Here is a 72,089-nt window from a genome sequence, read left to right on the forward strand (position 1 = left end):
CAGCCCGGGGTCTGCTCAGGGACATTTCCCCCTCAGATCAGACAGGCAGTCTCAGTTACTGTGGCAACAGGCCTGCCAGAGCTTCACCCGTTTCTGATAGAGGCTGCTACAGCTATGGAGCTCTCTGGACCCCCTTCTCAGTTTGAGCTTAAGTGCTCCCCCAAGCCCTGCCACCCACCACTGTGGTATATTTTCACAGCAGAGGGGAGGTCTGAGAGAGACAAAAGCCTAAGGCCTCACCTTTGCTCCCTCAGAACTTGGTGCTCTTGCTGTTATCTGGTTTAGCCAAGGGGGTTGCGAGGGGTGTGGGCGGCTCTATTGTTAGTGTAGGAAGATGGAAAGAAAATTGCCAGATGGCAGTGAGGATTCCAAGCCTACCAGAAGGAAAGAAAAATGTTACTCACTGCCACAAGAAGGTTGCCAACTTCATTTATGGATCAAGCAACTGTGTGCAGGCGGAGTCTGTCACAAGCCTGTCACTAAGCTGTGCACTGGCCAAAGCTTCCCTGAGAATTTGTGAGGACAGAATATGTAAGTAGAAAATTGTATGCCATGGCATAGTCCTAAATGCTGGAAAAACAACAGTAAACAAGACAATCTGCCTCTAAGGGGTTTACAGCCCAGTAGGGAAGAAACACAAACATTCCCTAAGGGCAGGTTGGAGAGAAGCTGGACTACTCTAGGAGCTTCCCCATGTGTATGTTTCAAGCAAGTTGTGCTAAGTCCAGACAATTTAGGATAGACTTTATTTAATTAAATTTTATTTTTTAAAAGCAGCTTCTTTATTACCTTGCCTGTGTAGGTAAAAGGCATATAGACTATGAAAAGATGCAATGAACAGTTTTTTGCTTTTACACATCATCTTTCCCTTTGAGCATTAATTATTCAGTATTTTTTCATTTGTTTTCTGAAATTTTCTCTAAGAAGCTGAAGTTGTAGAGGTGATTTGAAGAGAGGAAGCTTTATCAGTGTTTCTAGAGGCTATTTTACATTTTCTAATGTCTGAACTGTTTTTTACCTCAGAATTTCTACAGAAAGCTCAAAAGTCAATGTTCTGAGTCTCAGAATTTGGACTTAAAATCAGGAGAAGAGATTTGTATGGCTAAACTTCCAAGTTGTGTGAATAGTTTGGAACATATAAAGAATTTGTCAAAATGTTTAATCTTAGAGTTGGTGGTTATTCTGATTTCACAGATGGGAATATTGGGCCAACCTTCGTCACAGAATATGAATTGTGGAGTCAAGTACAAGAAAGAGCATACATTTAAGGTTACATACAGCCTTAAGTTGATGTCCATATTAACTATCAAAAAGATAGTTTGACTAGTGGGACAGCCAAGTCACCCACTAAAAGTGATAAGCTGATATAGGAGAAAAAAAAATAAGGATAAAGAGAAAGCAATTTTGGGGCTACATGAGAAAAAGAGAAATGACAGCCACAAAGAGTTTTTTCGAAGGTTTTTGTTTTGTTGCTATTTACTTACCTTTGTTTATTTCTAAAGCGTTTCAGAAATGAGCACAGAAAAACAATTGGGTGAGGCAAACCATTGGTCCAAGGCTGCCTACTATAAAAGAGACTAGATGAGGAAAATTTCTGACTTGGGAAAAATCTACAGAAACCCTAATCCTATAAAGAATTTAGGTCATTCTATCCCAACAGTAGTCATTCTTCCATGTCTAAAACCATACTTCGAGCTTGTTGAAACACAAGCTCTTGCCTCGATCCTCTCCAGCTTACTAAAAGGAGGTACAAAATCCTGTTCTTGGAGGAATAAAGACCGTAGATATTACTGCTGTATACACGTATGCACACGTGTTCCCCTTCTCTGTGGAGACCAGTGCCATATGCCACTCACAAGCCCACATCTATGCAAGGTACACACTTCTGTGTGGAGATAGCTTCCGATTCAAGCATTTGAGCAACAGATTTCTCTACCTCATCCTAATAGATCCACTGAAAAGGAAACTTTTTGGGTCCTCACCCATATGCGAGATGTACAAACCTGTCTGGGAAAGTTCTGGTATTAATTATACAGTGTTCTCCACTGGAATAAGTGGTTAATCTCAAGGAGGTTTACACTGGAGACTGACCAACCTGCCCTGGGGTGGAAACAGAACCAGTCTTGGCTCCCGGGACTATTCCACATCATGTGTTGTACAAATGTGCACTGGCATGAGGAACGGACTTCATCCCACAGCAGATGGGATCCTTCTCATACAGGCCTACTCTAAACTAAACTACTCTGACTATATGACCCAAGCACTACGCTGTCTAGTTTCTTTTCATGAAGTGCGCCATTGCTTGGATTCTCAGGCTCAACTTCCTCCTCTGCTCCTCTACCAGTTCTTGCCTCCTTTCCCATCATGGCCTGGAGGCTTGTTCTTCAGGCTCAGAAACAACAGATGATTTTACCCCCACAGGCCAACACGTTGACCAGACGTCTTAGATTCCTTAGTTTTCATTCTTATGGCATTTCTGTTGGGTTTAGGTGGCAGCAGCAAACTTGGTGGGGAAGATAGCAAGTGCCCTGTATTAGTGAGGAATTTCTGCTATCCTTTCTTTTCTTCAAGCTGATTACTTTGTTTTTGAAGAGCTTTTCTTGTGGTACCTTGGACATGGCATAGATAAGGTGTTTGAGAAGGTGTGAAATAATAATAATAAAAAAAAATGAAACCTGGGACCAAAGGAATCCAAGGATAACTTTAAAGAAGCCAGATAGCAAGTGGAAGAGAAAGTTGTCTTTATTCTCTTTTCATGGCAATTACATTCCTTACAAATTTGTGTCTGGGGCAGGAAAGAGTTGAGAATATTTTCTGTAGGCAGATTTTTCTTTGTATTCTGATCTCAGTGAGATGAAGGAGTAAAGTTGGGGACTGCAGTCTGCAAGGTATGTGGGATATTTTTATAACTGGATGATTTTAAAAACCATTTTCAAATCAGGACCCATTTTCTTTAATAAGCTTATGGTTTTAGAAACTTACAGCTCACATAGACTGCAGACAGTACTGCTGTAAAACTGTTCTGACATAGGAAATAAAAACACAAACTTCTTTCATTTCATATGTGCAGCTGAATAAAGACATAAGGTCCTAAATATGAAAAGTTGCCACCCCCTCATCCCTGCTTCCATCTTTTGTCCCCAGCAAATTCTTCTTACATTGGATTTATTCACATTTTCTACCTCTTAAAGTTAATAAGCATAATCTTTTCTTTAATTAAGTAAACTTCAGAATTTATTCTTTACTTACTATGCACTAGGTATGTACATATAGAGAAGTTGGGGAGGCACAGGGGTATACTAAAAGAGATACAAGATATGTTCATTGCCCTTGGAAAATTATAATCTGGTACTAAGACCTCATATACATGCACACAGACTTGAGAGGTAGTGTAAATAACTCAGAGGAAGGGGAGAGTTTTGCCATCAGATAATGCTTCATGAGAAGGTGGAACTTGAATTGGCCCTGACAGGTAGAGGGGGCCCAGCTGCCCAGCTGCGGGAGGGAAGGTGATCTGCCCAGTGGAAATTAGAGTGTGGACCAAAAAACAGAAGCAGGAGCAAGATTTGGGGCAGACTGCAAATCCCTGGATCTGTGAAACGTTCTCCTCTAATCTCCTGCCTCAACTATCTCTGTAATATGTTCTGTCCCTAAGAAAATTCCCCACTGCCCATGTGATTCTCCTAGAGACTTATGAGGCCTTAATGAAAGGTGCCCCCACTATTCATGAATGAATCGTTTGCATTTATAGATAGAAGGCACACTTTAAACATTACCACATGAAGCTGGAAAGGAACTGGACTGCCATCCCCTTATTGAATTTAGACTCCATACAAGCAGCATTTGTAAAGGATGTAAACTCCAAAAGGTTTTTCTTCTCTTACTAGGTCTCTTAAAGGTCTGTCCTACTTGGTGCCAAGGTATGAAAGGCAGACATTTCACGTCGACACTCATGGTTACTCTTTTGATAGTTACAGGAACATGGTGATTCTTCACAAGGGGCACATGAGAAAGGGCTGATGACCTAGGCTAACGAGTCACCAAATCCAGTTCAACCGGGTACAGACAAGTCACAGCTTCTGGAGACATGTTAGTCTCTTTATCTGCAAGTAGGACTTCTGTGTTTAGCTAGCTAGGTCTTTACCCTTGTGCGGTAATCCAAGTTTCTGAAAGCATCTTGGCCAAGCCTCCTCGCTTACAGCAGGGTGCAGAAGTAACAGGGAACAAACGGGAAGGGAAGAAAAGCCCAAGTGTGGATTACCTAATTATAAACCACAAACTTACCTTCTTAATTGCTGAAACACTTTAATAATAAAATTAGCTTACACTTCCTAAATAAACACTGACTTGTGACAAGGGATCTACTTTGGTTTAAAAAGAGGAGATAACATCACTTCGAGAAATGTTTTCTAAGTTTGGATCTTGATACTATTACTTTCATGTTGTTTTTCTTTTACTCTTCCTTCCCAACCTTCCACATCCCAGAGTCAGTTTGCTGCTGATTTCTACAGAAGCACTTGCCAGTAAGGTTTGCAGAGTGAAGACATGCGGAAACAAAGCCAGGAGTTCTCTGCATCCTCTCACATGCTTGTTTCTGTTTCCAAGAAAGCAGGCCCCTTATGAGGTCCCCGAATTGCTGAATTACCAAATCTGTGGGTTTACCTATTCATGTACTAGTGTTATGAAAAAATAAATTTTCCTAGTAGTTTAATTCCTGTCTAAAGCATCATAACTCATATGGCCAGGGACCATGTTTACACACATTTTTACTCCATCTGGTCCTAGTAGCTGTTGTTGGGTACTATGAGCAAAGAAGGAGTGGATGTTGCAAATGAATAGGATGGAGAGGGCAAAGAAAGACTCAAGAATGTTCTGGGTTATAGAAATCAAAACCACAATGAGATATCACCTCACATCTGTTAGGATGGCCATTATAAAAAAGCAAAACAAAATATAATAAGTGTTGGTAAGGATGTGGAGAAATTGGAGCCCTTGTACCCTGTTGGTGGAATGTAAAATGGTGCAGTCATATGGAAAACAGTATGAAGGTTCTTCAAAAAATTAAAAATAGAACTACTACATGATCTAGCCATCCTACTTCTGGGTATTTATCTAAAAGCAGGGTCTTGAAGAGATATCTGCATACCCACGTACAATGCAGCATTTGTCACAATAGCCAAGATGTGAGGGCAACCTAAATGTTCATTGGATGGATGAGGAAAATGTGGTATATCCATATAATGGAATATTTTCAGCCTTAAAAAAGAAATTCTGTCACATGCCACAAAATGGATGAACCTGGAGGACATTATGCTAAGTGAAATAAGCCAGTCATAAAAAGACAAACACCACAAGACTCCACTTATATGAGGTATCTAACGTAGTCAAGCTCATAGAAGCAGAAACTAGAATGATGTCTGCTAGAGGCTGGGGCAAGGGGTAGCGGGAGCTGCTGCTCAGTGGGTACGAGGCTTTCATTAAGCAAGGTGGAAAGCTTGGAGAGCTCTGCTGCGAAACACTGTGCTGCTCATTGTTAACAACAATGGACTGTGCACTAAATTTCTTAAGAGGGTAGATCTCATGTGTTTTTTCACAAAAATAAAAAAAACCCCTACCTTGTAAACTGGAAATTCCAATTGGAAATTGGAGCAGATTGTATTAAAGATTTAGGAATATATTTTCCTTTTGTATTTTATTATTAAGCCTAATTCACAAATGTGAAAATGAAAATGTGAGTTGTCTCTGATGAGTAAGCATAGCTTTCTTAAATTCAAACAAGCAACGGCAAGGATCGTATTTAGAATTTGACAGAGAGGACACAGCATCATCCCCTTCCTCTTTTTTATGTGATACTAAGATGAGAGAAAGGGCTTTAGTCTTATCTCAAATATTAAAATTCTGACTTAAATGAATAAAATTTAGTCACAAGTAAATGTAAAAAAAGAGTTCTGGATTAGGACAGGCCCAATTCTTCAATGTATTTTATCACTGTCCCAGCTGGTAGTACCTCTTCTGGACAACTGTGGCCCTCTCCCTCTCTCTTATGTCTGAACCTATTATTTCCATTCTGAGTAGAAGGAAGGTCTGAGGACAGCTTATCTTTTGGGGGCAGGTAGAGCAGAGGTGGGACTCTTATGTAACATGAAATACAAGTAAGTTCACTGGACTGTGTCAAAAGATTCCTTAGAATTTACAGCCATGGAGGAGATGGCATGATATTGTCCAACTGTCAATGGATTTTGTGCCACAGGAGCCAGAACTGGCAGCAGATTCAAAGCTACAAATGTGGCTAAGTACACGCGAGGGGAAGGTATGCAGAGAGAACATGGCAGAAAACAGGGCTGCCCACCTCCACCTACCCAGAATAGCATCTTGGCCCTCACTGACCGAGCTAAAGGGCCAGCTCTAATATGTCCAGTCGGACCCCTGCAGGTACTTACCAACGGTCGAGATGCTGAGCTCTGCCTGTGAAAGTCTAGGGTGAGAGATGCTTCAAGAACTTTGGAGCCAGAAAATTATTGTAATAACCAACTTTTAAGGCTGGAATGGCCCATGATACATTATTTCATTCACCTCCTTGCCTTTGGCAAGAACAGCACACCTAAGGCTCCCAAGTATATCAGAACACAATTTATGGTTCAAAATCTCTACAGGGGCAAAAAAGTAAAAAGGTTTTACAACTTTCTTCCACAAACCACTTTAATTATGTGCTTGTCACTTACTTCAGGGTCTAAGAAACTCTTTACACCACCTGGGAGGGTCTCACATTCAGTGGAAACAGGGTGCTAACAGGCAAGGGTGAAGCTAAAGTGACACCCTGGAAACCTCTTTGCCAGCTGTTCACATACATTTAACATGCACACCTCTGCTGGGACTTTCCATCTGCTCCTTTTCTATTAGCAATTCCTCTTAAGTGTTCCTTCTTTCTGACAGACACTGCGGCCTCACAGGGTACCTTTGCCTTCATCGCTGCTGTTCTTAAAGACTAGTTAGAACCTTAAGGAACAGGAAATGAAAAGCTATTCCCTGCAAATTTGCTAATATTATCTGTTAACAGTAAAAGTTCCCTACCTAAGACTTGTGCAGAGAGACCCCTCCATTACCTGGGCTTCCTAATCTTTGGGCATTCTCAGTCATAGGGCAAGTGCTTTCCCTTCTCTTTGGAAACACAGCCTGAATATGCAACTTGCCAAGTGGTTTTGCTGAAGATAGAGGGAAGGTCACTAAACTGAAAACTCATATGGCTCTTGTGCAGGGGGTTGAGAGGAAAAATAATAAATAAAATCTATGGTGCAACTCCCTTTCAGGAAAGGGTGTGAAGGGTGGGGTGAATTTACCAGAAGCTTTGGCAGTCTGCTTTGAAGTCTTCTGGACAGGAAAAGTGTAGCCACCCAGGGAAGCAGCCTTCATGCCATCCTCCATAAGCTGATATGTTGGAAAATAGCCAACGAGCAAGAAGTCCCTTAAGAAATCTTTTCCTTCATTCTCCTCCTGGAATTGTTGGGAAACTAGGTAGGACTCAGGGTCTGGCTTTCAACAGTGGCCTTGAATGAATTCTCAGTTTCTAGGTGGGAACAGAGAGCTCAGAAGATTATTTTCTCCTCCAAGGAAATCTGGCTATAGTGTTACTATTCTATCCAGAGCTTGTGTGTTAGTGGATTAAGCACACATGTGCACAGGGCCAGGCTTTTGGCAAACAATGATAGGGAGGAGGGCAAATGGAGAAGCAAAGGGGGCTCATTCCTCTACCTCACAGCTTCCTTTCCTAAAGGAAACAGGATCTACTCGCCAGCAACAATCCAAACACCACAAAACGGACATGGAACTGGATGAGCATGCAATTGGGACGAAGATCTTCTCCCATCGCCTACTACAAATGGAGTGGAACCAGAGGGGAGAATTGAGCCACTGACCCAAGCCTTCTGAGCTACATCCTACTTCCAGAAGGCACAAGCTTCTGACTGCTCTCTGGGTGGCTGAATAACTCTCCTTTCCTGAACTTGGAAGAATACGTGAATAACCTACAGCTAAGGAGAGACACCCATCCTCTTAGGGTTGCCTGCGGCATCTGAGGCAGAGGTGGTGGTAGCAGACTCCTCAACAGAGGCACTGAGATCCAAGAATTCCAGGATAATGTCCCCAAGGCAGAAAATTAAATGCCTGAAACAAATGGATAAAACAACTTAGAGGAGGGTTTGGCTCAATCAGGAAACACAAGATCCTGTTTATGACATTTATTTTCTCCTCCCATGACTGATACTCTAAACTTTAATAGCTTGATGAAGTCTCTGCCATGAAATTAATGTTTGTTGAACTAATAAAGGCTATGACACCAATAAAGGCAAACACAGTACTTGAGACTAGGTTTTATAAAATTCCATTTCTCTTTATATAGTTATATTAGCATATCAGCACTGCTCTGAAGAACTGGGAGGGAAAATCCTTGTGATGTCAGGTTACTAGGAGTTTTCAGAGATTCTCATTATTGCTGTTTCTCATAATTAATCACTATAAATTTACAGGCTGCCTTGCAGGCAATGAGGCAAAGCCAGGACCCTTGAGGAGTAGAAGTTAATAGACAAGTCTACTTTGGGCTAGGGTTTGAGAGAGGAGTGCAAGATTACTTAATGCTTTCCAGAAGCATTCCAGCCCAAGAAATGGAATATATCCCTTCTGGATTATTCTACAAGCCTGGTTCCTTTATCAATCTCACTATCTTGTCTACTATGCATTGTTGTTAAGCAAAGATAACTCCTGATCCTAACACTAATCATAGCTTTGCTATAAGGTCACAACCCTATGTTGAAAATCATCATATAGCACATAATACACAGGCATGTTCTCACAGGGCTTGTGGATGCTTGAAGAGCATGGAACAAGCCTACAGCCTAAAAGGGCATTTTCAGCAGCTCACATGGGGGCCTACATAGGGTTCTTCCAAATGGAAATGGTGGTTGGTCCAAGAGTAGCTTACTATCACATGATAACCTGCTCTGAAGCCTGACAGGGTGGATTTTACTTAGTGTGTGTAGATTTGGACATCATACCTTGCAATCAGGGGCCCAGAGCCAGTAAAGACTATATTCCCATTTTTCTGAATGTGGGCTTTTCACTTAGAAACCTTAGATACCTCTGAGACCAGAGATAGCCGTAGCTATGCTGATGCTGAGTACATGTTTTTCAGCCTACCTGTTGATGAGGGGTTGTTGTAGTGACTCTAGGACTAGACCCCAGCTCAGCTGACATCTGTTCACTCCAAGGATTTCTACTACAAAGTCTGATAGGGAAAAAACAGATGAGATTTTCATGTTACCATTGAAGCCTTAGACTCTAAGGAGATTCTCTCCCCAGGATCTCTTTCGTCTTTACACAGATTGGCTACGTTTGGCATACCTCTAAACTACATAGCCAAACGAAAATCCTCATAAAACAGGGAAAAGCTAAGAAAAATATGTTTCGTAAGTTAGGTGTTTAAATAAGAATGATCCTCAAAAAATAATTTTGTAACCTGCCACTAAAGTGCAGGTACTACTTCTGATGTAACAGTTTAGGCTGGCAAAGAGAGGGTTAATAAGGGTAAATAAAACTGATGGTCCAGAACTGAGTTCACTGCTATTCCCTGGTTACCACAGCCACAGGCAACAAGCTACCTTCCCTGCCCTCCAAAAACAACACAGAGCAAAAGGGAAAAAACCTTCTCAGGCTTTGTTTTCACTTACTGTTAAGGACCAAGCCTCCTACTCAGTGGCTGCAATTTACAAAGTCTGAACTTCTACAGGACATGCCATTTTCTTTCCTGGTCCCAAATGCCATGATTTGGCAGAGCACCCAAAGTCCTTACCTGGTGGGAACAGCTCTGAGATCTGGCCTTGTAGGCACAGTTTCCATAGGCCTGTCCAAAAGTTATTAACCCAAATATCTGTGGAGTCTCACCTGGTATTTAGGGTACAGCCAGTCATCCTTCCCATTCCCTCGGCATCACCTCAGTGAGGGATACGAGAATCACAGCCCTGGTCATTTTCCTATTAGCCTGAGAACTGGTAGGTCAATGGGTTTTTGAGTTTAGCGTCATTCAGGGCCTTTTTAAAAACATGAAGGGGCGTGTGGCAATGGTGGCAAAGCAGGATGAAAGGGGGATAGGTATGAGTATAACTGATCCCATAGGTCCAATTACCTGGCAGGACTCCTACCAGGCTCTGCAAAGCCTGTTTCTCAGTAGCCACTTTCTGCTCCTGAGTCCTTACAGGGCGAGGAAACTTAGGCAAAACTCCACCAGGCCAGATGGACTCCCGAAGAAGCCGGAGGTACTGTACCCAACGCTGTGGACTTGTTAGATTAGCTACCTGTACCTCTAGCCACCTGTGGTAGGAGAGAGAGGAAAGCTCAGGCAAACCTGAAAGAAAAGGTGTAGCAAGGCAAGGTACTGAATGTTTGTATCCCCCCCATTCATATGCTGAAATGCTAACCCCCACGGTGATGGTATTTGGAGGTGGGGGCTTTGGGAAGTGATTAGGGCATGGGGGTAGAGTCCTCATGAATGGGATGAGTGCCCTTATAAAAGAGAACCCAGAGAGATTCCTTGTCCATTTTGGTACATGAGGACACAGAAAAAACAGCTGTCTATGAAGCAGGATGCAGGCCCTTACCAGACACCAAATCTGCTGGTGCCTTGATCTTAGACTTTCCAGCCTTCAGAACTGTGAGAAGTATATTTCTGTTGTTCATAATTCACCCAGTCTATGGTATTTTGTAGCAGCCCAAATGGACTTAGTCACCATGAATCAAGTGAGCATGCAGAACAGGGCAAAGCAAAGTCAGCACCAACTCTGACAACTGAAACAGCCAATTCAACGACTTGGGAACCACAGAATTTGACTGGAGCAACAATAATGACAAGTGTTATTTACTGAGTATGAGCCACGTGCTGCACTAGGGGTTTTACAAAGCAGAATTCTAAAAGGGCTTTGGTCTCTGGGTGAGGTTGCACACACTGTTACTGCTCTCCTCTAGTGGACAGCATTATAACCTTGTCAGTAACATGTACATGTGGGCTTCATAGTTAAATGTTTGTGATTTTTACACAAATCTCTCCCATAGCTAAGTGTTTTTGATTTTTACACTGGCCCCTAGCCATGTCCAGTTGGTCTTCAAGTTCCTATGGCCTGTCTTAAGGATTTCCTACACTTGCCCTTTGCTCCTAACATTCCTCTCACTGACAAGGCCCTCTTTTCTCCAGGAGCTGAAGTCTGCCCTGTTTAAACTCCATCTCTCCTCCTTGAAGTCCTTCACCATCCCAGCGGCAAGTGTTCTCCTTTGCCTTAGACCTCCTTAGGCTTGTAGTTCCACTGCACAGGTTTGGAGCTAACATTTTACTTTGGAGTATGAATTACTTTATCATGTGTTTATAGCTTTACTTCTTCAACTAAACTATACATGCTGTGGGAGTTCTGTGTCTTGCATTTTTAAAAAACTTTCCATAGTGCCCTGGTGATCAAGAAATGTTTGTTGACTGACTGGCAATTGTTCTTATTACAATGAAAATTTCCCCCCTTGCTCTACTTTCAAAAATGAGTCTGTTACTCGGAGGGGATAGATATACCACAGCTGGAATTCAGTTGAAACCTGGCAAGTGTTTCATATTATTCTTTTTTTGTCTCTGCATTTTTTTCAGAGCAATATAGTCACTAGCTGAGGTTCAAGACTGTCGAGGCCTTCTCAGTACATACCTCATTTAAGAATGGCATGACTGTTGGTCATGGATGGACAATGAACCACTTCCATGCATGCACAGAGCACTCTGTTTGGTGCTGCACCACATGGCAGCTCATGCCATTGCTCCTATACTCGAGTCGCTTGTCGCCCATCCAAGAGCAGAGGGGGTTGCCAAGGCAAACTTTATTTAACCTCCACTCTGCCAGACAGTCTGCATTCCACTCAAGCTGGGCATTCCAGCCTTGGGGGCTGCAATCCCCCAAGTCCAGGGCTCACAAATGGTTCTAAGAATAGGAAGTCTGAAAGGTAATAGCAGGACAAGAATGGCAGACATCGACAGAGATCAAGAGCGGCACAAAGCTACTCTTGCCCAAAATAGCCATCACAATCGTATTTGTTATTATTAGGGATGCATCTCCTTTTTATAGGGCTTTTCATTCAGCGAGCCTAGGACGCCTGATGAAAGGGATCCAGTAGCAAGAATTCTTGTTCTTGTTTACATAAGAGGGTCACCAGAGGGAGGTGGCTGCAATGACCTGGTCAGCTTCTCTGCAGGGGATCAGGTAACTCAAGTCTCCCTTCTTCACCTCAAGCCACATACACTTCTGTGCCTTATGCTGAGATGAATGAAGTATGTGAGGGTCTCAATGAAGTGATCTGAGGGAGAAGGGCAAGGTCTTGCAAACCAAAATATTTAAAGTCCTCTAAGGAGCCAAGAACAAGACACAGTCCACTGAAATTAGTTCTAGCTCAGTTGCTTATTTGCACACTCATATAATAAGCCAGTTTGCCCTTATTTCTGTCCTCTGGCGCCAATAATGACTGTGGCTCAAACTCTTCAAAGCTATCTGAGCAACCACACAATCCCTTTGAGACTGGGCACTTATATAGCAGCAAATCTGGGTACCTCAGACACCTTCCAGGCATGTCTTACACAGCAGGAGTTTGACTGTTCTGCGTTAATTCACCTGATGGGGACAGGACCTCACACTGCATTAGGGCAAGGATGTCCTCCTTCTCTTCTGTGCTTATTTAGCATCTCATGTACACGTGCTGGGTGCAAAATAAATTTCGGCATATGGAAAAATAAGAATTTATAAATTTATCCAAATCTATTAGACTATGACTTATCAAACTTTAAGTAGGAATGGTAGGAAGAAAATGTAAGTATGAAAAAGTAAAACTAAGCACCGGATGATGAGATGAGTCTGTGAATAAAATTTGAGGGAGCTAATAAGCAGAGCTAACCAACAAGAGAACTGAATCTACCAAGTAAATGTCAACTGCAGATGAGACAAAGACACTGTCAAGCACTGTAAACCTGAGGCACAGAGCTGGTGCACAGAAGGCCCTGGAAGTCAGTCCCAGGAATGTAAGAAATAAGACTCGTACAAACTGGGAGAGATAAAACAAACTTCATCCAGGTTGACAAAGAGGGACGAGTTGAGTGGCTTCTATCTGCTGGGTGCTGCAGAGCTCCCTGGTCTCTCCCCCACCCTGAAGGTGAAAGACATGAACCACATGCCTGCGCCACACGTGGTCTAAACTCTTGCTTGCTTGCCACCATTCCTCTCCTGCCCAGCTTCTTCCCAACCCCACAGTGAACACAGCCTTTCTCCTAGACCTGGGGGCTTCACGTGTGTGGAAGATCAAGTGCAACAAATTTTTTTTTTCAAAGAAACTTCTGAGGTGTAGTTTCTCATCATGAATGATGAACATTCCAGTCTGAAAGGAAAAAATGACAAAGCCCAAACCAAGAAAATCACCACCACTACTGCCACTGCCTCTCACAATATAACCTCTAAAATTTGTAAGCTGTAATTCAATTTCCAAGACATGCTTTATCATCATACACAATGCCCTTCTTAAGTTATAAATCTCCAAATTCAGGGATTTGGTATAATTTACCTATCTTGATAACTAATAGAACCAAATGCCAACAGGTTGTTGATAACAGTGAAGACAGTGGGGTTTCTTTATCCAATGATCCCTTCTCTCCCTTTCCTTTTCTTCTATTATCCTTCTCTAAAGTGGAGCTCTGTACACACCATTTCTTTATCTAACTTTATTACCTCCTTCAGTCTTGCTCAGTTTATTTGGAAACTCAGCTAGAGCACGGAAGACAAAGTGATTAGATACAGGGGTGTCAAAAAAAAACACTGAGCCCTCAAACCTCTTCATTAACTCCCTTCATCTCTCTATTCCATAAGGCATCTTTCTATTCTTAACATAAGTTGGGAAGGTTAAAAAGAGATGTTTCCCTATAGCTCTCTGTAAGCAAAAGGAATAGAATTTATGTGTCTGAAATCCAATATATGTAGGAGCTTTTCCAGCATCAGTTTCTGGAATCTGTTGGTATCACTTAGTATTAGGCTAACAGAAACATGAGGTTTCAAGGTGAATACACACACATATATTCTTCCCACTACTCATTACAAATTACTTATAATAAATTACTTACTAAATAAAAATGCTATTGTTTATGTAACACAAGATGCATGAAGTAAACATGCTAAAATAAATATAGTAGAGAATAGCCTCAAATAGCAATGGTTTTATTTTCCGTCACTATTCCAGTTTGATTTAGAGACACCTCTTTCTACCATCCTGCCTTAATCCCAAATAAAAGAAGAAGAAGGAAAAGAAAAAAAACCCAAACTAGGTCTCTTCTGTCACGCCATCTCTGAATGATTCAGAGTCTTACTAGGGGGCCCATAAATAGCTAATAAAATGGCAAAACGACGATGACGTTGTGTCACTGAAACATTCAAGAGCTTCTCCTTGTCAGGCAAGGAAGGAGGAAGGATGTGGAGATTAGTGCTTGCCACTACCTTGGGACTGCACGTCTACTCCATGTTCAGGGGAACCTGGTCTGAAATAGCTACAGATAGAGGAATGAAGCAATGGCTAAAAAGGAGACAGTTTAATACTAGGGCTTAAGATGGCACTTCAAGGTTAGTAGAAGGTCATTTCCCATCAAAATAGCAGAATCAAATATCATGAGAAAGGAGAGAAGGCTTTGAAGACCATGTCTAGTAGAATTAGCCAAATCCTCTTCACTTCTTTTCTGAGACAGCTGCCATGACTGGATGAGGAAGGGTTCTGAATTGATACGGCTCAATGAGGAAGAGAGAGGGAGGAGGATACGAAAATCATAAAATAGAAAATATTCATAAGAGCAACTACGATATGCTAAGTAAAATTGCCTGGTGCAGTCTAATGAAAGAAAACAGCAGGCCCATTACTTCAGCCTTTGTATCCACTGGGCTATACTTCTGTAGACAATCCAAGGGCGATATGGTCCCACATCATCTTAAGGTACCAAACACAGTTCAAAGGAAAAGACAGAGGAGGAAGATCAAGTTAAAGCTTCCATTATTCTAAATAGACCTCCCATGAATTGGAAGTATTGACTCATTTTATTACCCCTAGAGCAGGGTTTCCAACCTTGGTACTACTGATGTTTTTGGACTGCTAAACCTTTGTCATAGGGGTCTGTCTTGTGCATTGTAAAATGTTCAGCAGCATCCCTGTCCCTCCTTCCCCCAAGCTAGATGCTAGCTGTGACAATCAAAAATGCATCCAGACATTGCAATATGGCCCCTGAGGAAACCATGGCTCCAGCTGAGAATCACTGCGTTAGATACAAGGTCTTTTTGCACATAACGTTATCAGGCTACTTTCAGTTATTTTAAATCTGGCGGTTGTACCACAATATTTTTCAAATTGTGGGCTGGACATTAGAGGCCAAACAATCTGTTTTGTTGTTTGTGACAACATTTAGAGAAATCTAAAACAGAAATAGATTAGAATAGAATATATGTAAGTGCATCTCACCTTTTGAGACACTTCTGTTTCGTATGTATGTATATATCAGATACGTTTTTGTGTGTGTGCACTCATGCACGTGTGTGTACTTGTGCGTGTGCATGGGTTCATAGTGGGCTGCAAGGTAAGATGTATTTCTTACCGTAGGATCAATTTTTAAAAAAGTTTGAAAAACAGTGACATAGTATAAAGAATTAGGAGTTCCAAGAGAAGGGGGGAAAATCCCAAGCCACATTTTTAGCTTCTTGGAAACATTCCCCACCTCCACCCACCCAATCACCCTGTAAAACCTTTTAATGGCATAAGCCATGGACACTGTGTTCTGTAGGGCTGGTCTTGGCACATTACTATGAATACTGGCTCATCCAATCAGTAGCCCAATCTATAGGGTGGGAGAGAAAGGAGGTCTTGGGGGCAATAATGTGGATTCAGGGCATTCCCCATTAAACAAGTTGTTTTTGCCAATTTCACACCAGATAAAAGTAACACTTCTTTTCCCTCTGATTTCTTTCCCAGGCCTCTGTCTTCCTGCCACAGCCCCTTCTTGTGTTTGTAGATGGTTCCCCCTTGTCAGCTCTCAGCTCTAGGCTTCTCAGTCCTATAACTAGCCAGACCCAAGTTACTCAGCTGTGTCTGAGAAAGTTCAACATTGCTGCCCTGTGACTGTGTATCTAGGTCACTATCCTTTCCTGCCATGTGTTGGAGAAGAATGAGGAGGAAATGAACTCCCAGGGCAAGAAACTCTGGTTTCTTTTTCCCAATGACTATTGTGAAATCTAAAATGGCTCAAGGTTCATACAATTTCTTCCTTGATTTTTACTTTCATGTTTTAAATCATGGAACCACATCTTTGAAACATGTGCTTCAAGGGAAGACTTAACACTGACTAAACACCACAGTCTAAGAATCTGAGTTCCATACTTTTATATCTAGCCACTTTTTCTTTTTGATTTTAGCAATGCATAAGTTATAGATATAAAATATGCATCAAGAATTGAAGGATTTTTAATCAAGGAAGGGATGTCAAGAAATCATTTGTTGAACCTTAGTGGTTATCTTTTCCAATCTCACCAGTTCTACACATGAAAACACTGAGAACCAAAAAGAAGCATTTCATAGCAAGTGGTGTATAGGAACAGAGAACTCGAGAGTTAGAAGAAAACTTAGAGGTTACCTTATCCAATCTTCTCCCAAAACAGAGACCCTCTCTGTAATATCATGGCATAGCCAAGGGTTCTGGCCTGTGAATCCAGAAACTTGGGCTTTTATCTTAGTTCTGCCACACATTAGCAACGTGACCCTGAGGAAGCTGCTTATTTCCTGGAAAGGATAATTTTAATTCATTAGAGATGCTTCTTAAATATTGGCAACCTCAAATCTGCCACCTTGTAAAATTCTAGCCATCAGTTCTAGTTCAACCCTCTCAAGTTAACAGATAGTATGTCAAATCTCTTCCAAAGACAAGACTTTGCGTTTTTAAATTCAGCTATTATTTCTCCCCTAAGCCTCTTCTATAAGCCATACATCCTTGATTTTGCAGGTTACCCAATAGGTACTCAATAAATGTCCGATGAATGAAGGAGAGAAATGAACCATTCTTCATCCTGGCTCCAGCCTCTGGGTATGTGCCGCTTTGTTATTCTCTTTTAAAATGAAGTACCCAGAACCAAACGGCCCGAGATATGACCAGACCAGCACAGAATATAGGGGATTAATGTGTTCCTTGATTTAGCCACTATACTTCTATTAATATAGCCTAAGATTGTGTTAACTTTTTGGCATACGCATCAAAGCACCGACTCATATTGAGTTTGCAGTCAATAAAAACCTTCAGTCCACATATGTACATTAAAAAAATCATGTGCCCATCTGTTAAGCCTAGTCTTACCATTCTGTATTTGTGTAATTTAAAAGTAAATGGAAATTCTGGTATATGTATTTATTTCTACCAAATTCTATCTCATTGATTTTAGATGAACATTCTAATCTTTCTAAATTTTCTTGAATCTTCAATTTATGTCACCTAGAGTATTAATCATTCTTCTAAGATTAGAGTTACTTGCAAATTTACTTATGAAAAAATTGAACAGGATGAGATCAAGAGTAATGCTCTATTACTAGAAATTTCCCTTAGGTTGACATCAATTTATGACATTAATTAATACTCTTGGACTAAAGACACTCAACTACCTATGAATCATTTAAAAGTACTATAGCCCAGGCCATATATGTCCATTTTGTACATGTGGGTATTATGGCAAAAGCTTATTGTAATCCACATACTATGTAACTACCCCCAAATGCTAATCAGGCAGGGCATACTCTATTGAACTCATACCAGTTTCTAGGGCTCACTATTTCCCTGAGTGTTCACAAATACCTATTTCATAATTTGCTTCAGAAATTTCTAGAGATAAATGTCAGGGTAAACAACCTTTATTTTTTAAAAGGAAAAATATTTGTGCATCTCTAACTCATTTGGAGATATGGCAATGTTTCCTAATGACATCAGGTCTTTAATGTTAAATATAAATTCTTTCAGTTTCATGAAATATAATTCATCTAGGCCCTGTACATGAACTTTAAAATAGGTAAATGCTCTTATTATCTTCATTACTATTTTAGTCTTCAATTCCACTTCAATCATATCTATTCAATTCATCTTTTAGATCATTTTCCTTGACAAAGAAAATAGAAACTAGCCTAGCTAGATAGCAGACCCATTCATTTGTATTGACTGAAAGAATAAATGCTTTCTCCATGTAACCAGTTAATGCTACAGTGTATGTTACAATGTACTCATGTTTTTTTTTGTTCTTCTTGTTTTTAACACGTGTTTTTTAAGTCTGTTCCCCGAATATTTAACTACAACTTCAGCTTCTTCTGAGTTTGTTTACTGGACGCTGCTTTTATTAGTTACATTACCACCTGCTGTGCCTCTCTTTTCTATTTTTAATATATGTTCAACTGGAATCTGACTCGGTCAACTACCCTCGTCCCATTTGTTGCTGATTCTTTTTCTTCCTCATTGGAAAACTGTTTTTAATTTGTTTATTCATTTACTCAGAACACTGGTTGAGCTTCTTATAAATACCCAAATAATAAGATTGTAAGGTTTTGAGGGCAGGGATCTTATATAATTCATTTTAATGTCTCCTTTATTACCATAATAGTGCCATTCATACAATAAACCATCAAATATTTGCTGAATGAATCAATCCTATTGCAGAACTTTCAGTGATACCTTCTGGTGTTAAAATTTTAAGTTCATCTGTTACTATAGCATATAAAAGAGTGTTAGTTTTTATCTCATTCTCTGAATTCCAGTACCTCTCATCCACCTCTGCTTTCCTTTCTCTGTCAACTGTTTCCCAAATATCCAGTTTTAATTGTATCTGAATTTTTTTTTCAACTTCTTCTCTTTACTGGGTTGATGGGTCTTCTGCCAAATGTATTCTTTTACTATTCTGAGTTGTGCTCTCTCTGTAGTCAGCAGTGAGATACCCTATGTCATGGCAGAGAAAATTTAAAAACCTTTCCTTGGTATCAGCTACACAGTTAGCTATTCATTCCATATTTTCCCTTTTCTTCCAAAGACGAAACTTATAGATGGAAGAAAAGATGAAAATATAATCTTGATCTTAAGTTTTCTACAGAAAACAATCTTAAAATTATTAGAGAAGTAGTCCATGCTTCTTCAGGTACCATTTATTTTTATACAAATCAAAGTAGATAATAATCTATTGACTTAGCAACAGAATTTTAATCACAACTCAGATACATTCTTCAGAAAGATACTATATCATCCTATTAGTTAATGCTTTTCGATTCAGAAGATGGAAAACTATATAAGTAATTCTTGATTTTTCCTCTTCCCTGACCCCAATCCAACGCCACATGATCATATAAACAGTCACTAAACCAGTGGATCCTATCTCCTCAATATTTCATGAATCTCCCACTCCTTACCATCTCTATACCAACAATCTTGGTTGAACTCTTCCTCTCCTTTCATCTCTATCAATGCGCCTCCTTCCTAATTTATCTCCCTGGTTCCAACTTTGCTTTCTTCAAATTAATCTTCCCCAGCACTATTTAGTGATTTTTCTAAATCGCAAATTTGTTCATGTCATCACCTGTTTATGTTTTTTAAATTGCTTCCTACTAAAAGGGGGACAAATGTTGTGTTCTTTGAATGATTCGCAGGACTCTGTGTGAGCTGGCTCCCATTAAACTCTTCAGTGTTATCTTCAGCTACTCTTCTTGCACATCTTATATTCCTAATCATATTCAACTTCTTCAAGTACACAAATATGCTATTTGTTTTACTGCTCTGCCTTGCCTGCTCTATCCATCACTGTCCGCTGTCAACTCCCCTCATTCTTTAAATCCCATCTCTTATGTCACCTTCTGGCTAAACCTCCTGGGGTCCCTCATAATTGATTACTTAGTCCATTCTTTGAATCACATACAGAATTCTTTTCAAAACCCTAATTTTATGCTAGAACTATTTATATGTTTGTGCCTCAACTGGATATTAAACTTCCTATGATAGGGATTTGGGGTCTTTTTTTGGTATTTTGATCATTTAACATAGTGGCCGGCATAGAATAGGCAATCAATACATATTGGTTAGTAAGCGATTAATGCTGTGTATGGGAGAAACACTGGTCTTAAAGCATGACACACAGCTCCAAATAAGCTTTGCAGGAGGCATGCATCCCAGTACTTAAAGCAGCAAAACCCAGTGAGCTCTAAATTATTCATGCTTATGGAGCAGGACAATGATTAAAAAACAGTGGACAATACAGAAATCCTTAGTATTTAGCATTTCATTTGTATTTATATAAACATTTGACAGATTTACTTTCCTAATAATCTTTTGTTTAGGCTAATAATAAAATTAAACTGTGGGCCAATACACCAGCTGTAGGGCTGATGTTCTAAGGAGTATGCCGGGTAGTAACTCAGCTGACCTGGAACTAAGAATTCCATAATATGAGCAATTCACATCTGGTTATGCATTCCTCTGGAAGGGAAGAGAAGTGGGAGCCAAGGGAGTAGACAAGGGAGCAAGGCAGCCATGCTTCGTATCTTACACTATAAATCCTAGAAGAGAAACATACTTGTTCTTTGGGAAGTGCCTCTGTTGATGGAGGGGCATCAAATTGATTCTAACCTGTTATTTGAAACTAGTAAGAAGAAAAGAAGAAAAGAAGGCAGTAGAATGGGGGAAAAAGATCAAAAGCAAAGGTTAGTCTACCTTTCTATCAAATACACAATGACAATCACACTTGGTAACTCTGAATTGTTGGGATAAATAAACCGGATCGCAAAGGGAGATCTCTAGCAATTTGTTCTAGATTTGAAGTACTGTGACACCCTTAGTATTTCAATCTGAAAGTTTATTACAAAAATCCATGTGCCTCTGAAGATTTTCACATCAACTTTTTCAGCCCCTTACCATGTTGTCATCACTGCACTGTAATCCAGCTTTGACAAAATCAGGGCTGACGGCACTTTAGAAGGAATACTGAAAAGCCACAGATAGGTTTGAGCCTGGCTTAACCTCTTAAAAAGTTGAACAAACTTTCTGAGTTCTGGCTTCCTTCTTTATAAAATGGGCTAATTCTTACCTTGGCTTCTTCACAATGTTATCAAGATCAAATGAGAAAAATAAAAGCATTTTTGAAAGTGCTTGTATGTTTGTGCTTGTGACAGAGAAAAAGACTCCTTCAGAACCTCTTAAAAAATTCTACCAGATCCAGGGAACTAATTGATAGCAACGAGCTTTGCATTTCATGCTTTGGTTTTCTCATTGTTAAACACATTCTCTTGGCAGACTCAGGGAAGTAAATATTGAAACAGATCCACTTGGTGCTGAGTGGTTAAGAAGATTGGGAAGGGGCCCCATGGAATTACAGGTAATATGAAAATGATATTTAATGATATATTAAATGATATTTAATATAAATAATATTTAATATGAAAATGATCCTTCCTAAAACTAGACCTCTGTGTACTAAATAATGAAATTTTCACTGCAGAGACTACAGGATCCAAAACGCCTGTGTCCTCCTTTCCTCCACCCGTGTGAACAGCAAGCCTGGCTCATTCTCAGTCCCCAGGTAGTTATCCTGACCCTGCCTTTCTTAGCACCAAGGGTGAGGGCAGGGAAGTGGGGTGGAGAAGGGAAAGGTAATTAAAATGGCCACCCATTCAGAAGAATATTGAGTCTGGTAGAGGGGAAAGGGCAGAGAGAGGGAGCAAAATCCTTAGTGCTGGGGCACCAGGAAGAAAAGCAAGACACAAAGAAGGGGAGAAGGCAGTAATTTAGTGGTTGTCTTGACAACCAGAGCCCTTATTGTTCACAGTGACTTTACCTCACAGGGAGACCTCCCTGCCTTGCTCTGGGCACAGAACCCCCACAGGAGAGCAGGATGGGAAGGGAAGGGCTGGAGGAAGGAGAAGTGTTAAGTAATTTTGTGCTCTCTACTTTGAAGGGGCCCGACTTCCCAACTTCTACAAATACTATAAATAACAGATTTAGAGTATGCTCAGCCATGATTTGGAGGAGAATTATTGGGGACAGCATTTAAATAAGTACACATGGTAGGACTTCAAATTGTACTGTGAAAATGACTACAGGAGACTAAAAAGATTAGCCTTGAGGAGTATAAAGGATGAGTATGAGAAGCAGTTGTCCAAGTTAAAGAAAGGGGAAGAACACTGGGAGAGGTGTAGAGGAGAAGGAAATGTGATTATAATGAATAGAATCACCTTGGTGTAGATGAGTTACCAACGGTGTTTGTTTCTAGTTTTCTGTCTCCAGGCTAAATTTTAAAACCTTGCAAGCAGAGGGCTATTATCCTGATCCTAAGGATGTAAGGACAAAGCAGTGGCAACTCCAGAATGCCAACATGGTAGCAACTTGGGAGCATCAACTGTGGTTAGAAAACATAGAGAAGTATTACATAAAACTGGAACAAAACAAAACAAAACAAAACAAAACAAAACATGAGGGACTTACCTTGAACACATTCATACAGTAATCTTCCCTCCTGGGAAGGCCAAATTCCCCCTAAGACATCCTGTAGTGCCAGCATTACGGTAGAGCTAGACTAAAGCGTATTTCCCACCAATTCTCTAATCCCTTCCTACTCAAGTACCAAGTAGGTCTCCTCTTCTACAGGACACTCAGAGGAGCCTCTAAAACAGGTAAAAATCAAAATTGACATGTGGTTGCTTCTCCAAAATCAGTTAATAGGAAAGAACTAAATGATCTCCATCCATGGCTGAAAGCAATAGGAAATACCCTTGATTGTAACAGGTTAATGAGATTCTTAACACCTAGGCAATATACCACTGACAATCGCTACCTTAGTGAGGTGTACAATATGTAGGACTTTGGGATCCACAAAGGCCCTCAGTGTAGGACCAACTAGCTTATAGAGGGTAACTCGATGATCAGCTGGTCTCATCAGCACCACAGACTCTCTGGCTCACTCTGTTCTGAATGTACCGGCTCCAGCACCGAATTCTTAACAGGTAGAATCCACTCAAAGGGGCAACTTCTGGAAGTAAACAATGCTCAGCAAAGCAAGTATATGCTGAAGAACCATCAGAACAGAGGGAAGAAGGCTGAAAGATGAAAGAAACTGGGCTTGTCTAAAAGTCACTGGAGTGGTCAGATAAGTGGCCTTTAAATCATGGGGCAAGCCACTGACTGGCCTCAATACTACTGTACCAAAACCAAGGCAAAGGACTTACTGCAAAATAAACAGTTCTCTCTCCAAGAAAGTGAGTGGGTATTGTTTAACCTGCAGCACCCCCTGGTGCCTAGATAAAGAATTTCTGTACTAATTTCCCATGCAATAGTTTGGTAGGCTAACAACAAAAGCAACACACACAGACACTCTCAGAAAGATGCTGGCTAAAAATATTCAAAATATGTCTAAAGATTACTTTTTATTTGACAGTAGAAATAATGTTCCTCCCTCTCTTTTAAAAAATGTTTCAATACTCTGGTTTCTCTTCAGATCGTATAAATCTTTCGCCTTTTACTAAAAAATGTTTCAATGCTGGGAATATTCTTTAGCCTAAACTAGTTTAAATGATACCTATCTTACAAGATCTAGCTCTAAACATAGACCTTCTTCTATAAAGCCTCCCTAACATTTACTTCTAAAATATCTCTTGTCTCCCAAACAACTTCATGAGCTAGGCTGTTATTCCCATTTGGAGAGTAACTGAGGCAAAGAGAGGTTAAGTGACTTGTTCTAAGTCACATAGATAGTAAGCCTCAAAGCCGGATTTGAATTCAGATCTGACTTCAAAGCCCATGTTCTTTCCCATGTGGAAAGAAATTGGTTGGGAAGTCACAATAGCAGGAGATGCTTCCAGAGAGGGCAAGCGTGGTGGGGCTTCATGGTGGGAGGCCCAGGTTGGCTGAGGGCACTGCGCTCTTCTGGAAAGGAGTGCCACTACAATGGGAGATGGCCTCTTTGTTTAGGCCCAACCATAGCTCTGGGAATTGGAGTTCCTCAATTAAAGCTCTGCGTAAGTCCTCTGAGGGAGGAATGGAAGAGTTAGTCTCCATTTGTGCTTCTTGTCCCCCAGCACAGTTGAGGAACACCCAAGACTCTCACTAGTGATAAACAGAGGGACTGATCCAAGTGGAATGGTGTGTGATCTTATACATTCATTTACTGGACACAAATTTATCAGGTGCCTTCTATGTATGGGCTAGGTATTCAAGGTATAAAGGTGAATAAGACACAGTCCTTGCTCTCAAGATGCTTACATACTGTCGGAAGCTGTCATCAAAATGTCATACTTGGGTTCCTATTTGTTGTTCCTATTTGTTGTGTAAAAGGCCCTGAGGCTGAAATAACTCATGATGTTCTGTTTTGTCCTTAACTTTTACAACGACCAATTCTATACCTCTGTTTGAGTGTATGAAAATGTAAGAGCACATACCACATACCAAAGTACAAACAAGGCACAGGCACAAGGCTGCCAGTTACCATCCATCTGCCACAACCTCAAAGACACATTCCAGTAGAGACTGTCAGCACATGACAAAAAAGGCATGATGTCTTTATCCTAAGATGGCTATAGAATAAGTGACACCCAAGAAATATGATGGGCAGACCACTCATGACAGCAGAAACTGCGAAGGCCCATTCTGGCCCAGTCTCTGAAATCAGGAACTTCCCTTTAGCACAGTCTAATGGGGAGGCATGGGGCAAGCAGTGCCCCTTCTCCTTTAGGAGACACAATACAATCAGAGTAAAGCCGTCACTGGGAAAAATAATTTTAGTACCTCTAAAAACAGCCTGAGCCAAGGACCAGAAGGCCAGGGAATAATCTGAGAGAAATTGGAAGACTTGAGTTTATTTTGTATCTGGGGCTGTTGCAAAAAGTATATATATTTTTTAGAGAAGTGCATAGGAGGAAATGTGGTATAAGATATAGTAAGGCACCAGAGCTGAACGGAAAGAAAAAATAGTTGTGGAGTAAGGAAAAAATTGTAATCTGTGCTTCCTAGGAAACCCTGAACCTTAACTCTGATGATCTTTTCCTGATTGAGAACAGGATACAGGATGGATATACCCAAGAGAGACCATATAATCTCTAGCCCAGGAGTGCTTCAGGGATAAACTCAGAATATGCAGGCAGAAACAAATTTAGATGCTACCATCAGATGCATGTGTCCCTGACGGAAAGTGAGATGCAAAGCAAGAGAGATCAGATGGGAGTAAGGCACAGAGACTTTCAAGTAAAACCAATTCTAGGGGCCACTGCTTTGTGAGAAGGCTTGCACAGAGGCAGGCTGTGCAGAGCAGTATTAAGTGCATGGGCTTTGAGGCCAGGATAACTTAAGTGGAATCTTAGGGGTAGTACTTACTGAAGTTATTTAATCTGAATATAATTTTCTTCACTTATAAAACATGGAAATAAATATCTATAACACAGAACTACACATTAGTACATAAAGTGCATGGAGTTAATATTTAATAAATGTCAGTTCTTTTTCTATTGCAATTACTTGTGGCCTTTGGCGAGAGGCCTTTATAAATAACCAATGTCACAAAGCCCCTTATCCAACTTAGGGGCTTAGACATTCCCACCAAAAAAATATCCCTTAAAGTACAGTTCTACTCAGAGAACAACTACGACTCCGGAGTGACCTAAGAGAATAGTGGAAGCAAGGGCAGACACTCCCAACTGTCCTTAGGGTAGACAGACATCCCACTTGCTAGCACAGCCTTCTCCAATGCTCCTAGATGCTGCCACAAACCTTCTCCTGACCTTTTCTGGGAAATGGTTTGTAGAGAGACATCTTTTCTAAGGAAATGACTCTAAGACCTGGTATAAGTTTCAAAGCTTGCCACTTAATCAGGGTCCACTGCTTGTTGGATTCCTTAAACCTGTGAATTACTTTTTTCTTACTCTCCGAACACTTCCTGACTTTACATACTTCTTAATCTCTGCTGCCTCCAGATCACAGAACCTTCTCTTTTTTCCCCTACACTTTCTCCCAGGCAAGTCCATTCCCACGTGCCCTAATATCCCCCTTCACCTGCCCCCACTCTAACTAAGAAATCCTGACGTAGATGTCAGGAATGTGTCTGCTGCCCTTTTGACACAGGATCTGATGCCATCTTCAGAGGCATGGGGAAGGCAGAGCCACAGACGTGGCATTCGCGCACTCTACTGCTGGCCTGGCTCCTATTTTTATCGTGGCGTTGCTCTAGTTGTCCAGGCAGGGAGCTGGTCCAGCTTCTTCTCATACTTTCACTCTACATCAGGACTCCATAATAATCTCACCCCTTACCTTGGCTGGATCTTCCTGCCCACAACCTTCTACCATCAATGGAGCACAGTACATCTCTCCTCTTTCCCTCCAACCCAGTCTAGCTCTGAGTACTTGTCCAATTCCCTAAACCTGATTCTGATGCACGCAGGGCTATTAACAAGTTTCTTCTGTTTTCAGACATAAGCAGAGTTTGCACAAGCTGGATTCACTCTTTGGCTTAGATTGCTACCCCCACTCCCTTTCCCCTCCCTGTGTCTCTGACTCCAAATAAGGAGAGTTCCTTGTTACATAATTGGATGTTCTCAGCACAGAAGCTGACACACGAGGTTAAGCACGCATGCGTACTAGACTTCCCTTTGACTTAACAATGCCTTTTTTGGGCATCTAACTTCTCTGTGGCTCCCCTCCTCCACGTTCTCCACACCATCAACAATCAAGGGAGATTTATAAGCCTGGCTCAGGTCAGAACTATTCCAACTTTGGCTTAGAAGGAGGGGTTATGAGGTTGAATTTACTCTGTGTTTTTTTCTCCCTGCAGGCTAGAGAGAGTGTGCTTATAATTTGGCAGAAGTCTTTGCAGTCCAAGGCAATTATGTATATAGGTCTTTTAAGGGAGCAAGGAGAGTAAACAAAGCCAGAAGAGGAAGAAATAAACTTGCCCACTTGATATTATGCTGGAGGTTGGAAAATGAGGACATTTGAAGGAAGAGATACACCCAAATCTAAGTGGCTGTAGCATCCCTGATGCCCAAACTGCAGTGTGTTCCAGATAACCTGAGAAGAGGCAGTAGGCACCTGTGGTACTAATACCAACTATCTTGCTGTTTAAAGCACAGAACTTAATGGAAGAGAACCCAAGTACCCTGCAAAAACATATGGCTTAGCTATCTATGGTTTCAGGAGCAAACATGTAGCCTCCTGGGCAGCAGTCACGGGGAAAGGGGGACACTAGGACCTCATCCCATGCCTCTTGGCAGGGGCAGGGTAGGTGCAGTGGAGAGGGTGCTATAGCTCTGGGGAGGTCTTAAGTTTCCATTGTGCTTCCCAAGTAAATAAAGTGTAGCACTGCATAAACCACTTTTTAAAATTAAAAACCAAGCTATCCAGGGCACAGTAATATGGGCCGACTTTAGCTTGCAGTAGTGCCCTTTATGTTACATGCGAGTATGTAAATATGGAGGTGCAGTTTGGATTCCACAAACTGCCTGATAGTCTCTTGGGGAATGTACACTCCTCAGAGCCAAAGACTTCTGAATTAACTTTTATTCTTGAAAATATAGGGCAAAGATCTGATCCTGAAATTTAGAGAATCATATAGCTGGAAATCAGAAAAACCTGGATTCAAATTCTGCTTGTGATATAATAATTAGCTATGTGATCTTAATTAAAAAACTCAAATTCTTTATAAATCTTAGTTTCCTCATCTTTGACATGGAGGTCATAATACCTCTTTCACAGGGCTTTTAAGGGAATTAAATGATTCTTGCAGTATCCTTGCAGCATTCTGTACAGTGTCTGCACAAAATCAACTCTCAACAAATGTTTGCTTGATAGTAAATCTCCTGATGCTGCTGAGATGATCAACATCTACACTGAATCCTGAAATAAGCCCTATCTTTTCTACGTCCACCATGCACATGGACTTGCTGGTATGAGACCATGAGTGCCAGATCCTTGCAGCCTCTGCAAAGGAAACTGGTTCTTTCTTAAGATACCGTAACTTCATGCTTCCTATTTTAAGGAGACTTCAAGAACACTGTGAAACCAGCAAATGATACTCAAAAAGGGGAGGGCCAAAAATATTAAGAAGACGAGGATAATGATTTGTAGGGAGAGATGAAAGGACTCAAACAAGGAAGGATGAGGTTCTTCTTTTAATTCTAGTCTGTGGAAGCTTAGGGTGAGGAGAGTGCTAACCAGCGTGGTCCCATTTTCATTACAGTTAATACAAAACAAAATGGGCACAAGATATAGTTTGATTAGATATAAAAACTTTTTAGCAGGAAAGAATATGAGATAACTGAGCAAGTATAAAATATCATCACCTGGAAATATCTATGATGGACAACGATAACAGACTACACAGTTACAATGAGTTTTTCAAAAGTAACTAGCCGCAAAATTCTGTTTTTGTACAATTTTCACATTGGCTTCATTCAAATTCACTAAATATATTCAGAATTTTCTTGCTTTTCTAAATGGTGATGTCTCTCCATTAAAAAAAACAAAACCAAAAAAAGCATTAACACACACACACAAACAGCAACAATGATGACAACAACAACAACAACAACAACAAAACCTCAGAAAGTGAAAAGAAAATCAAGGGAAATTCAGCTGTAATCCCTCATCCTGATTTCCTTTCTGGCATGAGCCACACTGTTTTGCTAGTTTTCATTCACCAGACAGCTATCTCCCCAGCTCACTGGAGGGGTGGCTCCAATGGCGTGTAGGAACGGGCGTGGGAAGTGGAGGGACTCTGCTTGACTCCAAAGCTCCTCTCACGAAGAATGGCCCACTTGACTCCAGCAGCTCTCCCCCACCCATGTCACCAGGAGCACCACTATACCTGAAAAATACTACTGCACTGTGTACTTAACCTGTGCTTGTCTGGACTGGGAAGGAGCCCAGATTTTCGTGTTGCTGGCAATGTTTCGGTTGTTGCTTTAACAAATGAGCCCACTGGCACAAAATCACCTTGAAAGGCCTCACAAAGCCTTCATTGATTAGAAGCCCAGCTCCACACAGCTCAGAGATGGGCACAACAGGGATCGTGGTAGTTGGCAGGAGGATACTGGTATGGGATGGAGTGTCTTGAAGACATAAAAAGTGGAGCTTATTTGGGACCGCTAGCTGAAGGCATTAGAAATAGAAAATATTTTTTTACTCTTCTTTTCTTTTCTGAAGAGCACATGGTAAGACCTAACATGTACTGGACATGTATATACCCAAAGAGATAGACATCATTATTATTCCTGTTTTCCAGATGAGGAAACCAAAGCTCAAAGAATAAATATAAAATAGTAGTGATCTACTGCATTAGATAAGAACTTGGACTTTAAGGCAGCTGGGTTTGAATTTAGGCTCCAAGGCCTATTAGCTTTGTGATCCAGGTGAGGCCCTGAGTTTCAGTTCTCACCCCAACTAAACTGTAAAATATGTGAAAGTAGGGACTGTGCCTGTTTTCTTCATTACTGACAGCCCTTATTAATATTTTTTTCAGTGAATAAAGGAATAAGACCAAAATAAATACCCAATTGGACAGAGAGATATAAGTATTTAAGGTAAAGTGAATGCTACAAAACAGCCTGGACAAATTTCTACCAGTCAAGCCAAGACATAAGCTTAGTCTAGAGAGCACAACATAATTACTTCTTTATAACTCATACACTCCACTTTATTCTTGTCTCTTCCCTATTACTAGAGACTTTATAATCATTGTCCACGGAGGTAACACAACCTGGCTTGTGAGTCTCACAGCCTCCACTCTGAACCCCAAAATGAGCCCTGTTGTTCCCATGTATACTATGTACCTGGGGCTTGCTTCCTTTGTATTTAACTTTCCTGCTTTAGATCTTCATGGACCTAGCTACATAAAAACTATAAAACACTATTCCTCAGTGATCTTTCTCTAATTCTCAGAATATAGTTATCTCTTCTTTATCTGGCCTGGCCCAGATAAAGATATGGTTAATATGCTGAGTTATTCAAACTTCAGGAAAACTTCTTTCTACCTTTTTTATATATGGATCTCAATTCCTTTTTAATTTTTCCTGATGCATCTATACTTTTATGCTCCTACTGAATAATTTCCTGTGTTTTGAAACCAATTTGTCATCTATACAAGCAAGAGGGGGCATCAGAGATCTCATGCTAGTTAGTTGTGGGATCTTCCCATTTTTTAATAGCACTTGAAAGATTAGCAAAGGGAAGCCTAATAGAGGAAGGAGAGAAATGAAGGCCTAATTAGTGACCTCTATATGTGATTGAATAAAACATAAGGAGACTATATTTTCAAGTGTTAAGTTATTGAAAAGGAAAATGTTTATTCCTTTATCAAATATTTTGTATCTACTATGTCCCAGGCCCTGTGTTAGTTGCTGGGGACACAAAGCTAGTTCTGGCCCTTAAAGAACTGATATTCTAGAACAGGATTCTCAGTCTTAGCACTATTGACATTTTGGGCAGGATTATTCATTGTTGTTTGGGGGAGAGGACTGTTTTTTGCAGTATAGGATATTCAGCAGCAACCCTGGCCTCTATCTACTAAATGCCAGTAGGTATCTCGTCTACCCTTCTCAGTTGTGACAACAAAAATATCTCTAGATATTGCTAAATATCTCCTGGGGGACAAAAGTGTACCCAGTTGAGGACTACTAGTTTAGGAATAGCAGATCCTTTATATAATACACTGTGATAGGTATTATCAAAACTTTGAGAGTGAAGGGTACCTTAATTCTAGGTGAAAGTGGGAGAGGATGCTATAGGTTTCACAGAATAAATGACATTTTACGCTCAGTATTTAAAAGTGTTTTGCAGGAAGCCAAGCAGACAAAAAGAGAGAAAGTTAGAGACAGAAGGGAGGAGTAGGAGGAGAGGGAGTAGAGAAAGACCATTCAGGTAGCTGCAAGAGGATAAGCAAAGGCCTGGAGGAACGAGACCACAGCCTTATTTCTTATTCACCTTAAGGCAATGATAGACGGTTTGCATAGAGGAGAATGAGAAATAAGGCTGGGCCAGATCATACCAAGTAAGAAAGGAGGTGAAATTTTAGTATAAAGAAACAAATATATATTTAAAACACATTGGAGTCCTTTTTTAAACAAAGACTTGCTTAACCCAGTATATTAAACTGATCAAAGTGGAACTGCTTTAGTTGGATCACACCCCATTCAATTTTTCCCTTAGCTTCTAAGCTGGCTTCCAAAGCACTCCCGGGGAATCCTAGAATGTTGAGACACATATTGGAAAAACCACATCTTTAGTCAATATCCTCACGGATTTTAAGTGCAGAATATGTGTTCAGATTTGCTTTTCAGAAAAAGCACTCTAGTGGCAGAGCTGAGTATAGAGTAGGGACAAGGGGGGCAAGCCCAAAGCACAGAGATCAGTTAGTATTTTATATGTGGGTTTTGCTTGGAGACCAGTGTTAAGGCTACTATATATGGCTTTGGAGTCATACAAATTTGGCTAAAATTTCACCAACTCTGACTTAGGTCATGTTTGTTAAGTTTGCCAAACTCTATTTTCTCATTCTGTAAAATGGGGCTACCTACCTCACTTGGCCGCTGTAAGAAATTATCTGTAAACAGAGGACAGGTGCTGGCACAAATAAGCACTCAGCAAATATAGATGTGCCTCCTCTTCTTTCACTTAGTCTCTTTACGATTCAAGTTTATTAAGCCTCCTTGAACCTATGTAACTTTGAGTATGAAAAAGGAGATTTAATTGCTTGCTGTTAATGCATTTTCTATAGAAGAGATACATAATTCTTTGTAAAATAGGTTTCTTTTTTTATCAGTCTCTTAGCAGGAGCCACATGGTAACAGAAGAGGTCAGTATTTGGCTTCTTCTTACTTTGGGATCTGCCAAGATGTCTCGTAAGAGACAGTTCAAAACAAGTGGCCAAAGACCAAGTGCTACGTGTGTCTCTCTGGCTCAGAGACAGTGCTTCTGCCCTTCTTCAGGTTAGCAAAGTCAGCATCAGTTCCATGGTTAGAAAGTCAGCAGCTAAAAACTCCACCTGTGTACAAATCTTTAAGGAGATCAAATGGTATTGGGATTACAAGGCCTGGATTATAAAAGCCAACTTGCAAATACAAACTTCCTTCTATTTTTACCATCCTGTGTCAGTAAGTACCTCTTCAGTTGTGAATATCTATGCTCTTCTCAGAGAAAACAATCTTTATTTCAACAGCAGTGATGTGTTTTCTCTTTTTCTTTCCCATTTTTTTTTCATCACAATGACAATACAAAGTCAAGTGAAGGTGTGGGGCTTGGGAAAATAACTGGGTGGAGAATTTAAGATTCACAGGCATGTCTGTAATTTAGTATGTTATGCTAGAAGTCTTGCAGAACCAGACTATTTCAAACTTTAGACAGCAAGGTGATTAATGAAAGCTTTCTGGTACTCTCAGGGCAGTCTTCATTTCTATATCTCTGTAACAGAATGTTTCTTCTCTTACAGTGACAGGTTCCCTGAACTCTACTTACCCATTTAAGTGCAGAATTCAGCATCACATCCATCTGTTGTGCAATTTGAGACTGTAATATAAAGAAGAATTCAGCAGTCTTACCTCTGAACTAGGGTCCCAAAGATAAGACGAAGAAATTTCTGCACGTTTTCAGTACATAGCCATTTCCACTGTTCCATTAGTAGCAAGAGGAGCAGATCCAGGGCTGTGTCGGCTAACTCTGTCTCTGTTCCTGAGGGAGGCAAAGACATCAAAAGTAGAGACCCATCCATACTTATCGTTCATGCACTGGGTGGCAGCTGGGTCTTTTCTACCTTCACATTGTACTACTGTAACCCCTCTGCATTCAAATCAAGGGATGTCACTTCATATCTAGAAATTTCAGTGATAGCCTCTGTATTTCTTTGCAATTCTTTTGTGTTCCTTTTTTTTTTTTTTTTTTGAGACAGAGTCTCACTTTGTTGCCCAGGCTAGAGTGAGTGCCATGGCGTCAGCCTAGCTCACAGCAACCTCAAACTCCTGGCTCAAGCAATCCTCCTGCCTCAGCCTCCCAAGTAGCTGGGACTACAGGCATGCGCCACCATGCCCCGCTAATTTTTTTTTTTTGTATATATATTAGTTGGCCAATTAATTTCTTTCTATTTATAGTAGAGACGGGGTCTCGCTCTTGCTCAGGCTAGGTTTGAACTCCTGACCTCGAGCAATCCACCCGCCTCGGCCTCCCAGAGAGCTAGGATTACAGGCGTGAGCCACCGCACCCGGCCTGTGTTCCTGATATTGTTACCTAGTAAATATTTCTATGTTTAAAAAAATATAGCATATGATTTTCCCTATTTAGCTGCTATTTTGTCAATATTTCCTCGTGCATGCTGAATATGTTCCGTTCCAAGGAAGAACTCACAACTAGTGAGTAACTAGAACTGGCAAGGCCTAGTCTCTTCCATCCTTGTATTCCACTCACCCCCCAAAAGCATCATGGAAATGCTGTGGGCAGATGTGGGCAGACTTGAGCTCCATTCTCCTGCAAAACCTTACTTTGAAAGCATCTCCATTACATAGTGCTGCTGGGTTTGGATTCAGGAAGCTTTAGCTTGATTTCAAGATAACGTGCAGTTCTAGGAAGAACGTCAAAGCTCTGGTAAAATGCCATGACAATTACTGATTTCTTTCCTGTTGTGAAGGCTGGAAGGGCCACAAATGAGCTTATACCCCATGTTAAGCTGAAGTTTCTCGAACAAACACATTTTATGGAGGGAAGCAGCTATTCTCTAAATCTGTTTGGGGAGTCTTATATCATTTCTGATTTGCTTCTGGGGATAATTCACCAGGAGTATATAATGTTCCAGAATGAATCTGAGATATCCGGTGCTTTTGCTGTATTAGTATTATAATTAATCATCAATAATGACTGGGTTAGTCTAGGACCGCAAATGTTCTCTGGGCCAGCATGCCCAAGCTATCCTCTTTTAAGGGTTCATTAGAACATAAATGACTTTAGATTTGGACAGATCTACTAGAACTGAACCATACTTCCCTCTTAATTATCTCTCCCTTACATTTCCAGGGCCATGGGACTGATAGGTTGTTTGCTTTGTTTTCTATCTTTCTATCCATCTGCTCAAAGATGGGATGTCCTGTTCTTTGGGAAACAGCATCACCCTGAGCCTTTGTCATCTTCCTCAGTTCTGTTACTTTCTCAGGTTTAGCATTTGCCTGCAACTGCCACCATGTGGTAACACTTAGTCATAGCAGTAAAATATAAGAGCAAACAAGGTATCACCGAGTCCTCTAGAAGAAAAGGGGAGATTTTCTATCCCATAAGCATTTAGAATTTCTCGGGGCCAGAAGATGGGCTCAGGCACAAACTATCCCTTTAGAGACATGACATGACATTCAACATTGACAGGCTTGATTTTGGCTAGAAGGCTATTGTTTGACCCACTCCACCTCATTTACAATCTCTTAAGAGTTCTCTGATGTTTTCACTGCCATCCTGGCTTCAGTAACCAGTGAGATCCAAGTGAAAGGATGGGGCTGTCAACCCCACTTTTTATATACTTAAATTGAGGTCCACAGAGCATAGGTGATTTATTCATGGGCACTTGAGAGACAGTGGTGAAATCAGCTTTTATTCCCCTTCTGAATACAAGATTTTGTGATCTTATATTCTAAGCAGAGGCCTCTGTCTTGAAATTGATAAACTTTTTAAATTTATAGTTCAGCAAACATACTAATTAATATCCAGGACTCTGAAATGTTCCTCTATAGAATATATCTGCCCTTCTTTTCCTGGGAAACAAACCTGCCCTTCCTCTAGTATTAATACTTATATGGAGAGAGATCACCTCTTCTTCCTCTCCTCTCACCCTTGGATAACTAGGTGGTAACATCTGCCATGGTAATAAATAAAGAAGAGGAAGAGATATAGGGAAAAAGATTAATTCCATTTTGAACACATTATACTTCAGTCACCCTGTGTATATTCAAGAGGAGATAACATCAAGTATTTAAGCATCATCGCACATGTGTTAGAGTTGAAAATAACAGTGCAGGCGGGATCAACAAAGAGAGTGAGTGGAATAACAAAGAGCCAAAAATCAAGCTCTGGAAGGTGGATAAGGGAGTCAACACAGCAGATTGAGAAGGGGCCACAAGAAAGGCAGAAAGAGAACCAGGAAAGTGGTGTCACAGATACTAAAGGAAGAAATTTTCTAGAGAACAGCATAAGTCTGATATGCCAAAACATAATAAAAATAACTTTTACGAGATATCAATATTATAAGCATGGATCTCATCCTGCTGGATTAGAACACCCTGTGTTTGTGCCCTGATCCTCTGCTCGACTGAGCTCTGGGGATGTTGTCCTACTTATCCCTGTACCCTAGCGTATCACCTCCAACACTGGAGTTCAAAACTTGACTAGCTCAGCTGAACAGAACAGAAATTAAAGCTACAAAGTCCAACTAGCCCAAGTCCCAAGTAAACTTCACTCTGGCTCTCTTTGCTATGGGAGCAGAGAGCTGGCCACTTACCTAGATCACTGTTTCTGAGATCTTGGGCAGGCATGGCTGCATGTGACAAGTAACTGTCCACATATCCTTTGGGGATTTGTTCAGGATCTTTTTCTGGGACTTCTGCTGGCTGCACTTCCAGTAACTTTGTCTGTTTTTCAACAAAGGATAACATTCCAGACGTGGATGGGATCTCTGACTCCTGAAGAAATAGACAGTGGCACATCACATAAAAAAGTAGACAGGTGGGCAGCAAATGCAGTGCTCTAGGTTCCCCTGTCTCTCCCTTATAAAAGTACCATGGGTACAGAATCCCACTGAATCTGTGACTACTTTAGGAGAGGTTTGATTTTTTACCCAAGTTGCAAGTAAAACAACCCTACCCTGGGATTCTGGGATCACTTCTGCACACATTTTTGGGTCATCTGTTCTCTTCCCAGAACTGGCTTTCTTTCTCATGTTGTCATCTATTGTTCCAAACCTACTAACCTTGAGAAGCTAATCTGCCAACCCAGAACGGGTAGAAATTCCAAACCACCCAAGGCAAAATCATTTTAGCATAATTAGAGATCCAGGTGTTAATTAAGTCCTTTAGCAGAATCCTTTTGAATTTAGAGAATATCTCAACTGCCCATAACTGGAGAATCAACTTCCTAGATCTTAATGCTTCAAATTCTCTGGGCTTTGGTTCTTACCACATTGGCTTCCTGGAGACAATAGAGAATCTTGTCATGTGCTTCAGTCACATTTACTGCTGGAGCAATTTTACTGGATGAGAATCTCAGTCTGGACCTGGTACAGAAACAAAAAGTAGAAACAGAATGTAATTCATGGTCCTGATCCCCATACAAGCTGGCAAGTATTGATAATACCTTAAAACAATAGCATGCTTATTCCCATGCTTATTCTTGAGAGCTTACTGTGGTCAGAGTTGCCAGCAAAGACTTGGCCCCGAAATCCCCCAAACAATATATATTCTGGCTCTTAATAGTGCAACTTACACTAAGCTATAACTATAGTGCACTTATGAAAGGGCACCAAATAAAACAGGGACTAATCTGTATTATGGTTATACACAGGTTAGAAGAGTGACTAGCACACTCTAGGCACTAACTAAAAAATTAAACACACAAGTGGTATAAACCAAGTTATTGCTTTTGTTGTTGGTAGTATATCCATTTTGGACATCCATTTATCCCCCTTATGTTCAAATAAAACCGGAGAAGAAACCGCAACATTGAAACATTGATAACTTCAACATTTCAAGGAATAGGAGACTTTTAGGCACAGGCATCAGGGTCATCCACCAAAATATGGGCCCAGGTTAAAAAGGCGAAGTACTGTGAATCTTTTATTGCTGGGCCATTGAAACCTGGGCACAGAGACAAAGACAGATGGGGTCAGACATGCATGCATACACACATAGACACACACACTCCCCCTCCTCTCCTTCATGATGACCCGGATACAGATGAGATTTTCAGTAAAGGTAAGTTAGGTGCCCATGCCTTCAACACGTTAGCTTTGAATGCTGCCAGAGAACAGCTGGGACCCTAGTGTGGTAGAGTAGCAGCAGTCAACCAGTTACTAAAATAGGTCCTGCAAGTTTCCATTCTAGCCCTTTCCTGTTTATTCCTAGTATATGCAAATTCTGAGCCAAGATTTCCAGAAATGATGGCAAACAGAGATCAGTTATATGCCTAATCCTCAGTAGGAAAGAAATATCTCTCTTTCCCAGGAAAACAGAAAAGAGAATAACCATATTCTAGAGTTTTCCTTCTAGTCAAAAATCCCAGGTCAGTTGGGCCCTGGGTTTCCATGGCAGAAGCAAACATTCAGCAGTGCTTCCTCTGTGGCATCTCAGGCTCCTCTGGATGGAGCACTGAGGAACCCATGGTCTGGCTTTGCCTAAAAACTGGTATATATGACCCATCTCTTTTTCTAGGGCTTGATAATGAAGGTGAGCTTCAGCTGAGGATTGGGGATCAACCTGAGAATTGAGGAAGGGTCCCTGGGTGACTGGAGGGCTTCTTACTTGCTAGCCTTCTTGCCTTCTGTCTGGGGCTTGTTTTCAGTCTCAGCCTCACTCAGCTCTTCTGTAGGGCTCTGGGGTTCAGAGCGAGGAAATGCTGTCTTCAAGGTATCCACAATAGCACTCACCACAATCTGCAGGGGTGAGAGGTGCAGGGTCAGTAAGGGAATTCACAGCCACAGATGGAAACCCCCAAACGAGCAGTCATCTCGCAGCATTTTATGCAACAAAATAAGTAGAGTCAGGTTGTCTGGCAAAGCCTTATCCATCAGGAAAGTCAAATACCAGCTAATGACTTAGTCACAACCATCTTCCCTTTTCTCTATGGCCATAAAATTCTTCTTCCTCAAAGAGTAAAACAAAGAGTGGCATGGGAAAAGCAGCCAAAACAAACAGTGAAATAAATTAAAACCTAGGAGATCTGCAGGCTGGTGAAGTCCTTTACGTTTCAACTTTTTTCTTTTTATATAGAAAAGTGATTTCAATTTCAAAATTGATAATACCTTGCCCAAGCTATGAATAAGTAAAAGTAATATAGGTAGGAATATAAAGAGAAAAGGAAGAGTGAAGACGACAACTAATAATAAAAAATACAGTCTAGGGCATATATAATATAAACATGCTTAGAGTAATTCACACAGCAAAGAACTGGTTTCTCTAGTCAATTCAAACAATCTGTCTTCATGAGGTAAAGAAAGAATAACAAAAACCACTCAGGTCAAAATTAAGGTATCTAGAGTTGATATAAACTTCTCTACTCACAAAGACCAAACAAAATAATCCTCCTTAAAGAATAAGAATTTAACTATATTTCTGAAAATGGCAAAATGACACACAGACACTTGCTAAAAGGAAAACATACAAACAAATGAAACCCTAAAATACCACAGAAACCGAATGAAACATTTGCTTTTCCTTTGTGTCTCTTGCTAATTAACACTGCTGGCTCAGACCAACACCATGCCTCCTTTTAACTCATTCTCGTGGTGCTGCCCCAGCAGGAGCACGGCTGGCACAGCTACGACAGGGCCACAGTGGTGAGCAAGACTATAGCAAAGACCAGGGAGGGCCAACCAGGAATGAACACAGAGGGCGGTGTGAGTATAAAGTAGCTTAAAAATACGACTTGCTCTCTAGGGTCACAGAATTGTAGTTTGTAGGGGGTGGAGGGGGTCCTCATCTGTCTTGGCCACTCCTGTATCACCAGCAACTAGTGCAGTGCCTGGCTCAAAACTGCCATCCAATAAAGTAGATCTCAAAGAATCAATGAATAAACACATTTCCATGGAACTGTGAAGGTTTTACCTAGCTGATCCCTTTCAAGTTAGTAGTTTTTTCCTACTTAGCAATGGATGTCCTCTAAAATCTACCATTGAAATTCTATCTTATTGTGTCTCCCTAAGCCCAGATGAAAGAGGGAGGATTCTGCCTATGGGTCAGGATTTCCCGACCTTGTAGAACACATGCCATCTTTTGGTAAACATAAACCTCAGACTTCTGCCTCAGACTCTAGTGTCAGTTGGTGATCACTGCTTATAGGCCCCAGATATGTTTCACAAATGTCCTTCTACCATCTCCACAGGTGCTGAGACACCCTCTTGAACAAGGTACAATTCTCTCTACACTCTTATTTCCCACAAAGAATCACTACATCAATCTAAGCCTAGCCTAATGTTTTCTCTTAGAGCTCTCTTTCCTGTGTGACCAAAACTGGGAATGACCTTTACCTCCAGTTAGCAATCCCTCACACCCACCCCCGGCTTGTCATCTATGAAGATAAAGATTTATCCTCACATGCCTCCACTAGGATAACAGTATCACGATATCCTCCGGAGACATGCCTACACTTAGTGTCAGGGGTACCATTTCCCAACAGCTATTCACCATGATTCAGCAAGTTGATGATTCAGCCACTATCTGGCAATAGGTCTTGAAAATTCTAGTCCACATTCTGTTGACCCCTCTGTGCTGTCCCTCCCCATGTACAACCTCTTATTTTTCAAGCACTGCCTCCATTCTGAAGAATACCTCAAATTTATAGGTAGAAACTAAAGCTGGGCCCCATGGCCCTGAAGGTACCTTGTCTATTCTAGAGACCATAAACGGTTTCTTGACAAAGGCAATACGAGCGTCTGTGTTCAGAGCAAGGAACTCCTGCACCTCCTCACTGTTAGCGATCTCAGGAATGGCACAGAGTTGCTGCAAAAGTAAGACACACAAAAAAATGTTAAAGAGAAATTCCAATCCCCAGATCTCTCCACCTTGTCTTGGCTGTCTGAGAGTCAGAATGAGAGCAAAGCCAAAACAGTAGGATGCCGACCTTTAAGAATGATTCCAGGAGGCTCTTACGGGCTTCTACTCTGTCACTATCCATGTTTCCAAACGGAAGATCTGGAAAGAGCTTTTTAGGACCCTTCACATCTTTAAAAAAGAAAAAAAAAATTCATTCTATATTCACAGAGAGCTATTCCACATAAACATATAAGCAAATCAGAATTATTAAATCTATTTCCTTGGATTTTTTTTTTAACTTCGGGAGTTCCAAATATACCCTAGGGGTATGATGCATACAACACTACAGTGGTTACAAGTGAGGGCTTTGAAGTTCAATGGCCCAAGTTTAAATTTTGGCTCTAATCACTACTACAATGATGACCATAGGCAAGTTGTGTAATCTTTCTGTGACTTCATTTCTTTTCTGTAAAACAGGGATAATGATAGTATCTATCTTATAAACTGTTAGGAAGATTAAATGAGTTAACGCGTAAAGTACTTAAAAGAGAACCTTGCATATATTTTCAATTTTAGCTTAACACTAACTACTGTTATTAAGAAATAAAATGCATAATTTATGTCCAAACTTGTTAATGTTTGTGTGATCATCAGCATTTTTTTAAATTGGTTACTAGCTTACTTTTAGAGTTAAATTTTAACATTTTAAATTTTCCTTTGTGCCTGAGAGGTGTCAAACAGCATACAAAAGGTCTGTCTGGTTGTTGAAAGCAAGTGGCAAGAACTTTGGCATACATTAATATTTAAGAGCCATCAATCTATGAATCTGGAAAAGTTAATTTAACTCCTCATATTATCATACAGGCACGGGTGGAAACGTAAACACTTCTTTTTAAAACTTAAACCAGGTGGGGCTCCAGAAAAAAGCATGTAGTGGCAAAGGACCACCTCAGAAAGAATGTGATCAGTGCTGCCCAGCACTAAAACGCGAAATTCTGCAAGCGAACTTGGGCAGCAGATATCTGCAATGCTGCGTCCTCCATCCCTCCCCCCAAACCAAGAGGCCACCAAGCTCTTGGATCAGGGTGGCAAGATGTGAGAAGGAGGGAGACAGCACAGGGCTGGGGAAACTCCTGACTTTTGATGAACTTTCGTAGATCCGGTTTCTCCTCTAGACGAGTCTGCAGATTCAAGAACTCCCGGTAGCGGCGATTCACAGTGTGGTAGGCCAGCTGCTGCAGGCCGCTGCTGTTCTCACTGTCAAGGGCTGTCTCGTACTATTGAATGAACAAATATGTTGACCCAATCAGCCAGGGTTTGGTAATTTTCTATTCTGGCTTTAATGACTACTTGTTCAATGTACACACAGTAAGAGTAGAGTAGGGATAAAGGAAGGGAGATGTTCCTATTCTGTTCCAGAACCTCCTATATCTGATTGCTGACCTGAGTTGTAATGAATAAGTCAAACTCCAGTGGTTACTGAATTAAAGTATGAGTTGTACTTCTTCGTATAGGTAGCTCAGAAATCTGAAGTATTATTGTTCCCCACTACTATTTCCATCTGAAAGCTCCTTCTCCTAGATACTTTACTTACAAAAAAGCTATGTAACTATTTTTCAAATTCCCAAGACTGAGTATAAAACAGGCATAACACCTATAAAAAAAGCAGTGCCTCTATTATCCCCAAATTACAGCACTAGACTTAAAAGGGGAAAACAATTTTGCTACTACACTCAACCAATGACTATCCATATTAGTTGGCGAAAGAACAAATAATCCAGACAGCAGATGAACAAAAGTCATTTGCTGGCCTGGAATAAATTAAAGGGGCATTTGTTTTTGTTTTGCTTTAGGCAAATTAATTTACCTGTTATTCTTAAAAGCTAAGGAAATTTTTTCCTGAGTACACATCATATGTATTATTAGAAGTCATGTGAAGACTGGAGATGTTAAAAGGGGTCAAAGTCTGCTGCCTTCTGCAGACTTGGAGGGCAGATATGTGGGCATATTACTCAAACAACAAACACCATGAATGGCATGCAAGCTGCAACTTAGCACATGGGAAGACTTTTGACAGAGTAGTTAAGATACAGTGAAATTACAAAATACATATGTAATCCTTTCTATTGTTTGGTTGAGGAATTGTACTGTGGGCACATGATGGGAAAACCTATCTCCTAGTTGGTGGGACTTAAGCTGGTGTTTAAAAATTTTCTAGAGGAAGATAGAGTGAGGTATTCAATATGAGCTTATATGAGCAAAATAGCTCCTTAGAACAGTACTGAGAAGGAAAGACTAAGATGAGAAGGACAGCCGGAATTCTGGGTGAGGCTCTCAGACCTGAAGCACCTGGGAATTACCATGCTTTCCCTGGAATATTCTGTTCCTTGAGGGATAATATTCAATACTAATACGTTCATTTCCATCACATAAAACTGTTTTACTAACAGAATGTATAATATTGACATACAAACTAAAATCATAAATATAATATGTCCATATAAAAATCTAAACCCAATCTCAAACTCAAACAATTTGCTGTATTCCTTTGTTCTCAGTTTTTACTTTACCCCTTTCTAATGTTTACTTGGAGTAAGTAGTAGCAGATGTCAAAATTTAGCAACAAGAAAGAAAAAAAGAAAAATGGAAGAAAGACTATGAATTTAAAAATTCTATGCATAAACTTAATTTTTCTGCTGAGGGGGAAAAACTGTTGTTTAATAGCAGTGTTGGAATATGACATACATAGAAGGTGAAATAACCAGAAGCCAACACTTATACGTGAAAAAGGTGCATGTCATAGGGATACCCAGAATTAAAACAAAAATGCAGGTATAATTTTAACAAAGTTATACCAGTCCTTTGGGGCTATCCTGAGTTATTTTATGACCAAACATCCATACTTATAAATCTTACCTATTTTATAAGGGGAGTAGGTATGTGCATGTGTGCATTTCTAATTATTTCCATTTTGTTTTATTTGAAAATGTCATAATGTTCCTTTCTAAAATGTGAGGTGATATGGCAGTTGTGTTCAGCTGGTCAGGGAAGGCCCCTTCCCTCTTACTTGGATTGGGGTTTCATGGAGAGGAGTACAGCACCCAGGCTTGTGCCTGGTGGTAGCTTTTGTACTCAGAGTGAGATAAATTCAAGAAAGCAAGTAAAATCCAATGGGAAGGATCTTGCCCAGGAATTCTCTTTCCAAACTTCTTCCTTGCTAATTTCTTTCTTTTTAAAAATACTAGTGCCTTTTGTACTTTGTTTTAGGAAGGTAGGTTACTTGCCTTATAAGGCAGCAAGTTCCTCATTCTCGAAGGTGTTTAAGCACAGACTTGAAAACCACTTGGCAGAGATGACATGAAGAGGGCTGGTTAGATTAAAGCAGCAGTTCCCTGCAAATGGCCTTAGGACAGGCTGCCTCCATGCTACCTGAAGAGTTCCATATTAAATAAAAATACAGAATCCAGGGACCCATCCTTGGAAATTCTCATTCAGAATTTATCAAAGTCTGTCAGAATCTGTGTATTTAAAGAGCAATCCAAGTGATTGTGAGGTGCAGTCAAGTTTGGGAACCCATGAAAAGTATCACCCTCAGTATTCTAACAACCCTGAGATTCTAGGATTGTCCTGTACAAGTACAGGATAAGAGCCTACGCTGCCTAACAAATAAGCTTCAGACCATTCACATATAGATGCTTGTTGAATTAAACACTATAAACTAATAAGAGACATCTCTCCCCTTGAGAACATTAGCTTCACTGACTCTGCTTTCCAAACCCATTCCCAGCCCAGAGTGGGTGCCTGCAGTTTTAATCACATTACCTTCACAGTGTAGAGCGTGTATGGGTGGAATCCAGTGCCACTGTGCTCTCGGGCAGTAATGGTGCCAGTGATACGAAGGTTCTGGATGACAACTGGGCCATCCGGACTGCTCAGGGGCTCAAAGCTGAAAGCTGAACTAAGAGGACCAGGCGGAGAGGAGGAAAGCAAAACTGGTGGCAGACTAGGATCGAGGGAGCTCATGTCATTGGTGAGATCCTTCTCTAAGCATGAGGGTCGTAGGGGGCAGGTCTTTTCTGGCTCCTCCAGCACAGCTGTAAGAGAGGAGACATCTCCTTGCTCTACCTCCTTATCTGCTGAGTCAATCTGGATCTCAGGGCAGGCGTTCAGCATGGAAACCAGCAGGCCTGACTCCGTCTCTGTCCTTGGCCCCTCCTCAGCTTCTGCTCCTTCGATGCTTTCAGATCCCTCACCATCCTTAGGCTCCAGAGCCTGGGAACCCTCTAGGGCACACAGGGCATCCTGAATCCTGTCAGAGAGGAAGTTGCCTGGAGTCATGAGCATGATAGTTTCTTTGCCCAGTTCAGACAGTGGAGAATCCAGCTCTGAGTCTTCACATAAGAACAAGGGGCCTCGAATATCTGGCTGTAGGAAATGAGAGAGGTTGTTTCCCATTTTTCTTTCTTCAGACATCCCACCCAAATCTCCCTCTACAGCTTCATGGCCTTCTTCAATCTCTGGGGAGCGGCCTGAAGGCCCCTCTGTCTCGCTGCAGTTTAGGAACACTGGGGCTACTACTGGAGAAGGGGCTCTCCCTCCTGGCAGATGTTCTGCCTCAGCAGTCAGTGGTAGAGAGGTGGGCACTGAGGGCTGTTCCAGGGCACTGGATGTACAGAGTGGTTTAGCCACTTGTGCTGGATTTCTAGCCTTGGAAAAGATACCTACGACTATAAGATGGATCCAGTCAGGATCTGACAGTCTGCTGATCAGTGGTAAGATTACATTGCAAGTAATGAGTTCCACCACTACGTGGCGTCCAGTCCGAGTCTCCAAGTGGGGCTTTGGCACTAGCTCTTGCAGCAACAAATTCACAATGCCACGTGTGTATGTGACCTCAGCACTGGGGCTGTGCACAGCAGGATGTGGGCCAGTGGCCTGGCAGTAAGCTTCCCAGAGCTGGGATGGCTCGACTGGACCACTCTGCTTTCCTGCAGTGGCCTCCTTTGCCTGAATGTAGCTCTGCAGGTGACAACCACAGAGAGTCAGAACACTCTGGGCAACAGCATGACTGTCTACCATGCTCATCCTCCTCCGAAGCTCCTGGACCAACCCTTTCATGGCTGCCTCCATCTCTTCCTCGAAAGCTGGCTCCTGGCTCACTGAATGATACCAAGATAACACAAAATCCCGAATAATCATCTGGATGGTGCAGTTGATCTCCTGTTCCAGCTGCCTTTCTGCCTCAGGACACGGAGGGCAGGTGGCCACTGGGATGAAGCGTTCTAAGTGCAGTCGACCTGAAGCCCCCCCAATGGCGCTGGAGCCCAGCCATCCTCCCAGAACCAATAGCAATGCAGATAGAAGGCACAGAAGCCACACATTGACCAGAAGATGGATAATGAGGAGCCAGCCGAGCAAGACTCCCACAGCCATCAGCTTCCGACTACTCAACAGATTACTGAGATTACAGCTGGACTCAGCTGGGGTGTCCTGCAATGGGGACGCTGTCTCTGCCTTCATGGCTGAACGGGCAAGGTGGCTTCCTCAGATGACAGTCCTCTTTCTATTTTACTTCTGAGTTAGGAAAAGGGACATGGACTGTGTGTCCCAAATACGAGGAAATCGGGATGCTATTCAGGGAACCAGGGCTCCGGGCCCTCGCAGTCCTATAGGCACTCCAAAGAGACAGCGGCAGCTCTGCCTCTCCCGCTGGCTATCACCAACAGAGACCTGGAACTAGTCCCTTTCAGCAGAGACGCTGCTTTCGAGGAAAACTCTGCGGCCTTCATAACGCCGGGGGCGGGGGAAAGCCGCTTCGCAGCCTCAGAGAGGGCGATGCAGGGCCCCCGGTCCCCCAAACACTTACAGACGCCACAGGCAGCTGCCGGCCAGGACTGGGTGACCCGCCGCCCGGAGCCGCGCGCCCCGACTAGGGGCGGGCTCACTGGGATCCTCCCCGCCGGCCTCTGCCCGCAGCCACCGCTGGACCAACCTGCCCCGGCGACTGCGCTCTGCAGCTCGGGATCTATCAGGGCAGCCGGCCGGCCGCCCGCCGGCGACAACTTCCGGGTCGACGTAGGCGGGAGCGAGGCATGCTGGGAAAGCGACCGCGCTCCCAGAGGAGCGGCGCTTGCCCGGCGCCCTCTGCTGGTGGGAAGCCGCCGGGCGGCTCTGTGCACCTGAGCGCGGGCAGAGCTTGTGCTCCCCAAGGGAGGGCACAAACCCCCAAAGTGCCACCAAAGGAACGTAGGGCGGCCTTGCGGCAATCACCTGCGACGACTCAGCCTTCCAGACCCTTTAAAACGCGTCTCAGCTCTAATTATTAAATGAAGTCTGGGGACATCCCTTACTGCTTGGGCACACTCTCAATAATCCAGTTTATATTTATCCCATGTGGGCACAGTTTCATTGGCCTGATGGATTTTAATGTACACCTGCTTGCACCAGAGCCCGCCCCCAAATGCAGCCCACCTAACTTGTTCTCAGTAATTGCAGAATAACAAGACATAAAACATAACACAAAGATAAAGTTATTCCTTACATTGCATATACTGTATCTCAAAATCAGCTTTGTGATTTGTAGTTATTTGCTGGTGACATTACCCAGGCAATCAAATACTTTACTTTGAGCATTGAGCAATGTTCAATGACTGTGAGAGGTAGAGTAGAGGAATAGAACCAGTCCCTGCCCTCAAGGAATTCACTGCTAATTGGGGAGTACAATTCTTTGAACACAACTGAATATCTCATCATGCAAATCAGTATGGAATGCAGGAAAATGAAAACCTTAAAGGTATTCAAAGGAAAGAAAGATTACTGTGAGTTGCAGTGCAGTGGTTAAAGGGGACCTCAGAGAGAAAGTAGCCTTTATATAAAATCTTCAAGAATAAGGGTTTTTTTTTCTTCCTCCTCCATCTCTTCTTCCCCTTTTTCCCCCAAATACATAGGCAAGGAAGGCATATCCTCTAATATATTTGCTTTGGAATGTGCTCTATGTTTCATTGTTTGTGGTTTTAGAAAATTTGCCTCCAGTTGTTTACACAGACAGAATACCTATAGGAAGATTAAATATCTGACACCAGTAGCATGGACCATGTGTAAAAGTACACATTTTGTCAGTTTTGTATGAAATTAGCTTCCTTCCCCACCTTAGTTCCTAGGAGTTCTGCCTGCAATACGGCTCTCCATTTATTTTGGCACAGGACACACATCATTTGCATAAAACTGCTCGTGCTTGCCCATCTCAGCATTCTCTAGGCTGTAAGCAGAGTCTCATCAATCTAGCACTACTCCCTAAATGTTTAAAGGAAACTTCAGGCAAATTGCAACCAAAAATTGTGCCAATAAGAAGTGCATTGTGGCTTCTTTTCTCATCTCCATTTCTACTGTTGGTGCAAAGATTTATTTTGAATGCAAAAGGAACCATCATTTAATCACTTCTAAAGCAAATGATTTTATTCCAGTAGGCAGACTGGGCACACTCCTGGGACCCCAGAATGCATGCATATGTTTTCATGGTTCACATCACTTCACTGCTTCCTGCCTTCCCACAGAGAAGGAACATAAGACATGGAATCTGCCCCCTTTACCTTCCCAGACCATTCTATTGTCCCTGGGAGCACTTAGAAGATGACAGTAATTCTCTGGAGAAACATCTCTGCCACCTAGTTGGGAACTAAAATAGAAACATGAATGATGAAAGGACTAATGACCATGCTGAAGACTTCCTGTGCCAGTTCAGTGAGAAAGTTCACTCTGCAGCATGATGTTCAGGGCGGTAAGGAAATGACCTTGCCAGTGGGCACTGTGCCACCTCTCCAGATGGTCTAGAGCATGGAGGTAGCCAAGAGTGCCTTCCTGATTCTGAAGTGGATTTAATGGACGTGCCAATGCACTTGTCATTTGGACTGGCGTGAGTTTCTGCCTAGGGCCCTGGACAGGTGCTGGTCTCCAAACAGATCAATCACTGAAAGGAGGTGAATGTCAGGACTGATGTGCAGTGGTGTGTGTGTGTGGGGGGGAAGGCAGGGAGGCTGGCTGTTTGGCCACACCACTCACCACCTCCTTAGGTCCTTCCTTCTTTGTTCTTACCATTCATTTCTCACAACATTAAAGGATAGTGCTAGAGTGTTGGGGATAACAAGACAAACAAGATACAATAATTCACCTCAAGGGATTCTTAGTCTATATAAAGAAGAGAAACACATAAATAGATAAATGGAATTAAACATATGATGTGTTATGACAATTACAATAGAAGTAAATACAATAAAATGGGAACACAAAGCAGGGGTGGTCAACTGGGGAACTGGGTGGCTCATAAAAATTTACCCCAAGTTGGGAAATGAAAAAGAAGTAAATGTATTTTAGGAAAATGTAGGGCAGAGAGAGCAGGGGGTGAAGGGACAGAAGGTCTTTTAGGCAGAGGCATGTACTTGTGAAATGGGCAGGGGCAAGGAGGACTGAGGGCCATGCTGGAATCAGCACTTACCACCCCTCAATTTTCCCTCAAAGAGAGAAGACAAGGGAGCTTACTAAAGAGAGAGTCAGTGATGTGGCAGGTGAGTGAGGAGAGGGGGAATTATCACTGCGAGAAACAGAAGAGCTAATGAAGGTCATGTAAGAGAACAAAGAGGGACTGGGGACCTTGCTGAGGTTAGAGATCACGAATTTGTCGTGGCACCAGTACACATTGTTGATTTGTTCTCTCCAGAGGCATTGTGTATCCTCAGCATAGGAGAGAATTAAGCAGGAGGATGATCTGTTGTATGTTAGCAGTGTCAGGGTAGATGAAGTGAAAGGAGAAGAGGTTAGGACCGTCACATCCTGAGAAGAGTCTTGTTAAAATTTAAAACCATGGTGTCTAGATGTCTGGGAAGGAAATGAGGCCAGCAGCAGGAGAATCAACTGTGAGAAGAAGAGCAGGTGTTCTGGAAGAGAGTGACTGGGCCAGAAGAAAACAGGTTTGTGGTTAAGGACTGGCCTATTGGAGCCTTACTTATTGCCTACTGCTGATGTACCAAATCGCCACAAGTTTCGTGGCTCACAGCAACACCTGTTTATCCTCTTATAAGTCTGGAAGTCAGGAGTCTGCAGTGGGTCAGCAGGGCTATGCTCCTCCTGGAGGCCTAAGTGAGAATCTGTTTTCTTGCCCTTTCCTGCATCTAGCGTCGACCTGTGTTCTTCGGCTCATGGCCCCACATGACCCCACCTCTGCTTCTGTTGTCACATCCTTTTCTCCCACTCTGACCCTACTTCCTTTCTCTTCTTAGGATGCTCATGATTACCTTGGGCCCTCCCTGATAATCCAGGAGGGTCTTCCCATCTCAAGATCCTTAACTTAATGATATCTGCAAAGTCTCTGTTGCCAAGTAAAGTAACATATCTACAGGTTCTGGGGACTCGGATGTGAACATCTTTGTTTGTGGGGGGTATTGTCTGGCCTACTACAGAGCCTTAGTATCTAAAGATAAAAATATTTATGTGATGATAGAGTCTGGGTGATGCCAATAAGGAGGTCCTGAAGGAGGGGATGAATTATCTATGGCTAGGGTTGAGGAAGAAATTTTGAGTCTATGTTTTTGAGGATGATCTACATGGGCTTGGAAGTCACCGGTGTTAGGATAGAGAGAAGGACTGTGATCTTGGCATAAGAAGAAGGACCAGGAAGTTGACAGATGATGTAATAAGAGGAACAGAGTATGGTCATACCAAAATAGGAGGAAGTTTTGCATCAATTGGGAAACTAGCCATCAGAAAACAGCCACGAAGAAGTAGGATGTATTGCCAGGAGCACCTCCACATCCTACCTTAGATGCAGTGATGGTGAATAAGTAGCCACCAGAGGGTGGCAGAGAGTGTGGCAGCTTGTGTAGAAAGTACATCTCATTTATTCATTCGCTCATCCATTCTCATATCCATGCCTTCATCCTAGAAGGATTAAGCTAGGTATTGGGAATTCAAAGATGGACTTTATATGATTTCCCTTCTGGAAGAATTCACAATCTAGTAAGACAGACAGATATTGACACAATGTAAGCAGTGCTATAATAGAAATATTTCAAAATACAGGAATGTGGAGAATTAGGAAAAGTTGCACAGAAAAGATGACATTTCAGTTGGCCTTAAAGGGCACGTTAAATTTCCCATGAAGACAAGAGGAAAGGGCAATTTAGGAATAAGGAAAACAAGAAATGCTGAGAAAGTGCCCATACTAGTTTGCTAGTGCCTGTAACAAAATACCACAGACGGAGTGGTTTAAACAACAGAAATTTATTTCTCACAGTCCTGGAGGCTGGAGGTCCAGGATCGAGGTGTCAGCAGATTTGGCTTCTCTTGAGGCCACTCTGTTTGGTGTGCAGACAGCCACCTTCCTGCTGTGTTCTCACAGGGCCTCTGTGCCGTTCACATGCATCCCTCATGTCTCTCCCTCATCTTATAGGGACTGCAGTCAAGTGTTTTAGGGCTGACATGTGTGACCTTACTCAACCATAATTACCTAATTACTTGCCCTATTTCCAGATACAGTCACATCTTGAGGTGTAAGGAGGATTAGGGCTTTAGTATACAGGTTTTGAAAGGACACAGTTCAGTCCGTAACAGCTCTTTTCCATCTTTGGGTTCTGTGAATCATCATGTTTTGATTATTAGGGTACTAAAAAGGAGCATAATAATTTTGATAGTTCCCAGTATTTGTTTTTATAACACGCAAAGGTGGAAACAACACTGAACTACAAGTTAAAGAGATCTAGGCTTGACTTCCATGTCTGCCTGTATGGAGTGCCAAGTGTTCTAGCAAGACCCTCTAACTGCAGAATAACCACATACCGAATAGAAAACACTTTGATAAATTAATGCTCTCAGATGAGGACAAGAAGTAGGTGAGGAGTTCATCCCATTCCAAAAACAAAATAAAGGAAGACAAAACAGAAAACAAGCTGAGACAGGAGTAGAACTGGGAGTAGGGAGCAGTGGGCAGATGAAAGGGGCAGAGTGGCCCTAGGTGCAGAAGTCCTTAGCAGAACTGCAGTCCAGGTTCTGTGCCTTGTTCCAGTAGCAAGGAGGTGACACTGAACCCCTGACTCTCACTTTTAACCACTACCCTTGGCGGGGGGTTGAAGAAGTTCTAGGTCAGTGGCATTCTCAAAATTCTGCTACTGGAAGATGTAGATAAAAATGTTTTCTGGAAGAAAATATTTTCATTTTTAGAACATAAAATAAGCACAAATTGAATATAGAGTAATATGAACTCTAAATCCAAGGAAATCAAGTATATGAGAAGGCAGGCTACCGTGAGTAAGAATCAGAAGAAATGACAAACAACGTATTTAGATCGCCAGGATTGTAGATATGAAAATGAACTGCTACTTAATGTAGAAGATCTATGTATGAATTCCAAAGAAATGAAATACAAAAATGTCCTAGCAATAAAAGACTATCAAATATGGCCATACAGATTCAAAACATAGTCAAATGGAACTTCTATAAATAAAAAATATGTAACTGCTGAAATAAAAACTCATAATACTATATTAAATATTTGATTATATATAGCTGAAGTGAAAATTAATGCCCTGGAGTATTTGTTGAATGAAATTATTAATACTGCAGTGTAGAGAACCAGGGTATAGATATATGGAAGAGAAACTAAGAGAACTGGATGATAGAATAAAAATTTTAATATTTATATAATCAAAAGCCCCAGGGAAGATAATAGGGAGAATAAAGAAGAGTAAACATTTTAAGAGCCTTTGGCCGAGAATTTTCTAAAACTGGAATGGAAACATACATCCACAGTCTCAGGAAGCATTAATGATATAAAGTAGATTAATAAGGCCAAGGATTGATTGTTTCAAAAGACTAATAAAAAGGAAAAAATCAAGTGAAATTGAGAATGAAAAGAGAGAAACATGATAAACAAAATGAAGTCTGAAAAAGGAAACATTATTACAGATATAAGAGAGATTAAAGGTATAACTTTATGACATTAAATTTAAACTCTAAGATAAAATGGAAAATATATTAGAAAAATATAAAGTACAAAATCATCTCAGGAAGAAATAGGGTGTCTGAATAAATCTACACCTATTAAGAAATCAAATAACATTTAAAAAGTTGACCTCATGGAAAATAACACATGGTTTTACTGGCCAATTCTCCCAAACCTATTCCAAATAGGATAGGTAATTTCAAATTTATATAATCTTATATAAACTTAAGAGGATAAAATTGCATACTTTGCAACTAATGAATGTGGTATAACCTTAAAATCAAAACTGGACAAGACAGAAAGAACATTTATAGGCTTTCCTCTCTCATATACTTAGATGCAAACATTTGTTTAAGTATTAGCTAACTAAATTCAGCAGTGTATATATGAACAAAAATAATGTAAGGGTGGTTTAACATTAAAAACTCCATAATCATCACCCACTACATTACAGGAAAAAATCCACATGTTATCTTAGTAGATGCAGTAAAATCATTCAACAATATTCAATTTTCATTCATGATTTCAAGTAAAAAACAAGCCTCATAACAAACTATTATAGGGGGGAGCATTTCCTTACTTTAAAGTATCATTCTAAATGGGAAATGTTAGAAGCACTTTCCCCATTTAATTTATATATTTTACAAATATATATATTTTAACAGATCTATTGAGGTATAATTGACATAAGAAAAATTGGAAATTCTTAAAGTGCACAATTTGATAAGCTGTGACATGTATATATATACTCTTGAGATGATCCCACAATGAAGATAACTAACACATCCATCATCTTCAAAATATTTCCTCCTGTTCTCTCAGCATCATCCTGCTCCCTCTCCTAGGCAACCACTGCTTTGCTTTGTGTCACTTTAGATTATTATGTATTCTGGAATTTTATATAAATGAATCACACATAATGTACTTTTTGTATCTGATTTCTTTTACTCAGTATAATTATTTTGAGGTTCAGCTATGTTGTGTGGAACAATAGTTTATTCTTTTTTATAGCTGAGTTGTATTCTATTATATGGATGGATATATCAATAAGATAATGAATTTATTCTTTTACCTGTTGATGTATATTAGATTATTTTTGGTTCTGGTTGTTGCAAATAAAGGTGGTGTGAACATTGGTATGCAAGTCTTTGTATGGAAATATCCTTTAATTTCTCTTGGGAAAATACAAGTTTGATATACACCTACCACACAACCCAGTCATTTCACTAGTATTTATGGGTTGAGTATATCTTATTTGAAATACTTGGATCCAGAATTGTTTTGGATTTTGGATTTTTTTGATTTTTGAATATTTGCATATACATAAGGAGATATTAATATCTATAGGATGGGACCCAACTTTAAACACAAAATTCATTTATGCTTTATATACACCTTATCAAACAGGCTAAAGGTAATTTTATACAATATTTTCAATGATTTTTTTACATAAAACAAAGTATTGACTTTTGACTGCAACCTGTCACATGAGGTCAGGTATGGAATTTTCCACTTATGGCATAATATTGATACTCAAAAGTTTTGGATTTAGGAGAATTTCAGTTTTGGATTTTTGGATTAAACTGTTCTCTAAAGTGATCATACAATTTTATATTCCTACCAGGAGTGTATGAGGATTCCCATTCATTACTTCACAGCCTTGCTAAGACTTGGCATAGTTTTCATTTTTGGGTTTTTTTTTGGTATGTTCTGTTTGATTTTAAACATTCTAATAGGTGTATAGTATTATCCAATTGTGATTTTTATTTGAAGTTCCCTAATGAATAATGATGTTGAATATCTTACAAAGTGCCTATTTGATATCTGTACTTTTTAGATGAAGTGTGTGTTAAAATATTTGCCCATTTTTATTGGATTATTTGTTTCATTATTATTGAGTTTTTAAGGTTCAATTTACATCTGGATGCAAGTTCCTTACAGATATTTTCTCCCAGACTGTGGTTTGCTTTACATTATTTTTTGAAGAACAAAAGTCCTTAATTTTAAAGATGTCCAATTTATCATACTTCTCTCCATACCTCCTTATCACCAACTTTCCAATCATGGTCCATCCAAGCCCCTGGTCATCTGGCCAAACCATTGGCCACAGCCCATGAGTTGGTATATAATCACATGTCTGGTCATTCTCCTTCTGTGATGGTTCATTTTAGGTGTCAATTTCAGGATTAAGGATTACCTAGAGAACTGGTAAAGGATTATTTCTGGGTGTGACTGTAAGGGTGTTTCTAGAGAAATTGGCATGTGAGTCAGTGGACTGAGTAGGGAAGATTCACCCTCAATGTGGTTGGGCATCTTCCAATCTACCCCAAATAGAACAAAAAGGTGATTTACTCTCTCTTCTAATGCTGGGATATACTTTCTTCTCCTGTTCTTGAACATCAGAACTCCAGGCTGTCTCCAAAGATTGTCACTAGGCATTGTAATTAGGATATCTAGGGATATCTTGACATGTGCTGTACCACTAGATCTCTATAAATTTTGAGAAGTAAAAGGCACCGGAATTATTTTTAGATTTATTTCTCACCCTCTGATATGTAAATGTCTTACCGGTCAATCTAGAGTAGTTGCCACTTCTAGCTCACTAGGTCCAACCAACATGATATCATCAATGCCATCAGTGTAATGGACCCGTGTAATGACTCATGGAAGGAAAAGTGATCAAGATCCCTGCAGGCTAAATTATGATGTAGGGATGGAGAGTTGATGATATACTCCTGAAATAAGATAGTGAAGGTATATTGCCAGCTGAGAGCAAATGACTTCTAGTGGTCTTTAGTAACAGATGTGGATTAAAAAAATGAACATTTTCCAGCTTCATAGCTGCATACCAGGTGCCAGGGTTTATGTCATTTTGTTCGAGCAATGAAATCTCATCTGGAAGAGCAGGTGCAATTGGAGTTATCACCTGAATAAGTTTATGATAATCCATGGAATTCTCCAAGACCCATCTGTTTTCAACTTTCCAAATAGAAGAGTTGAATGGGACTGTGGTGAGTATCACCACCTTCCAACCTTCAAGTCCCTGAAGTGGCACCGATCTCTGACCTCCCTCCAGGAATGTGGCATTGCTTTTGGTTTACTGTTTTCCCAGGTGTAGGCAGTTCTAGTGGCTTCTACTTGGCGTTTCCTGCGTTAATAGCCCTCACTCCACTAGTGAGGGAACCACTGTGGGGATTCTGTCAGTTGCTGAGTATGTCTGTTCCAATATGTATTCCATAACTGGGTAAAATCACAGTGTGGACCCACTGTGAGATATATCTGAGCTACAAATTTATTGATCACCTGATCTCCATAAGTCCCTGCTATGATGGGCCACAGTGACATTTTGAGTCTCTTGGAACTTGTGACAGTTCAGAGTCAGTGTTCAGTAATCCTCCAAAAGTCTAATTATTTCCTTTTCCCCAGTGAAGTTACCCTGGTAAATCTGGGTCAAGTCTAAGCATTGATTGAAGGGCCATGATTCTCTGTTTTAGAGATTCAAGTTAAACTTCTGTTCACTTGACTTCTATTTAATTTAGTAGACTGCCCATCTATTTCTTTTTAAGGACAACGATCAACGAATATAATACCACTGTGTTTGATTGCTGCTTTTACCCTGCTATCCATTACAATAGGTCATGCCCGCCTCATATTTGGTGATTAAGTGCTCCCACTTGGTCATTTCTGCCCTGTCATCCAATTATCCCCATTGCATGTAACTGCCATACTCCCCAGGCAGCAGTCCCCACTGTAATTTCCGGCCTACAGATAAGAGTGAGTACAGATCTCTTCAAGGATGCTAGGGCTCCCCTCACAATTTATTCCTCATAGTTGTTCCTGGAAAGCATGTTCCTGGACCTTGCCAGGGTGGGTGAGCAGGTCTTAAATGATAAAGGCCCTCTAGCATGCTAATCTCCCAAAGCCTTTGGAGATACCTTACTCTGTAGTGTAGCATGGCAGTCCCAGCATTTCAACTTCATTTAGTGTTGGCCAACTTTTGGTCCATGTCTAAGCCAACCAACCTAACAAACTTTTGAGCCCTTTTAAACTCCTTGAGCTATAGCTTTGAATCTAGAATCTGCTTAGAGAGCCCATATCAATAAATCTGGCCCGGTGCAACCTTACATTCCTTCTACCATTTTCCACATGCTTAGTGTCTGTTCTTGTACATATTCCCCAGTGTTCTGTGTGCATAAATTTGAAAAATTGCCCAGTTCATTTGGAGTGTGGCACATCACCTCATGGATCACAGCTGGTACCTCACCCTTTGGGGCCTGATGGGCCTTGAATCTGGCTATAGGTGTGGAGCTGGAAAGGAGTTGTGGTGGAGCTGGTCCAGCAGAGAACCACCACTGTCTCACAAGGCAGCCACCACAGGGGAGGCTGTTACAGCTTCATCAGGCAGAGCAAGCCAAGCTTCTTCATACATGGATGGAAGAGAGGACTTATTGGCAAAGAAGACTCAGCAGAATTTAAGGGGTCAACATCACCAGCTTCATCAGGTCTGTCCGTGTGTCCCCATTCCAATTTTCATGTTCCTGTTACTTCTCAACATTAATAGAACACACTCTGTGAGGTTCAATAATCAATTTGCATTGTAATTCAGCTGCTGTTGATGGATGGGACTGTGAGTGTGGCTTTCAGAAGTCTCAGCTCTGTGCCTAGAGGAGATGAAATTTTCTCTTGGGGATGACATTGACACTTTTCAGTTCATTAATACTGAGCTTGAGCTGGGAGTTTGAAGCCCCAAGATCAAGCTCATTTTTTTCCTTTCCCGTGTCTCCAGCACAGTTAGGAACAACTAACTAATCTCATTACACTAGTTAGTTTAGCTAAACTGTTCTAAGGATCATTTACATGGTCACCATAACTTTGCCTTTTATAGGTATGTGATTTGAGGTTATACTTTGCATGGCTCTATTGCTACATCAGAAACCCTGGACATTCAGAAAACTCACCATTACGATTTTGTTCCTCTAGTACAGGGGTCCTCAAACTTTTTAAACAGAGGGCCAGTTCACTGTCCCTCAGACCATTGGAGGACTGGACTATAGTTTAAAAAAAACTATGAACAGGGCCGGGCGCGGTGGCTCACGCCTGTAATCCTAGCACTCTGGGAGGCCAAGGCGGGCGGATTGCTCGAGGTTGGGAGTTCGAAACCATCCTGAGCGAGACCCCGTCTCTACTAAAAATAGAAAGAAATGAATTGACCAACTAAAAATATATATACAAAAAAAAAAATTAGCCGGGCATGGTGGTGCATGCCTGTAGTCCCAGCCACTTGGGAGGCTGAGGCAGAAGGATCGCTTGAGCCCAGGAGTTTGAGGTTGCTGTGAGCTAGACTGACGCCACGGCACTCACTCTAGCCAGGGCAACAAAAAGTGAGACTCTGTCTCAAAAAAAAAAAAAAAAAAAACAAAAAACAAAAAAAAAAAACACTATGAACAAATTCCTATGCACACGGCACATATCTTATTTTGAAGTAAAAAAAAAAAAATGGGCAAAAACACCCGCATGTGGCCTGTGGGCCATAGTTTGAGGATGCCTGCTCTAGAACCACTCTTGGTACTAAGATTTATGTCAGTTAGGGGTCTCCAGAGTCATAAACCCAAATGACATATATGTGAAGCAGGTTCCCTGTGCACTGGTTATCACTTCAGCCCTCTGCAACGTGGGCTTCAATTTCTGGAGCTTGCATGAATCTGGTGAGACAGAATACTCACACCGCAAGTGGAGGCAGGCAGCAAGAGACAGTGGAAGCCTAGGATTTATGACATGCTGCTCCCCCAAGGCTCAGGAAAGCTTCCCAGGGTGGGTAGAGTCTTGTCTGTGTGTGCCCAGCTTTGCACCACAGTGGATGAACCCTGGAAAGCAGTCCATTCTGGGGTTCAAACCCTGGGAGCAACATGGGTTTCATATCCTGAAGGCAACATAAGATGCTGGCATAAAGCAATGAAGGGTGTCCTGTTCTAGGAGGGACAGAGACAGAGCCCTGGCTATTCTATTACAGTCAGTTCTTTCTGATCTCATGGTGTTGTATTCCCAATACATTCTAAAGTTATTCTTGAGAAGTACAAGCAATACAGGGGAAAGAAGTAAGTAGTAGGTCAAAGGCTTCACATTCATATATATATGTCCTAGTACATATATATGAATGTGTGTTTGTGTGTGTGTGTGTGTGTATAGCTGTTATAAATGACAAATATAAAATGTACTTATAAATATATAAAATTAATAACTATATTTATATGTAAATTATCTATGTATCATGAGATTTATTTAAGCAATTATCTCACGTAACTGTGGGGGCTAGCAAGTTTGGAATCTATAGGGCAAGCCTCAGGCAGGAGTGGGTGCTGCAGTCTCAAGGCAGAATTTTTTCTTCTCTAGGAAATCCCTTAAGGCCTTTAAGCCTAACCTCTTAAGACTCTTAAACTTTCAACTGTTTGAGTGAGGTGCAACCACATTTTCAAGGATAATCTCCGTTATTTAAAGTCAATTGATTGTAGATTCTAAGTGCATCTACAAAATACCTTCACGACAACACCTAGATTAGTGTTTGATTAAATAACTGAATGCTATAACCTTGACAAATTGATGCATAAAACTAACCATGATGTCATTAAATACTTTTTCTATATCCATTAAGATAATCATATGATCTGTTAATATGGCAAATTACATTGAATAATGTCCAGCCAACCTTGAATTCTTGGGAGAAGCCTCATTTGATCATAGTGTATTATACTTTTTAAAAATATATTACTGAATTTGATTGGCCAATATTTAAAGAATTTTTTTGCATCTGTGTTTATGAAGAATGTATATATTCTCATTATACATACATACACATATACATTTATGAACATATATATGTATATACATAGACATGCTCCTTGACTTATGATATAGCCATTAAACCCATTGGCTTTTAAGTAAAATGTGTATTTTCAAGTTACGATATTTTTAATTTACAGTGGGTTTATCTGGACATAATCCCGTTGTACATTGAAGAGCATACTGAATGCCTATCATGTTTGCACCATTTTAAAGTTGAAAAATTATAAGTTGAACCATCATTAGTTGGAGACTGTCTGTATATATATGTATTTTTTTTCTTGTAATGTCTTTGGTTTGAATAGCAGTGCAAATGCTATCTTTATAAAATGAGTTGAAAAATAGTTTCCCATTTTCAATTTTTTAGCATTATTCTTTTTGGTGATCTAACTGTCCCCAAATTACCTAATGGTATCCCTTTCAAATTGTGTTCCAGCTTTCATTGGTTAGTGTTAGAATGGTATGTAATTTTCCATGTATGTACTCTTAACATATTTGTGTTATTGTTTTTGTTTGTTTGTTTGTTTTTGAGACAGAGTCTCGCTTTGTTGCCCAGGCTAGAGTGAGTGCCATGGTGTCAGCCCAGCTCACAGCAACCTCAAACTCCTGGGCTCAAGTGATCTCCTACCTCAGCCTCCCGAGTAGCTGGGACTACAGGCATGCGCCACCATGTCTGGCTAAGTTTTTCTATATGTATATATTAGTCGGCCAATTAATTTCTTTCTCTTTACAGTAGAGACGGGGTCTCGCTATTGCTCAGGCTGGTTTCGAACTCCTGACCTTGAGCAATCCGCTAGCCTTGGCCTCCCAGAGAGCTAGGATTATAGGCATGAGCCACCGCGCCCAGCCATGTGTTATTGTTTTTAAAGTGGGTTTCTTATATGTAGTTAATACTTCTTGCTTTTTAATCGAATATATCAATCTCTGCCTTTTAATTAGGATATTTAGGACACCAACATTTATTATGACTATTTACATGAGTTTAAATTTACCATCTTGCTATTTGTTTTTCATTTTTCCCATGTTTACTTTTTTCCCCTGTTTTTCTTCCTTATTTGGATTAATTGAACATTGTAATAACACCATATTGTCTCCTTTGTTGCCTCATTTGCCGTAGTTTTTCTTTAGTGTTTCTTTTATGGTTTATAGTATATATCATTAACTTAATAACATCTCCTATCAGGTAATATCACTTTACATATAGTTTAAGAGTATTGTAACAGTATATATTAATTTCTCTATTTTTGGCTATTATAATATTATTGTTACAAATTTAACTTCAGCATATTTTATGAACCCCAGAATACATTGATTATTATTTTTACTTTAAAAAGATATAAGTAATAAAACTAGACTTTATATTTATGCATGTAGTTACCACGTCTGGTGGCTCTTCATTTCTTTGTGTAAATCCATATTTCTTTCTGGTATCATTTTCTCTCTGCCTCAAGGACTTCCTTAACATTTCTTATAGTAAAGTTCTCATGAAAATAAAACCTTTCATCTTTTGTATATCTGAAAAAGGTTTTACCTGTGAAAGACATATTTTCTAGGGATGAAATTCTAGGTTGAAAGTTTTTTTTTCTAGTTTTTTAAAGATATTGCTTCACTTTCTCCTGGCTTTCATTGTTTGTAACTGGAAGTCTACTGCTTAATTCCTCTGTATAAAATATGCCTTTTACCTCTTGCTGCTTTTTCTCTTAAACTTTGGTTTTAAGTAATTTTATTATGATGTGCATTTATGTAGTTTTCTTCATGTTTCTTGTTCTTGGGGTTTATTGAGTTTCTTGGATCTGTAGGCTTGGAATTTTCATCATACTTAGATTTGAAAACTTTTTTATTATTATTTTTGAAAAATTTTTTTGTACCCTCCCCTCAATCCTGCCCTTCAGAGACTCAGGAGACACAGATATGAGCCCCTTGACGTTGCCAGACTGTTCCCTGATGCTCTATCTATTCCCATCTGTGTGTCAGTGCTGGATACTATTTCCTCAAATCCTTGCAGGTATGTTTTCCCCTGGGCTTGGGAAGTGTTTTCTCTTACATGCACCAATCAGTACTTAGCTGAAAATTTTAGAGGGATCCTCTGCAGATATTCAGAATTCTCTCCCTGTCAAGCTTTCTCTTCTCCAGTAGTGTGTTCTGGGAACTCTAGTCACCTTGGCCTCTAGACTTCAGTCTATTTTCTCAACTCAATTTTTGCTTGCAATGTGGCTTGAAAACTCTCTTCAGGCCACAGTGAATTATAGAACTCACCTTATTTTGTCCCTCAGGAATCATTTTGTTTTGTTGCCTAACATCCAATGTCTTGAAAAACATTGCTTCACGTATATTTTCTGGTTGTCTAATTGTTTCAGGAAGGAGAGTAGAATGATCTCTCTTGCTCCATCCTTTTCAGTAGTGGGGGTCCTACTTGCTTCCCACTCCTCTTTTATAAATCACCTTTTTTTTTTCTTTTTATATCTCAGATGCAAAAGATTGAGTTACTCATTCTTTGCAGTTTGTGTTAAGTAACTTTAGCATATGTAAAATTCTTCTCTTGTTTTAGTTTTTCATTTTTTCTTTTGATTCCTACTGTCATTTCTTTCTCCACCATAGGTAATCATTCGAATAGGCTAATTTGTATATTTTTGCTTGAGTCTTATAAATATGTAATATCGAATTTTTGATACATTTTAAATTTATATAAATAGAATTTATGTATAAATCACTGTTTAAAAATTATTTTTTTTCCTCAGCAGCACTATGTACTTAAGGGGCATTCATATTACCATATATATCTCTCTAATCTACTACTGCTGTCTGCTGCATAGTAAACCATTGTATACATCTACCACATTTATGCACTTAATCTCCTAGGAATGAACACTTAGCTTCCTTCAATATCCTATCCCTCAGTAATGCTCTGATGAATATCCTTGTACATTTTCCATTATAGGCCTGAGTGAAAAAACTGCCGCAGTTTCCCCCATATGGCATGTAAGTATTCATGTGTCCTCTTCTTCTCATGCATAGAGCAAAGCTTTTCTCTAATAACCCCAAATCTCATTCAATTTACACATCCAATTTGAAATATAAGTTGCCTAGGTGATGCTTATTCCTCTCCATCATGTCTTATTATATCTTCTTACAGTTTTCTGATAAAAAACAAAATTCAGAGTACCTTCTTCCCAATATTTCACACTTAATATGAAATAATGAATTTTGTGACTGCTAGTTGCCTCTAGGAGTTCATTCTCTCTTTCTTCCTTTCAGTAGTAGAGTTTTAGATAGGCACATGACCGCTTAGCTACCGATCACATAATCTAAACTTTCCTGTAGCTAAGGTGTGGACATGTGACAAATTTAGGTCAGTGTGACATATGTATAATAAAAGCAATATATGCATAGTCTATGTTAGACTTAGAGACTGGATGTTCACTCTAGACATCCAGCTAGCAAGGGATTGATAACAACTTAGACCCCAAAATAGAAGCCACAGCCATGTACTAAGGATAACAGCTCTACTCTGCCAGAATAAGACCTCACGTTGCCTTTTAGAGTCTACCTTCCTTGGAATATTAGCTCAGAACAAAATAAATTTCAATTTTGGGATCTTTTTGCTATAACGAGCTTAGTCTGTACCTCTACTAATACAAATAGGTAAACGTTAATTACAATGGAAACTACCACCTAGAAAGCAAAGCATGAGAAACATGGAAAGTCATTAAATCTTGTTAGGCAGGAATTATGCAGACCCTCCCTACTCTGGCAGTAGAACAGTTTCTTTGCTTAGCACACCTGGCCACCCTTGATTCTGCTTTCTGGAAGTAAATGCATCATCCACTGTTCCTTGCCTTTGCTTCTAGCTTTTCTTCCTCTTTCCACAATTCTCCATATATATTTAGAATAAGTATTGAAGAATATGCCTTTTTCAGTACTACACACTCTTCACAGTCCAATTCTTGCCAGTGCAGATTTGGGGGGCCCAAGTGTAGCTTTAGGGATTGAATAATCTCACACTTCTAAATGCCAGGGGTTTGTTTTTCAAGTGTTAATATAATGCTTCACAAACTAATTAGTTTTTGATCTTTGTGTTTATAATCAGTTCCATGTAAAATAAATACACCCAGTGATCTCTTCATATTGTGGTGGTTTGAACATCTGTCAAATCTCTTTAGTTACTGCGTTTTGTGCTCAGCTCATAATTACCAGTCAGTTTAATTGTAGCTATATTGAGGCAAAAATAGCCTGGTGTGAAGGCAACATCCTTAATCTGATCCTTGCTGCTGGATTATCTCCCATTCTCTGATTGATTAGAACAGGTTGATTCTTGAGAAAGGCTCTGAGTCTCAGTGGTATAAGTCTCATTGTCTAATGTTTGGGCATACAGAATCTGTTGGCTCTTCCAATACTACTGGACCCCAATCCCAGTCGTTGGTCTATTAGGTTTCATCTCATCTTTAAGGTTCTGATGAGGAAGTTTCACCTACCATTCCTGCTCATAACCTACTGTCCTCAACTTGGTCATTTAGTCACACTTAGCTGCAAGGTAGCAATGATTCCAGCTAAAACTCATAGTGTTCTACTGCTAAAAAGAAGAAGGAAAGAATATATATTTGGTACAGTTAGCAGTCCCTTCCACACATATGGATTGGAAATAAGAAACAAAACTTATCTGTTTTAGATATAATGACTTGTCTATAATTTACTGACAAGTTATTAGAAATAATGATGGGGTTTATCCAAGTGACAGGCTAAAGAAAAATGTAAAGAAATTATTTACATTTCCATATAATATGAACAAAGCATTAAAAATAAAATGTACAATAGCAAAAAATATACACTTAGATATAGATTTAACTCAAACATGTGTAAGAACTTTGTGGAGAATATTATAAAACTTGACTGAAAAACTTTAATGTTCACTGTTCATGGAAAGAAAGGCTCAATACTATAAAAATAGCAATTCTCCCCAAATTGATTTATAATGCAATTCCAATAAAAATCTCAACAGTGTTTTGAGTGGAACATGACACATTGAATTTATAATTTATATGGACATTAAAAGGGCCATGAATAGCCAAAATACTAGAGAGGAATAAGGTGGAAAATCTTACCAGATACCAAGTTTTATTATAAGGTTGTAATGACTCAAAGTATGTGGTGTTGGTACCCGGATAGACAAACTGTCTAATGAATCAAGACAGAGAGATCAAAACAGATTGATGAATAATGGCTTTTAGAGCAATTGGAGGAAAGGAATGACCATTCAGTAATAGTTCTGGGACAACTGATTTGCCATACGAAGAAAAAGACATTATATCCCTGCTGTACAAAAACCACAAAAATCAACTCCAGATGGATTAAGGACTTAAATGAGAAAAACAAACTTTAAAACTGTTAGAAGAAAATATGAGAGAATATATTTCAGAACTCTGGGTAGAGAAATATCCTGGGAAAATATAAAAATCACTAATTAAAATAAAAGGATTGTTATATTTTATTAAAGTAGAACTTAGAATTTCTCTTCACCATAAGTCATCATGAAGAAAATAGAAAGACAGGCTATATACTAGCAGAAGTCATTTGGAACACATGAAAACACATTCCCATGCATAAATATAACAATTATAAACCAATAAGAAAAAAAAGTCCAATTTCCAAAACTGGCAAAATAAATGAATATGCATTCACAGAATATAAAATCTGAAAAGTGAATAAGCATTTAAAATTATTGTCAAACTCAGTAAATTAAGGAAATATAAATCAATACTAAAAATAAGTACATCTATTAAATAGACAAGAATTCTGACAATGCCCAATGTTAGAGTAGATATGAAGTAGCAGGAACTCTTTTTTTTTTTTTTTTATGCTGGCTGCTTGGAGTTTATTTTCCACTTCCTGAAAGGTGAGGAGTTACAGGGTGTCAGGAAAGCTTCCCACGTGTGCTTGGACAGTAAAGAGCAGGGCCTGCCCCACTTCCTCTTGGTGTCTCCTGTGTTGCTACCAAACAACCCAACTTCTTTCCTGCTCACTGCAGCCCTGTCTACACAACCAGTGGGGCCCAGCAGCCCGGACTTGCTCACGCGAGGGGACGGCTGCCGTGCTCTGGCCTGCTGGCTGGTGGAAGGCTCGGCCACGACCCCTCGGGTCGCGATCACGGGTGGCAAGGGACCGGAGCACGGGGCCACGGAGCCCGTTTGCAGAGGAGACCGCGGGGAAGGCGTTCCATGGCCCAGACGCCCGCGGAGTCTGGCAGGGATTCCTACACACGCTGGGCGTATGTGACTCTTAAAGCACTTTGGAAAATAATTTGACATTGTAAATTTTAACATTTATGTAATTTATTTCCCACCAATCCCATCCCTAGGTGTATGTGCTACAGAAACTTTTTACCTGTACACATATAAGATTGCTCATAGCAGTATTTTTCATAATATCCCAAAACTGGAAGCACCTTTAGTACTCTCATTAATAGAACTATACCTCCATGCGGCAAGGCGCTTGCATCCCTGTGACAAAACAAGTGTTTAGAACAATACTTGGCAAACTTTAACATGTGGGTGTCTTGTTAAAATAAATGTTCTTATCTAGTAGATCTGAGCTGGTGCCTCGCATTGAGCATTTTTAACATGCTTTCAGGTGACCTGTCCTGGGCTGAGGGTAACATTTTGAGTAGCAAGTCCTAAGACCCCTAATGGCAGATTCCTTCTCTATGGAGCTCAAAAACAAGCTGTGTGCAAGAATGTGTTATTTAGGTGTACAGGACGTACATACGGGATACACTAACTAAAAAAGACAAGTGGAAACGTTAGGATAGTGGTTGTTATTTAGGAGAACAGGATGAGGAGGGAGGATTGTATTATATTAGGTAGATGCAAGGCGCAGTGGTATTATAGTTCTGAAATTGTATGGTGGATCATGGGTTTTGTTATATTAGCTAACTAGCTCTGTAATTTTGACTTTATCCTTTTGACATTGATTCATAATCTGTAACACAACAGGCTTAGATTAGTGAGCGTTTTTAATTCTTACTATGCACCTGACTCACCTAGGGAGATTTTAGAAAGATCAATACATACTTCCAACCTCCAGATTTTCTTATTTAATTACTCTGGGTTGAAACCTGAATATCGGTGCTTACTGAAAGTTTGCCATGCGGGGCTAACGTGCAATGAGGTTTGAGAACCACCGTAACAGAGCACCTCCAATGTCCCCCTTGATCCCAACAGTCTGGGATTTGAATACACAAATGTTTTTCTTATAAACTTGACTTGTCAAAAAGGGTTTCCTGGTTCATCTTAAATATGATGTTCTTCAGTAATTAAAACAGGGGCTTTCAAACTGTAATCTTTGTGACCATATGGGTTGTGTCATATAGCTCATTTTTGGTATGGGTATTTGGTATTTACTATAGTCACTTAAAAAGGTGATACTTAATGTCCATATGAAGGTACCCATGGATGTTGGTTAACAGAACTGTGGCTCGCTGATATTCTCCAGAAGTTTCCTCCAGGCCAATTTTCATCTCTCCCCTGGGTTCCCACAGCCACTTACTTCTACTCCATTAGGCCACCACTACCCTAGTGCAATCACTTCTTTGCAGCTCTGTCCCCTGCTGTGCTGTGAGCTCCTCACAGCCAGGGTCAGGGGGTATTATTCTTAGGCCCCTGAGCTCAGTCCAGTGCCTCAGTAACTGTCCAGTGAGGCGGTGGATAAATAAATTTTGAAAGACTTTCTGCAGTGTGTTATGACCCTTTGTTGCTTTTTCTTCTGATCATAATTTAATCCTTCCCAAGTCAGGAGGTCAGGAGCGTGAGTGTGCAGGCAGGTTCTCTCACTCAAGCTCTGCAGATATGCATAGGGTAGCAAGAGGTGGGCTTACATTTATTTTAAGGGCAAGCAAGATGCATCATAGAATGTTTTCTGTTTTAAATTGACTTTATTTTGTACAGCAATTTTAATTTTACAGCAAAATTAAGCAAAAAGTACCAAGAGTTGTGCTATGCTCCTCGCCTGCTGTACACAAGGCTCTGTGCTCTCCCCACAGCCCCTGGCAACCACTGATCTCTTTTAGTGTCTTCATGGTTTTGCCTTTTCCGGAATGTTATATACAACACGCCCTTGAACAATGCTGTTTCAATGTCGTGCACGGTACGTGGATTGACGTGACTCCGCGGTCCCAGTGTGAGTGAGTGTGGATGGGTGTGTGAGTGCCCGCTGAGATGGGACAGTGTCCTGTCAGGACTGGTTCCCGCCTTGTGCCCTGAGCTGCTGGGACTGGCTCTGGCTGCCGGAGACCCTGAACTGGAATAATTTGGTAAATAATTATCTGACTTGTTTTTATTAATCTTTCCCAAATATTTATTTCAATGTTTAATATTAGAAGTGTTTTGGTTCTTTATTTAGAAGGTTGGTAATGTTTTTGTGACTAGAAATATGCCGTAGGAACTTAACTGTTGTTTCTGTCAATTAGCCTATGGTAAAATTGGCTTCGTCATACAGAGTTTTGCTTAAAATTGCAGCTTCCGAGAATGATGATGTTGATGATGATGTTAAGTGAGGACTTACGCTAGTTGGAATCACACAGTATGTAGCTTTTTCAGATTGACTTATTCCACTTAGTAATATGCATTTGAGATTTCTTCATGTCTTTTTATGACTTGATAGCTCATTTCTTTTAAGTGTTGAATAATATTCCATTGCCTGGTTCATTTATCCATTCACCCACTGAAAGACAGCTTGGTTGCTTCTAAGTTTTGGAAATTATGAAAAGACAAAAGATTTATATGATTTGAAGAGAAACCAGAGTATAGTTTTGGCAATTATGAATAAAGTTTTGGTAAACATCTGTGTGCAGGTTTTTGTGTGGAAATAAGTTTCCAAGTCCTTTGGGTAAATACAAAGCCACTTGATTGCTGAACTATATGGTAAGGGCGTATTCAGTTTTGTAAGAAACTGCCACAGTCTTCCAAAGTGGCTGTACTGTTTTGCATTCCCACTAGCAATGGCAAAGAGTTCCTGTCACTTCACATCCTCACCATTTGGTGGTGTGTATGTTTCAGATTTTGGCCACTCTAACAGGTACATGGTAGTGTCTCCTTGTTGTTTCAATTTGCATTTCTGGCAACATATAACATGAAATATCTTTCCATATACTTTTTTGCCATCTGAAAATTTCTTTAGTGAAGTGTTTGTTCGGGTTATTTGCCCAGTTTTTAATGGCAAATAACCTGTTAGTTTTTCTTATCATTGAGTTCTTAAGAGGTTTTTTTTTGTATATTTTGGATAATAGTCTTTTATTAGATTTCTCTTTTGCACATATTTTCTCCCAGTCTATGGCTTCCCTTCTCATTTTCTTGACATAGTTTTTTTTTTTTTTTTAAGTCTTGGCTATAAATTTGAAATCTGATAATTTGCCTTTTTATGCCAAAAGTAGAGAAAAGAAAACATCTAGTTATTAATAATTGAGGATTTAGGTTACTATTGCCCTGCTTAGTTTAGCCTTTGGTAGGCAGTGGCTTGCCCATTATGTCTCCATCCCTGAAGTGTGGATGGAGAAAAAGTTGTCGTGGCCTCACACTCATCACACCTTTGTGCCATTCTGTCCCTCCTTACCTAGACAAACCATCAGTGGCCACAACCTGGGTGAATAAGAGGGACGATGCCCTCTGCTCTCTCTCCCGATCCCCTAGACTTCCAGGGCAGCTGACAAGCACTGAAAAGTAATTAGCACACGTACAGATACAGAGACGTAGGCTTGACTCATCAAAGAGAAGAGTTGCCCTGTTTATTCCTCCCTGGCAGTCTTGTAGCTAATCATTCAGTGGGGGCGGGGGGGGGGGGGTCCTCGAAGTGTAAAGTAAGAGAGACAAAGAGAAGGAGAAAGATCAATTGAGACAGACCCGGAGCAAGGGAGTGTTGGGAAAGTGCCCAGCGTTTTCACCTGGGACTCCCTGGGAGGTGAGACGTGACCCTCTTCATGTAGGGGACAGGAGCCTTAGATGACAGGTAGGCAAGAGGCTGTGGATCATGGCTCCTGGTTGGGTCTGTGTTCTGGCTGAGCCCAGGCAAACAGCAGCGGGGAATTTCCGATAATGAGCTGCCTGGGCTTGTGAGCGGAGCCTGGCGCCTTAGGGCTGTCTTCTGGGTTACCTGAGGAAGCCGGGGAAACAGCCAGGTGTCTGAGAATGAAGTGAAAGGGACTTGGGGGAACAGTTTCAGAGTGTCAGGGAAAGAGGACTGAACATGTCTCTCATGTGGTTCCTGGCCATTCCTCCTGCCCATTGCACTGGTTCTGCAAATAAACCTTGCCTTTCAACTCTTTATTCTAAAGTTTAAGTCCCTGTGTATCTTATTCCAGTTGATCTTCCATGTAGCTGTATTTCCTGGCATGAATCCTGTCCTACAGAGACTTCCATTCCCACTGTGTTCCTCACATGCATGATGCCTTCCCTTTCTGCTTCCTTTCTTCTGCATTGGCCTTTCACCCTCTTGGTCCCTCTTGTTCCTCCCTAATTTTACTCAAAGGGAATTAAAGAACACAAGCATACTAGAAAAAGAAGGATGTTTCTTTCATTCCTTTGTCATGTTTGGAAAACAGCTTTAAACATGTATAGGAATACTAAATCTGGAAGAAGTATTATGAATTTATTGCCTCCTACCTTAGGCAGAAACTCATTGAAACCATTCCCAGGAATTTACAGTTTCCAGAAAATGTTTTGTAGAAATTTCAGTAATATTCAATTTTGAGAAGGGGCACTTAGTGTGCTGGGTAAGAGCACAGAGTCCGGAACAGGCACCCAAGATCCAGTTCCAAGGCTGGTATTTGCAAACTGTGTGCCTTCAGCTAAGCTTTCTGTGTCTCAGTTTTCTCATAGGGAAATATTGACAGAATTGCTATGCAAGTAAATATATGTAAATATATGTCAAATACTTTATGTTTACTAGAACGAGACAGTATGGTACATAGTAAGGACCATATAATATATAAATGTTTGTTATTTTTAATGGGACACTTGGATTTTTACTGGACAACATTTTTCAGGCTCTTGGCACTATTTATATTTTAAAATTCTCCTGTGATAGGATGGTAAGTGGAAAGGGAAAAGATAGGAGGGACCTTTGGTGAAGAAGTTAAAATACTTCTAAACTTTGTTAGGTGTTCAGCCCAAGGACAGACACTGAACATGGAAGGCTTGTGCCGACATCACCAGGTTTCCCGGGGGGTTGCACCCCCTCCATCATTCATGCAAGGCCATTTCCTGCTGCACACCGCAGCTCAGGCCTGTCTTCTGCAGCTGTCCACAACAGGGACTTGTCGGGGGAGAAATGAAAAATGTTATCATTATTTCTAATTTTTCTTGATGTCTCAGTCATTGAAGGTTTCACATTCAGGGCCATTTGGGTGTCATCAAAGCATCAGGTTTAAGGAGAAAAGATGATGAATCGTGAATGTTTATGAGGATACGGTGGCAATTATAATGATGGTAATGAAGAGTGAAGTGGGGAGATCAGCCCGCTGGGATGCTTCTCCCGAGTCTAGGGCGGTGGAGGAAAGTGCTCCAGTGGGCTTGGGCATTACCATTGTGCCAAGATGGATGGAGCTTCTTATCCAACTGCACTCCCAGATTCATTATTTTTTAGAAATATGCCTTGTGGAACCAGGTTTGCAAGTTTTACATTGAGTGAACAGCTATTTCTTATGTTAAGTTATTTCAGCTGAAGAATAGAGAATTGTTGAAATAAATGGCTGGAGAATTCGAATTGCATTCATTCCTGACATTGGAACTGACAAATAGCTTCACTCCCCACTGAAATGGAAAGCTTATTACTCTCAGACACAGGCGGGTTCGAGGGAGAGGGGGCGTCTGCATTTTATTTTACTGTAACTCTTTTAGATGCTGTGATAGAGTAAAATAAAATGCTTTTCTGAAATCCTACTGGGATCCATCACTTGCCCCATTCTCCACATTTGACTGAAAATAAAACCAATTAAAGCAGATTAATTTATAACCAGTATTAAACCCACTCTGACAGCTGGTTATTACGGCTTGAGCAAGGCGTTCGTTCTTGGGTAGCACAGAGCTGATGGGTTGGACATGTGGGAACTGATTGTGCTGACGGGTTGAGCTGGGGCACCCGCTAGTCTAGACCCTGCCCACCAGGGACTGGGTATTTCCAAAGAGGAATGATCCATGCTGGCCATGGACCCATTGTATCTGGAAGATGCTGTCACCAGTGCCCTGCAAACTCTTCACATGAAAATTGCACATTTCTCTCTGACATCTCCTCAATGTTGAGTGCCTCTCACCCCCTTGCAAGCATGGATTGCTGCATCGAATGTGGCATCCAATGAAGCCATGAACACAGTGAGGCATGTGGAAGCTGCAGGCTTGTGGGCTTGCTGGGCTGGACTCACCTGGGCACTCCTGTTGCAAAGTCAGCCTGCTCCTTCCGATGGTATCCTCAGAAGAAAGGGGACACAGCTGCTCATTGTTTGTGCACCATCCTTTCCTGCTCTTACAGCCCTTGATCTTCCCATCAACTCACCTTGTCTTCTCAAGCTTTTCAGGGGCCTGCACATCTAACAGACTTCATGAATGATAACTTGCCCAGTTCAACACTAGGAATAGCCACCCCACAAACTCTGTTCACCTAATGCTCATTATTGATGTATAAAATCCCAATAAATGGGCTCCCTGTGCCTGGGCATTACCATATGGAAATCATAGATTTCTTCTTCATGTCTCTTCAGCATCATTCACCTTTCTATCCCCGGCTGCCTGGCAGGAATCCCCGATCCAGAGTGTGTGGCGATCGGCACAGCCTTAGGTGTGACAGTTACAGGCATTTTGGCTACTTTCAAGTTGTGCACTACGAGAGCTGCGCTGGAGGTTGGGGAACTGGGCCAGATCCTGGGGGCTGAAATCTAAGTTGGAACTGGAATTTGGCCCTGACCAGATCAGCACAACATAGCCCAGGGCTTCTGGGGCCCCCTCTTCCACAAGGCTTGAGAGAAGTCCTCTCCAGGCTTGGGGCTGCAAAAAGAACCCTGTGAGAGGACTGTGTCCAGTTTACTTAACAAAAGCTGTTTCTTAGCTCACCTCAGTCCCTTAATAGCTTCAGAAATAGAACCAGTGCTGGATTCTTATATAAGCTCTAGAATCTTCATGGAGGCACATACCCCTTCCTCTGAGGACACTGTGGATGAAGTGAGCGGTGGCTGCAGCTGGGCCCCAACTGCCCGCCTCCCACCCACTGTCATCCTGATGCTCCTCAGTATAATCCCTGGGTCTATGTCTGCCTCACTTGGCAGCTCATCTTCTCTACTGTCTCTTACTAGATGAGAGTCAGGAATCCTATGGCCAAAGAAAGAACAAGTAGGAAAGAGAGAATTGCTCAAGTCTGGAGGCCACATAGATTTTTTGCAATTATTTGTCTGTGCTAG

At 40.8% G+C, this 72,089-nt stretch overlaps 1 protein-coding gene across 4 annotated transcripts; it reads right to left on the bottom strand.

The window, feature by feature from the left end:
* Window positions 1–6,681: 6,681 nt before the first annotated feature.
* Window positions 6,682–45,902, bottom strand: SNX19 (sorting nexin 19). 4 transcript variants are annotated; one of them, XM_076002654.1, is made up of 11 exons: window positions 45,698–45,902; window positions 40,970–41,108; window positions 39,920–40,020; window positions 39,679–39,798; window positions 37,603–37,733; window positions 36,263–36,359; window positions 35,589–35,769; window positions 32,659–32,788; window positions 10,175–10,359; window positions 9,190–9,277; window positions 6,682–8,160 (listed from the first exon to the last, which is right to left on the bottom strand). In XM_076002654.1, the coding sequence occupies exons 3-11, from the start codon at window positions 39,971–39,973 to the stop codon at window positions 8,028–8,030; spliced, it is 1,119 nt and encodes a 372-aa protein (XP_075858769.1). In that variant the 5' UTR covers window positions 39,974–40,020; window positions 40,970–41,108; window positions 45,698–45,902; the 3' UTR covers window positions 6,682–8,027. The 4 variants fall into 4 exon arrangements, with proteins under 4 accessions (XP_075858769.1, XP_012626387.2, XP_020142363.2 ...); XM_012770933.2 differs by having other exon boundaries at window positions 43,654–45,902; XM_020286774.2 differs by lacking the exon at window positions 10,175–10,359 and having other exon boundaries at window positions 43,654–45,902.
* Window positions 45,903–72,089: the final 26,187 nt, after the last annotated feature.

This window comes from Microcebus murinus, chromosome 4 (assembly GCF_040939455.1).
Source record: "Microcebus murinus isolate Inina chromosome 4, M.murinus_Inina_mat1.0, whole genome shotgun sequence".
NCBI classification, from domain to species: Eukaryota; Metazoa; Chordata; class Mammalia; order Primates; family Cheirogaleidae; genus Microcebus; species Microcebus murinus.

Coding starts and splice junctions, on each gene's coding strand:
- SNX19 (XM_012770933.2), bottom strand. CDS start 45,351: ATGAAGGCAGAGACAGCGTCCCCATTGCAGGACACCCCAGCTGAGTCC. Junction 36,360..37,602: donor GAAGGCAAGAAGGCTAGCAA/GTAAGAAGCCCT, acceptor TTTCTGTACCAG/GTCCAGACTGAGATTCTCAT. Junction 8,161..9,189: donor CAACAACCCCTCATCAACAG/GTAGGCTGAAAA, acceptor CATTTGTTTCAG/GCATTTAATTTTCTGCCTTG.